Source organism: Zea mays, chromosome 8 (assembly GCF_902167145.1).
Source record: "Zea mays cultivar B73 chromosome 8, Zm-B73-REFERENCE-NAM-5.0, whole genome shotgun sequence".
In the NCBI taxonomy this organism is placed as follows: Eukaryota; Viridiplantae; Streptophyta; class Magnoliopsida; order Poales; family Poaceae; genus Zea; species Zea mays.
In genome coordinates, this window is record NC_050103.1 from 53415958 (window position 1) to 53488046 (window position 72089).

Below are 72089 nucleotides of genomic sequence, written 5' to 3' on the forward strand. Positions count from 1 at the left end.
GAGGAAGGAGTATCATGTCGTAGCTGCCGTCGAGGGACATGAACTCAAGACTCCCGAAATGGAGCAGCGTCCCGGGTTGGAGAGGTTGATGGAGACTACCCATCTGGAGCTTGACGGGAAGCTGTTCGTCAACACGTAGCAGGCCCCTACCTGGCGCGCCAACTGCCGGCGTCGACCCCGGGGGGTCCCTGGACCGACGAGTAAATTGTCGCTGCGTGTCCCAGCCCAGATGGGTCGGCGCGAGACGGAGCACAAGGGGGAACAATAAGGGGAACCGCGGCCTCGTGTTGTCCTGCGCCCAGGGCGGATGCGCTTGCAGTAGAGGGTTACAAGCGTTCGCGAGGGAGAGAGAGAGCTTGTGCGCCAGCCCGTCCTCCCGCGCGGCCACCTTCTCGTACGAGGGCCCTGGACCTTCCTTTTATAGATGCAAGGAGAAGGCCCAGGTGTACAATGGGGGGTGTAGCAATGTGCTAACGTGTCTAGCAGAGGGAAGCCAGAGTCCTATGTACATGCCGACGTGGCTGTCGGAGAGGTTTTGGCGCCCTGTTCATGTGATGTCGTGGCCGTCGGAGGAGCGCTTGAGCCCTGTAGGAGCACAACTGTCGGAGCTGTCGAGTCCTTGCTGACGTCTCCTTGCTTCCGTAGGGGGCTGAGAACCGCCGTCGTCATGGAGCACGCGGGGTGCCATCATTACTTGTTTTACCGGGACGAGCCAGATGGGACGCCGGTCTTGTTCCCCATAGCCTGAGCTAGCTAGGGGTAGGGTAATGATGTGCCCCCCTGCGACGTGGTCGGTCTGAGCCCAAGGTCAGGCGAGGCGGAGGCTCCTCCGAGGTCGAGGCTGAGTCCGAGTCCTGGGGTCGGGCGAGGCGGAGACCGTCGTCCGAGGTCGAGGTGGAGTCCGAGCCCTGGGGTCGGGCGAGGCGGAGACCGTCTTCCGGTGTCGAGGTTGAGTCCGGGCCCTGGGGTCGGGCGAGGCGGAGTCCGTCGTCCGAGGTCGAGGTTGAGTCCGAGCCCTGGGGTCGGGCAAGGCGGAGACCGTCGTCCGAGGTCGAGGTTGAGTCCGAGCCCTGGGGTCGGGCGAGGCGGAGATCGTCGTCTGAGGTCGAGGTTGAGTCCGAGCCCTGGGGTCGGGCGAGGCGGAGATCGTCGTCCGAGGTCGAGGTTGAGTCCGAGCCCTGGGGTCGGGCGAGGCGGAGACCGTCGTCCGAGGTCGAGGTTGAGTCCGAGCCCTGGGGTCGGGCGAGGCGGAGACCGTCGTCCGAGGTCGAGGTTGAGTCCGAGCCCTAGGGTCGGGCGAGGCGGAGACCGTCGTCAGAGGTCGAGGTTGAGTCCGAGCCCTGGGGTCGGGCGAGGCGGAGCTTCCTATGGCGCCTGAGGTCGGACTTGGCGGCTGTCAGCCTCACCCTGACGGGTGGCACAGCAGTCGAAGCAGCGCAGGCGACGCTGTTTTCCTGTCAGGTCAGCCAGTGGAGGGGCGAAGTGACTGCGGTCACTTCGGCTCTGTCGACTAAAGAGCGCGCATCAGGATAAGGTGTCAGGCGACCCTTGCATTGAATGCTCCTGCGATCCGGTCGGCTGGCTAGGCGATCTGGCCAAGGTTGCTTCTCCGCGAAGCCTGCCCGAGCTAGGCCTCGGGCGAGTCGAAGGTGTGCCTGTTGCTTGAGGGGACCCCCGGGCGAGACGTGAATCCTCCTGGGTCGGCTGTCTTTGCCCGAGGCTGGGCTCGGGCAAGGCGAGATCGTCTCCCTTGAGTGGACGGAGCCTTGACCTGAATTGCGCCCATTAGGCCTTTGCAGCTTTGTGCTGATGGGGGTTACCAGCTGAGATTAGGAGTCTTGGGGGTACCCCTAATTATGGTCCCCGACAACAAGATTGAAACTTAAATTCTTAATATAAATGCGAAAGTTAAAGAGCAAGGTAGAGATGCAAACTCTCGTGGATGACACCATTATTTTTACCGAGGTATCCGGAACCACGCAAGGTCCCGACTAATCCTCGTTGGTGCCCCTACGCAAAGGGAAGCCCACACGAGGGCCAAGCACCTCGGTCGAGTAACTCCGTAGAGAGTCGCGGGCCTTCTCCACGCGCAAGTGGTGCTCCGCTTCTGGCTCCTCTCGGACGCTCCCCGCCGTCTCCACTATCAAGCTTCTGGCTGAAACGCCGCGGGCCTCGTTCCCTCCGGTACATGGTGGTGGCCGTGACACAAACACGGTTGTCACGATCTCGCAAGACTCTCGCCCCACTCAGTACAATTACAACAACCCTCACAAGAGCCAAGAGGTTGTGTGGTTTGTCTAAACTCACTCAACTAACTAGGATTCACCTAGAGCAAGCGCTAATGTGGTCTAACTAACCTAAGCACTTCGCAAAGCACCTACACTAATCACCGAGTGATTCTATTGAGCACTTGGGTGTTTGAGCACTTGGAAATGTCTACAATATGCCTTGGTATGTTGCTTGGGCTCCCACACCTGGAAATGGCCGGTTGGGGGTGTATTTATAGCCCCCAACACAAATAGAGCTGTTGGAGAAAAGCTGCTGCTTTCTGCGGCACACCGGATAGTCTGGTGGTGCACCGGACAGCGCACTGTAGCTTGTCCGGTGCGCCTAGCCATTGCTCTGTCAGAGCAGGTGACTGAAAGTCGCCTAGAGGGGGGGTGAATAGGGCGAAACTGAAATTTACAAATATAAACACAACTACAAGCCGGATTAGCGTTAGAAATAGAAACGAGTCCGTGAGAGAGGGTGCAAAACAAATTGCAGGCAAATGAAGGGTGTGACACGCGGATTTGTTTTACCGAGGTTCGGTTTTTGCAAACCTACTCCCCGTTGAGGAGGCCACAAAGGCCGGGTCTCTTTCAACCCTTCCCTCTCTCAAACGGTCCCTCGGACCGAGTGAGCTTTTCTTCTTAATCACTTGGAACACAAAGTTCCCACAAGGACCACCACAAGATTGGTGTCTCTTGCCTCAATTACAAATGAGTTTGATCGCAATGAAGAATCAAAGAAAGCTCGATTGAAAAAGCCAAGCGACAAGAGCGACAAATAACACACGGATCACTTTCTCTCTCAAGCCACTAATCACTAATGATCTCTTTTCTCAATTGTGAAACTTGGAGAGATGGAGGCTTTGAATGTGTCTTGGAATGGATTGCTAGCTCTTGTATTGAATGTTGAAGGTTGGAATGCTTGGATGGTTTGAATGGAGGTGGTTGGGGTTGTATTTATAGCCACCAACCACTTCCTAGCCGTTGGGCCATTCTGCCGAGCGCGGACGGTCCGCGAGCCAGGTCCGGACGGTCCGCCCCTGTAGATCAACGGTTGAAAATGCAACGGTCAGCAGTAACGGCTATATCAACGGCTATATTGCATTTAATGCGTCGTCAGATGTCAGACAGAGCCAGTCGCGGACGGTCCGGTCGTGCACCCCGGACGGTCCGCGAGGCCCCCTATAATTCATTTCTCCGAACCCGTTACCTTCGGGTTTTTCGGTTTCTTACCGACCGGACGGTCCGCGCCTGAGGCCGGACGGTCCGCGTGAGGGCTCGGACGGTCTTTGCTTTTCCTCCGGACAGTCCGTAGTGGAAACTTGTATTTTTGTATTGGTTCTGTCCGAGAGTCATTCTGGTGTTGCGGACGGTCTGCCGCAAGGGCCCGGACGGTCCGCGCTAGGCCTGTTTTTCCAAAAAGCTTCTCCTGTCCGGAATAATCTACGGTATTCCGGACAGTCGATTTAGTATAGTTATAGATGAACTTTTGGCACCTGTAGAACATATATTCTAGAGCAAACTAGTTAGTCCAATTATTTGTGTTGGATAATTCAACCACCAAAATTATATAGGAACTAGGTGTAAGCCTAATTCCCTTTCAATCTCCCCCTTTTTGGTGATTGATGCCAACACAAACCAAAGCAAATATAGAAGTGCATAATTGAACTAGTTTGCATGATGTAAGAGCAAAGGTTGCTTGGAATTTTAGCCAATAAAAATACTTATAAGATATGCGTGGATTGTTTCTTTCTTATAACATTTTGGACCACGCTTGCACCACATGTTTTGTTTTTGCAAACCCTTTTGTAAATCCTTTTCAAAGTTCTTTTGCAAATAGTCAAAGATAAATGAATAAGATTTTGCAAAGCATTTTCAAGATTTGAAATTTTCTTCCCCTGTTTCAAATGCTTTTCCTTTGACTAAACAAAACTCCCCCTAAAGGAGATCCTCCTCTTAGTGTTCAAGAGGGTTTTGATATATTATTTTTTTGAAATACTACTTTCTCCCCCTTTTGAACACAATAGGATACCAATTGATAAATACTCTTGAAAACACTAAGTTTTTGAATTTTGAAATTGGTGGTGGTGCGGTCCTTTTGCTTTGGGCTCATATTCTCTCCCCCTTTGGCATGAATCGCCAAAAACGGAATCATTAGAGCCCTCGAAGCAATTTCTGCCCCTTTGGTCAAAAACAAATGAGTTAAGATTATACCAAAGATGAAATCCTTTTGCTCTCTCCCCCAAAGATGGAGAGTGGCTTGGAGCGATGGCGAAGGATGAGTTACGGAGTGGAAGCCTTTGTCTTCGCCGAAAACTCCAATTCCCTTTCAATATACCTATGACTTGGTTTGAAATAGACTTGAAAACACATTAGTCATAGCATATAAAAGAGATATGATCAAAAGTATATAAATGAGCTATGTGTGCAATCTAGCAAAAGAAGTTGCGTGAATCAAGAATATTGAGCTCATGCCTAAGTTTGGTAAAAGTTTGTTCATCAAGAGGCTTGGTAAAGATATCGGCTAATTGATCTTTTGTGTTAATGTACGAAATCTCGATATCCCCCTTTTGTTGGTGATCCCTAAGAAAATGATACCGGATGGCTATGTGTTTAGTGCGGCTATGCTCGACAGGATTGTCGGCCATTTTGATTGCACTCTCATTATCACATAGCAAAGGGACTTTGGTTAATTTGTAACCGTAGTCCCGCAGGGTTTGCCTCATCCAAAGCAATTGCGCGCAACAATGGCCTGCGACAATATACTCGGCTTCGGCGGTGGAAAGAGCGACCGAATTTTGCTTCTTTGAAGCCCAAGACACCAAGGATCTTCCCAAGAACTGGCAAGTCCCCGATGTGCTCTTCCTATTGATTTTGCACCCTGCCCAATCGGCATCCGAATAACCAATCAAATCAAATGTGGATCCCCGAGGGTACCAAAGCCCAAACTTAGGAGTATAAACCAAATATCTCAAGATTCGTTTTACGGCCGTAAGGTGGGATTCCTTAGGGTCGGATTGGAATCTTGCACACATGCAAACGGTAAGCATAATGTCCGGTCGAGATGCACATAAATAGAGCAATGAACCAATCATCGACCGGTATACCTTTTGATCCACGGACTTACCTCCCGTGTCGAGGTCGAGATGCCCATTGGTTCCCATGGGTGTCTTGATGGGTTTGGCATCCTTCATCCCAAACTTGTGTAGAATATCTTGAGTGTACTTCGTTTGGCTTAGGAAGGTGCCCTCTTGGAGTTGCTTGACTTGGAATCCTATAAAATACTTCAACTCCCCCATCATAGACATCTCGAACTTTTGTGTCATGATCCTACTAAACTCTTCACATGTAGACTCGTTAGTAGACCCAAATATAATATCATCAACGTAAATTTGGCATACAAACAAGTCATTTTTAAGAGTTTTGGTAAAGAGCGTAGGATCGGCCTTTCCGACTTTGAATCCATTTGCAATAAGAAAATCTCTAAGTCATTCATACCATGCTCTTGGGGCTTGCTTGAGCCCATAAAGCGCCTTAGAGAGCTTATAGACATGGTTAGGATACTCACTGTCTTCAAAGCCGGGAGGTTGCTCAACATAGACCTCTTCCTTGATTGGTCCATTGAGGAAGGCACTTTTCACGTCCATTTGATAAAGCTTAAAGCCATGGTAAGTAGCATAGGCTAATAATATGCGAATTGACTCAAGCCTAGCTACGGGTGCATAGGTTTCACCGAAATCCAAACCTTCGACTTGGGAGTAACCCTTGGCCACAAGTCGAGCTTTGTTCCTTGTCACCACACCATGCTCATCTTGCTTGTTGCGGAAGACCCATTTGGTTCCTACAACATTTTGGTTAGGACGTGGAACTAAATGCCATACCTCATTCCTAGTGAAGTTATTGAGCTCCTCTTGCATCGCCACCACCCAATCCGAATCTTGTAGTGCTTCCTCTACCCTGTGTGGCTCAATAGAGGAAACAAACGAGTAATGTTCACAAAAATGTCCAACACGAGATCTAGTGGTTACCCCTTTATGAATGTCGCCGAGGATGGTGTCGACGGGGTGATCTCGTTGGATTGCTTGGTGGACTCTTGGGTGTGGCGGCCTTTGCTCTTCATCCTCCTTGTCTTGATCATTTGCATCTCCCCCTTGATCATTGCCGTCATCTTGAGGTGGCTCATTTGCTTGATCTTCTACTTCATCAACTTGAGCTTCATCCTTATTTTGAGTTGGTGGAGATGCTTGAGTGGAGGAGGATGGTTGACCTTGCGCATTTGGAGGCTCTTCGGATTCCTTAGGACACACATCCCCAATGGACATGTTCCTTAGCGCGATGCACGGAGCCTCTTCACCTATCTCATCAAGATCAACTTGCTCTACTTGAGAGCCATTAGTTTCATCAAACACAACGTCACATGAGACTTCAACTAGTCCAGTGGACTTGTTAAAGACCCTATATGCCCTTGTGTTTGAGTCATAACCAAGTAAAAAGCCTTCCACAGTCTTAGGAGCAAATTTAGATTTTCTACCTCTTTTAACAAGAATAAAACATTTGCTACCAAAGACTCTAAAGTATGAAATGTTGGGCTTTTTACCGGTTAGGAGTTCGTATGATGTCTTCTTGAGGATTCGGTGTAGATACAACCGGTTGATGGCGTAGCAGGCGGTGTTGACCGCCTCGGCCCAAAACCGATCCGAAGTCTTGTACTCATCAAGCATGGTCCTTGCCATGTCCAATAGAGTTCGATTCTTCCTCTCCACTACACCATTTTGTTGTGGGGTGTAGGGAGAAGAGAACTCATGCTTGATGCCCTCCTCCTCAAGAAAGCCTTCAATTTGAGAGTTCTTGAACTCCGTCCCGTTGTCGCTTCTTATTTTCTTGATCCTTAAGCCGAACTCATTTTGAGCTCGTCTCAAGAATCCCTTTAAGGTTTCTTGGGTTTGAGATTTTTCCTGTAGAAAGAATACCCAAGTGAAGCGAGAATAATCATCCACAATATCTAGACAGTACTTACTCCCGCCGATGCTTATGTAAGCAATCGGACCGAATAGATCCATGTGTAGGAGCTCCAATGGCCTGTCACTAGTCATGATGTTCTTGTGTGGATGATGAGTGCCAACTTGCTTTCCTGCTTGGCATGCGCTACAAATCCTGTCTTTCTCAAAATGAACATTTGTTAGTCCTAAAATGTGCTCTCCCTTTAGAAGCTTATGAAGATTCTTCATCGCAACATGGGCTAGTCGGCGGTGCCAGAGCCAACCCATGTTAGTTTTAGCAATTAAGCAAGTGTCGAGTTCAGCTCTATCAAAATCTACTAAGTATAGCTGACCCTCTAACACTCCCTTAAATGCTATTGAATCATCACTTCTTCTAAAGACAGTGACACCTATATCAGTAAAAAGACAGTTGTAGCCCATTTGACATAATTGGGAAACAGAAAGCAAGTTGTAATCTAATGAATCAACAAGAAAAACATTGGAAATGGAATGGTCGGGTGAAATAGCAATTTTACCCAAACCTTTGACCAAACCTTGATTTCCATCCCCGAATTTGATAGCTCGTTGGGAATCTTTGTTTTTCTCATATGAGGAGAACATCTTCTTCTCCCCTGTCATGTGGTTTGTGCATCCGCTGTCGAGTATCCAACTTGAGCCCCCGGATGCATAAACCTACAAAACAAGTTTAGTTCTTGACTTTAGGTACCCAAATGGTTTTGGGTCCTTTGGCATTAGACACAAGAACTTTGGGTACCCAAACACAAGTCTTTGACCCCTTGTGCTTGCCCCCAACATACTTGGCAACTACCTTGCCGGATTTGTTAGTAAGCACATAAGAAGCATCAAAAGTTTTAAATGAAATATCATGATCATTTGATGCATTAGAAGTTTTCTTTCTAGGCAACTTGGCACGGGTTGGTTGCCTAGAACTAGATGTCTCACCCTTATACATAAAAGCATGATTAGGGCCAGAGTGAGACTTCCTAGAATGAATTTTCTTAATTTTGCTCTCAGGATAACCGGCAGGGTATAAAATGTAACCCTCGTTATCTTGAGGCATGGGAGCCTTGCCCTTGACAAAGTTAGACAAGTTCTTAGGAGGGGCATTAAGTTTGACATTGTCTCCCCTTTGGAAGCCAATGCCATCCTTGATGCCAGGGCGTCTCCCATTATAGAGCATACTTGTAGCAAATTTAAAATTTTCATTTTCTAAGTTGTGCTCGGCAATTTTAGCATCTAGTTTAGCTATGTGATCATTTTGTTGCTTAATTAAAATCATATGATCATGAATAGTATCAACATCAATGTCTCTACATCTAGTACAAATAGTGACATGCTCAATGGTAGATGTAGAGGGTTTGCAAGAATTAAGTTCAACAATCTTAGCATGTAGTATATCATTCTTATCTCTAAGATCGGAAATTGTAACTTTGCAAACATCAAAATCTTTTGCCTTAGTAATTAATTTCTCATTTTCACTCCTAAGGCTAGCAAGAGAAATGTTTAATTCTTCAATCCTAGCAAGCAAATCATCATCATTATCTCTAGGATTGGGAATTGAAACATTACAAGCAATAGAATCAACCTTAGCATTTAAACTAGAATTTTCATTTCTAAGGTTGTCAATCATCTCACGGCAAGTGCTTAGCTCACTAGACAATTTTTCACATTTTTCAACTTCTAGAGCATAAGCATTTTTAACCTTAACATGTTTTTTACTTTCCTTGATTAGGAAGTCCTCTTGGGAGTCCAAGAGATCATCCTTCTCATGGATGGCACTAATTAGCTCATTTAGTTTTTCCTTTTGTTCCATGTTAAGGTTGGCAAAAAGAGAGCGCAAGTTATCTTCCTCATCACTAGCATTATCATCACTAGAGGATTCATATTTAGTGGAGGATTTAGATTTAACCTTTTTTTTGCCGTCCTTTGCCATGAGGCACTTGTGGCCGACGTTGGGGAAAAGAAGTCCCTTGGTGACGGCGATGTTGGCGGCGTCCTCGTCGTCGGAGGAGTCGCTCGAGCTTTCGTCGGAGTCCCACTCCCGACAAACATGGGCATCGCCGCCCTTCTTCTTGTAGTACCTCTTCTTCTCCTTTCTTCTCCCCTTCTTGTCGTCGCCCCTGTCACTATCACTTGATAATGGACATTTAGCAATAAAGTGACCGGGCTTACCACACTTGTAGCAAACTTTCTTGGAGCGGGACTTGTAGTCTTTCCCTCTCCTTTGCTTGAGGATTTGGCGGAAGCTCTTGATGACGAGCGCCATTTCCTCATTGTCGAGCTTGGAGGCGTCTATTGGTTGTCGACTTGGTGTAGCCTCCTCCTTCTTCTCCTCCGTCGCCTTGAATGCGACGGGTTGAGCTTCGGATGTGGATGGATCATCAAGCTCGTTGATCTTCCTCGAGCCTTCGATCATGCACTCAAAACTTACAAAATTCCCGATAACTTCCTCGGGGGTCATTTTAGTATATCTAGGATTACCACGAATTAATTGAACTTGAGTGGGGTTAAGGAAAATAAGAGATCTTAGAATAACCTTAACCATCTCGTGGTCATCCCACTTTACGCTCCCGAGGTTGCGCACTTGATTTACCAAGGTCCTGAGCCGGTTGTACATGTGTTGTGGCTCCTCCCCTTTGCGAAGTCGGAACCGACCGAGCTCCCCCTCGATCGTTTCCCGCTTGGTGATCTTGGTGAGCTCATCTCCTTCGTGCGCGGTTTTGAGCACATCCCAAACCTCCTTGGCGCTCTTCAACCCTTGAACTTTGTTATACTCCTCTCTACTTAAAGAGGCAAGGAGTATTGTTGTCGCTTGAGAGTTGAAGTGCTCGATTTGGGCCACCTCATCCTCATCATAATCTTTATCCCCTACGGATGGTACCTGTGCACCAAACTCAACAACATCCCATATACTTTTGTGGAGTGAGGTTAGATGAAATCGCATTAAATCACTCCACCTAGCATAATCTTCACCATCAAAAGTTGGTGGTTTGCCTAATGGGACGGAAAGTAAAGGTGCATGTTTAGAAATGCGAGGGTAATGTAGGGGGATCTTACTATACTTCTTGCGCTCTTGGCGCTTAGAGGTTACGGATGCCGCGTCGGAGCCGGAGGTCGATGTTGATGAAGTGTCGGTCTCGTAGTAGACCACTTTCCTCATCCTTTTGTGCTTGTCCCCTCTCCGATGTGGCTTGTGAGAAGAAGATTTCTCCTTCTTCTCTTTGTGGTGAGAAGAAGATTTCTTCTCCTTCCCTTTGTTGGAGGAGCTCTTCTTCTTCTCCTTACTCTTGGTGCGGGACTCTTCCGACGAAGTGCTCCCGTGGCTTGTAGTGGGTTTTTCGCCGGTCTCCATCTCCTTCTTGGCGTGATCTCCCGACATCACTTTGAGCGGTTAGGCTCTAATGAAGCACCGGGCTCTGATACCAATTGAAAGTCGCCTAGAGGGGGGGGGGTGAATAGGGCGAAACTGAAATTTACAAATATAAACACAACTACAAGCCGGATTAGCGTTAGAAATAGAAACGAGTCCGTGAGAGAGGGTGCAAAACAAATTGCAGGCAAATGAAGGGTGTGACACGCGGATTTGTTTTACCGAGGTTCGGTTCTTGCAAACCTACTCCCCGTTGAGGAGGCCACAAAGGCCGGGTCTCTTTCAACCCTTCCCTCTCTCAAACGGTCCCTCGGACCGAGTGAGCTTTTCTTCTTAATCACTTGGAACACAAAGTTCCCACAAGGACCACCACAAGATTGGTGTCTCTTGCCTCAATTACAAATGAGTTTGATCGCAATGAAGAATCAAAGAAAGCTCGATTGAAAAAGCCAAGCGACAAGAGCGACAAATAACACACGGATCACTTTCTCTCTCAAGCCACTAATCACTAATGATCTCTTTTCTCAATTGTGAAACTTGGAGAGATGGAGGCTTTGAATGTGTCTTGGAATGGATTGCTAGCTCTTGTATTGAATGTTGAAGGTTGGAATGCTTGGATGGTTTGAATGGAGGTGGTTGGGGTTGTATTTATAGCCACCAACCACTTCCTAGCCATTGGGCCATTCTGCTGAGCGCGGACGGTCCGCGAGCCAGGTCCGGACGGTCCGCCCCTATAGATCAACGGTTGAAAATGCAACGGTCAGCAGTAACGGCTATATCAACGGCTATATTGCATTTAATGCGTCGTCAGATGTCAGACAGAGCCAGTCGCGGACGGTCCGGTCGTGCACCCCGGACGGTCCGCGAGGCCCCCTATAATTCATTTCTCCGAACCCGTTACCTTCGGGTTTTTCGGTTTCTTACCGACCGGACGGTCCGCGCCTGAGGCCGGACGGTCCGCGTGAGGGCTCGGACGGTCTTTGCTTTTCCTCCGGACAGTCCGTAGTGGAAACTTGTATTTTTGTATTGGTTCTGTCCGAGAGTCATTCTGGTGTTGCGGACGGTCTACCGCAAGGGCCCGGACGGTCCGCGCTAGGCCTGTTTTTCCAAAAAGCTTCTCCTGTCCGGAATAATCTACGGTATTCCGGACAGTCGATTTAGTATAGTTATAGATGAACTTTTGGCACCTGTAGAACATATATTCTAGAGCAAACTAGTTAGTCCAATTATTTGTGTTGGATAATTCAACCACCAAAATTATATAGGAACTAGGTGTAAGCCTAATTCCCTTTCAGTGACCATTGGCGCCGCAGGCTTTCCACACTGGACAGTTCGGTCCTCACACTGGACAGTCCGGTGATCTTCTCTCTAGGTGCCACCTGGAACTAGTCGTTGGGTTGTGGTTCCCTGGTGCACTGGACAGTCCAGCGTGTGGGCACCGGACAGTCCGGTGCTCCACGCACAGACAGTCCGCAGGCAGCACACTTGGACTTTTCTTGGATCTTTTTAATGTCTTTTTTTGAGGTGTTGCTTTCCTCATTTCTTTAGTCCACGTTAATCTTGCATCCTGTGAACTACAAACACAAACCCTAGAAAAATTATTAGTTCACGAATTGTGTTGATCATCAAACACCAAAACTCAATTAGCCAAATGGCCCGGGGTCCATTTTCCTTACAATCTCCCCCTTTTTGGTGAGTGATGACAACACAACCAAAGCAAGCAAATAATACAGCTATTTGAATGACATTATGCAATCTACTTGCTAGGATGCATGTTTGTCCCCACAATGTGATATTATGTACTTAAGCCTCCCCCTAACTCCATAATTCACTTACTTCCTATTTTTGTACCAAAACCACTTGAAAAGCCACTTGCAAATTTTAAAATTTGAAATTTGGTGGTGTTTGGTGTTTGATACATTTTTATTGCTTTGGTCCCTAAACTTCTCCCCCTTTGGCATCAACCACCGAAAAGGAAGACATTAAAAGCATGTAGGAAGTAAATAAAACTTGCCCTCATAAAGAATTTTGTTAATTGATACCAATTTGAAGGATACTAAATTAAACCACATGTTGGGTATCAGTTGAACCATCAAATAGAAACTCCCCCTAAATGAGTGTTCTCCTTTAGAAAGAATTTTCTCCCCTTTAGAGACAAAGAAAAACTCCCCCTGACAGAAATCTTCTACTTAGGAAAAAACATGTGAGAAATAGAGGTGCAAGACATGATTTGAATAGACTAATTTCCCTTATGCATAGGTAACAGAATATGAGTTAACCACTTATGCATTTTTAGCAACATGGAAGTATATGATGTGAAATATAGTCTAATCAAACTATTGGAGAAGACATGTAAATGATACTAAAAGTAGTCTCAAAAGATACCAATTGAAAGTCAATGGCATGCTTGTGAGACAAGAGAGTTGTTGGAGATTTTGTAGTGGAAGATTGTTGTCTTTCTTCGGGGACATCATTTTTCTTACAATGAGACTATTCATAGAATAAGCTTGAAAAGATGTTATTCTCAAAGTCTTAGATTATATAGTAACCTCCCCCTAAAAGTGTGCATACAAGTTTTGAATACTTGTAGGAGACATGTACTTTGATTTGATATCAGGAGGGGCGATTTATCTATAATCCGAACTTTGGCACATATAAATTAAATGATACACATTGTAGTATGTGAGTGTTTTACCACTTGTAATATTAACAATATCAATTGATGCATCATTTATTATGGAGTGATAAAGGAGCTATGTGCCGTGCTCAAATAAACATTTTAAAACATGTAGGCTTGCTTAAGTGTATGAATTTAAAACAAGTTGTCCTACCATGATTTACCTAGTATGCATGCATTTAAGCTAAAGTAAGCACATAATGTAATACTAGGCATGAAAGGTAAAACTAGATATAAGAAAATAGATACGCATATCTAAAAATAAAGAATACAATAAATCTAGTTATCTTAGTCATGGGTGGGGAAATTTGGGTCCAAAATATTCACTAATCCACTTGGCAATAAACTTGATCCAATATGATGTATTCCATGATGTACATCCCAAATTTGCCAAGTCTCCAAATTTCCCGTTGACCTTTGGTCCACTCACTTCCCTTTCGGGATCCAAACCTTCTTGGTGCTTTTCATGGTCGTAATTATTTCCTTTGGCACCCAGATGCGTTTGGCCCCCTTTCCTTTGTTGGCTTGCTTGTTGGCCTTGATTGCTATCACCTTTCCATTCTTTTTCTTCTTGATCAAATATGGTGTAGCAGCCTTTTGTCCACCTTTTTGATGTAGGTGTTGGAGATTTTGCTTGATGGCTTTTGCTTATATTTATGCCTTTGCTTATCCCCGGTCATCGTCTTGCATTGGAAAGACTTATGGCCTTCCATGTGGCATAGCCTACAAATCACAGTTTCTCCCTCCATAGGCTTATTCACTCCCGCAGTGGTGTTATCGTGTGGAGGTCGGATTTGTTTGGCTTTGTCTTTATTGTCATACAAAGCCTTGCCAAGACGAGCCACTTCTTGCCTTAATTGCTCATTTTCCTTTGCAACCTCATCCGAACATGTTTCTACAACAATATTCTCAACAAGAACTTGGTTGCAGGAGTTAGAATCATCAATTAAATCAAAGCAAGAAGTAGAAGCATCCTTTTTAATAATTTCAGGAATTTCAACTAAAGATGCTCCTGTGGTGCTACCAATGTTTTCTACCTTAGTAGTTAGCTCATTATCGTGTATGCTGAGAATTTCCATTTTCTCTAGCAAATTTTCAATAGTATCTTGGGAGCTAGCTAACATAGCCTTAAGTTTTTCATTCTTTTTAATGAGGCCATCATTGGTAGCAGTGGATGGAGCACCAGACTCTAATAGCTCAATTTTAGTTGATAGCTCACTATTTAAGTTTGCAAAAGTTTCAAATTTTTCTAGCAAACCTTTATTATCATTTTGGGAGCTAATCAACTTATTTTTCAAAGTTTTAAGTTGAGCTTTTTGCTTAGTGCAAACATCCTGAAAAAATTTAACGGCTTCCGCAAGCTCATCTACTCCCTCACCTTCATCATCACTACTACTTTCATCACTAGAGGATGGAATGCTTTTGTTACCTCTTGCCATAAGGCATTTGTGTGATGACTGTGATGAGCGTGATGAGGACTGGTGGCTGCGCATCCTTGGAGGTTCATCATCACTTAAAGAATCATCCCATGTTCTGACACTTGTTAGAGCCTTGCCTCTGCTCCTCTCCTTTTTGGGTTCGGCCATAGTTGGACAGTTGTCCCTGAAGTGGCCCTTCTCCCCGCATGCGAAGCACCCTCTCTTTCTTTGTTTTTTCCTGTCAATGTTAAAGAGAAGATCTTCGACCTGCAGGGGCACACCCATTAGATTAATCTTGCGAATCATCCCCATTACCTTTCCGACGCGTCGGATTGTTTCTTCGTCCTCGGAGGATGATGTGCACGGTTGATTATCTTCATTATCATCACTTTCTTCTTCTTCCTCTTCTTCACTTGAGGAACTTGGAGTGGGAGCCTTCTTTTTACCCTTCCTTTCATCACATGCAAAAGCATATGGCCTTCAGGAAGTTGGCTCCTCTCCCCGACACATTTTTCGCGACATCTCAAAAGCCACGATTTTCCCAATCACAATGGTCGGGGTCATGGTACTCAAGTCCTCCATGTTGTGAAGGATGGTGATGATGCTCCCATATCTTCATTGTGCTAGCAGGGAGATAATCTTCCTTACAATGTTCGCATCACCTAGCTTATTTATGCCAATAGAGTTGAGCTCATTGATTATTAGATTTAAACGAGAATGCATGTCTCTAACAAGCTCATCATCTCTCATAGCAAAAAAATTATACTCATTTAAGACTAGGCAATATTTTTGCTCACGAACATTTGATGTGCCGTCATGGAGCTCATGCAATTTTAGCCAAATCTCATTAGAAGTTTTCAAGGTAAATACTTGATTAAAAATATCCATGCTAAGAGATTCATACAAGCAATTTTTGGCTCTAGCATTTAAATGAATTTCTTTTTCCTCACTCGTGGTGGGTTTCATCCCGTCACGAGTGACTCGCCAAACACCTAGATCAACGACCTCTAGGTAACAAGCCATTCTAGCACTATAATATGGGAAGTTGGTGCCGTCAAAGTGTGGTGGCCTATGGGTATCCATCCCTTCCTCTAAAAAGCGTCGGCTTTTTTAGCGGTAAAGCTAAAGCATTTCAAATGAGCCAAACCAGGCACTGATACCACTTGTAGGAAACGGGTGACGCCTAAGAGGGGAGGGGGGGTGAATTAGGACTTCTAAAACTTTTACTAAACTAGGCCACAAATAAATCCCTAGAGCAAAACCTATGCAAATAATCAAATTAGAATGTGCAAACTAGGTTTTGTCTAAGTGTTGCTATCTCTACCGCAATGGCTAAGTTTCAATCTACAGTATATAAGCATAAATACAAGATTGAAACTTAAATGCTTAATATAAATGCGGAAGTTAAAGAGCAAGGTAGAGATGCAAACTCTAGTCGATGACGCCGGTATTTTTACCGAGGTATCCGGAACCACGCAAGGTCCCGACTAATCCTCGTTGGTGCCCCTACGCAAAGGGAAGCCCACACGATGGCCAAGCACCTCAGTCGAGTAACTCCGTAGAGAGCTACGGGCCTTCTCCACGCGCAAGTAGTGCTCCGCTTCCGGCTCCTCTCAGACGCTCCCCGCCGTCTCCACTATTGAGCTTCTGGCCGAAACGACGCGGGCCTCGTTCCCTCTGGTACACGGTGGCGGCCGTGACACAAACGTGGTTGTCACAGTCTCGCAAGACTCTCGCCCCACTCGGTACAATTACAATGGCCTGCGCAAGAGCCGAGGGGTTGTGTGGTTTGTCTAAACTCACTCAACTAACTAGGATTCACCTAGAGCAAGCGCTAATGTGGTCTAACTAACCTAAGCACTTCGCAAAGCACCTACACTAATCACCGAGTGATTCTATTAAGCACTTGGGTGTTTGAGCACTTGGAAATGTCTACAATATGCTTTGGTATGTTGCTTGGGCTCCCACACCTGGAAATGGCCGGTTGGGGGTATATTTATAGCCTCCAACACAAATAGAGCCGTTGGAGAAAAGCTGCTGCTTTCTGCGGCACACCAGACATTCTGGTGGTGCACTGGACAGCGCACTGTAGCCTGTCCGGTGCGCCTAGCCGTTGCCCTGTCAGAGCAGGTGACTGTTGGCGCCACAGGCTTTCCACACCGGACAGTCCGATGATCTTCTCTCTGGGTGCCACCTGGAACTAGCCGTTGGGCTGCGGTTCCCTGGTGCACCGGACAGTCCGGCGTGTGGGCACCGGACAGTCCGCACGCACCACACTTGGACTTTTCTTGGATCTTTTTAATGTCTTCTTTTGAGGTGTTGCTTTCCTCAATTCCTTAGTCCAAGTTAATCTTGCATCCTGTGAACTACAAACACAAACACTAGAAAACTTATTAGTTCACGGATTGTGTTGATCATCAAACACCAAAACTCAATTAGCCAAATGGCCCGGGGTCCATTTTCCTTACAGGTAGCAACCACCATTGTATTTACTTGCCATCACCGAGAATTTAGAATGGTACTAAGTACGATCCGGAAGTCCACCACCTGTTTTTGACATACACCTTAGTGCACAAATCAACACAACAAACGCTAATAAACAACGCCGCACCTACGCACAATTCCAACCCGTCGCGAGCGACAACTCTCTCCATCACCACCAAACTGCAGCGGCGCTGCTTGATAATTTCATAACTTTAAAATTATAACAGCAGTGATATCAATAAAAAACTCCGGAAGCAATTACATAAAATTCCCCACATGTTTTATATTCAAATGATAATTAAATTTCAACCCCTAATTAGCCCAAAATAGTCCACAAGATAAACCCTGCAATCTGTTTTCGGACAGCAGCATACCCGGATTCAAACAACGATATCTCCTAAAATATAACTTCAAATCGAGCGCATAAGTACTCGTTGGAAAGGTATGACAAAGCTCTACATGATTATCATACTGATTATCACTAATCACCCACGAAACATCCCTAGAACTGCAAATACTACTGTTGTTCGCCCACCTGCAAAATCTGTTTTTTTGGACAGCAACATACTCGGATTCAAACAGCGATATCTCCTAAAAATAAAACTCCGAATCGAGCGTATAAGTACTCGTTGTAAAGGTATGACAAAGCTCTACATGATTCTCTCACGGATTCCCACTAATTGCCCACAAAAAATTCCCAGAAACTGCTAGAACTACTGCTGTTCGCTCACCCACAAAATTTCTGGACAGCACCTCTACCAATTCGCATATGTAAACATCTAATCGATTGAATTGCAGCACAAATAAACAAGAGTTAATCACAAAATCACCTTGACTTCTCTCCCTTTTCTCCCTCCTTCTTCCTTCCACCAAATTCCAATTGGAGATTTGCACCCACGCGACATAGATCAAGCAGGAGGGCTGCACCTAGGAGAGGAGGAGATGGGGGGGGGGCTGCAAGAGTTTGAGGGAGGATGAGATGAGAGAGGGGGGCGGCTGCACAAAGGCTAGAGAGGGGGGAGCTGCACAAGGGGAAGGGGATTAGGGGGAGGGCGGATAGGGTTAGGGGGCTAGTGGGCCTGATCGAGTTTCACGGCCCAACTCGTTCACACGACAGCTCCCGACCCCAGCGCATGAGTCTAACCAAAATTCTACTGTTTACTGGTGAATGCTTCCCAAAAATTCCAAACCCCTGCAGCACAGGACCCGGAAGAGAAAACAAAGAAAAAAATAATCTTCAATTTCTCTTATTTTTTTGAAAATTGGATATCACACTCTACCCCCCTTAAAAAGAATTCGACCTCGAATTCCAACGCTTCTATCGGAACGTCACAAGAAAGATTAATGAATCAACAAAACTCACACGTAACAAAAAGTCCAGGTACTTCTGCCGCATCAGCTCCTCAAACTCCTAGGATTCTAAGATACGCAGCAGACGACACTCAAGAGTCTGGTCTTGCTACACGGGAATTGGCTCTAGCTCGATTTGATGGTCTGGATTCCTCAAATACTTCCTCAACATAAAGACACGGAATACATGGTGTACTCTGATCATAGATTCCGACAATTGCATGTGCTAAGCCCAGCTGCCAACTCGGCTAAGATAGTAGACAGTCCTATATACCTCGGACAAAACTTTCCTGACACCAAATCAACATTGACATATGCAAGTACTTCAGTGAATGTATATATGAATGCAATGCATATAGTGTTCCTATAGCCTAAACCAAACTGTCACACTCGGTTTTAGAAGGCAAACCGAATGCGAACCATGTACGTGCCAGGATCAGCAATTCACGTACACAGCAGTTACATAACATGGACATCATCACACAGTGCTCAAATAGTATTAAAAGGGGAAATAATAGTCGATTACATCATAAGTCTGAGACATCCACATAGTCTTTACAATAAATCAAAGTGCAGAAAAGAAACGTAGATAAACGCGGCCTTCACAGGCAGCCGACTGGGGGTTGCCGCTAACCCACGCCTAGAACTCGTCGTAGTCTTGGAACTCCTGGAAGTCTCCTTCCATAGCTTCATCTTCGCCTAAGTAGTGGTTGCAATGCTGACAACCTGGGGATGGGGGGGTTTGGTGTGTAGAGCAAGGGTGAGTACACATCAACATACTCAGCAAGTATCCTGTTTGGCTGTAGTGGACTAGCTTTATGTGGGGATAAGTCAAGCAGTTGCTTTTAGTTGGTCAGATTATTATTTACTAATAGAAAGCCAGGTTTTAGCATTAACCCAAGTTATTAGCCCGAACGTACTCCTTTCCAAATGGAAAGAGTACCACTTACCATTACCAGAGTCAATACCAAAAACCATCAATCTCATTGCCACCTGCAATCCGAACATCTCTGATCAAGTACCACTAATCACTGGAGCTCCCTTGGCCGCTCATAACCGCGAGCACAACTGATATATCAGTTTTCAAACACTCTGCAGAGGTTGTGCACTTTACCCACAAGCCGTGATTCCCTCTTGCCTCGGGCCGATCAAACCCTTAAACACTACCAAGGTGAACAGGCAGGGTCTCACTACGTAGCCTTTACAAAGATTCGCCGGGGCTGTAGCCGCCCGTTAGGTTTCCTAAATGTACCGCACTCCTCCCCAAGGGACGAATCAATCTTGGCAGAGCGAGCCGCATACACCGAGCCCCATTGACGGCACGACGGCGAAGCGAACTACACCCCGGATCCTCTAATTATTCAGCTAAGGGCACCCCATTCCACCCTCATGGTTGCACTGTTTTCCCGGGCGGTCATCCATAGAACAGGTCCTTACGGAGAGGCACTCGAGAAACCGCTCGAGCCCCCTTAAGGCCACAAGTACAACATCATAATAAGGGAAGGGAAAACAGCGTATCATGGATAATCTCATCATGTTCATTGATTAGAGTTGAGCAATAGCATAAAGCTAAACAATAATAATCCAACCCAAATAGGTGAACAAGGATATGGCTAGCAAAAGCTAGTCAATCCTTAGGTATAAATGTGTAATGCGGGAGGTGAATTAAAGAATGAATAGGACAAAGATAGGTCAAAGGACACTTGCCTCCACCAACCAACTGCTGCTCAGGGGCTTCTCCTGTGGGTTCCTCGGGCTCTTCAACCGGATCGTTCTCTATGCGATTGCAAGCATACATACATCCATCCATTCAAATTAGGAAACAAACAGTACACCATACAAGGGAACAAATAAAGTAAATATGCATAGAATATCACATACGATAATGAATTTACCTTGGCTAGAAAGAAATGGGGAAAGGTCTCGCGAGAGTTAAAGCTTATGCCCGAGACACACTACGGGTAAACGAATAACTAAACGTTACGTGCTCTAGTTCCAATTGGTTCTAACAAAAGAATTAGCTACATGAACTAATGTAAACGTGACCACTTTTAGTAAATTAACATTGAATGAGATAGACGATTAGCTATACAAATTAACTAACGTAACCAATTTCCAAATTGAGACTCCTATCTTATTAATAAAAACACGTGATTAGCGAGCATAGGACACGGGGGGGGGGGGTAGACGGGGCGTCTGGGGGTAGACGGGGGCACGACGGGTCGCGCCAAGGCACACGCACTACGCGAGCACACGCGCGAGGCCACACACACACGCCACGAACTAGCCGTGCGCACGTCGGGGCCGCGCGCTAGCCGAGCTCAAGGCCGCGCGTCATAGGCACGCTGGGCCAAACTCGAGGCCACGCCGGAGCCGTCACGACACGAGCAAGGCACGGCGGGCCGAGCAGGCAAGCACGTCGGGGCAAGCGAGCACGGGCGAGCGAGGACGCGGCCGGGCGAGGACACGGCCGGGCGCGGGTGCGGGCGGCCGAGCCGGGGCGCGACGGGGCGGCCGAGCCGGGGCGGGGCGGCCGAGCGCGGGGAAGGGGCGGGGCGGGGCGGGGCGGGCTCGCCGGAGCGAGGTGGCGCGGGGACGGGCTCGTCGGAGGAGGGCGGGCGCGGGCTCGCCGGAGCGAGGTGGCGCGGGGGCGGGCTCGTCAGAGGAGGGCGGGCACGGGCTCGCCGGGGGCGAGGCGGAGCGGCCGAGCCGGGACGGCCGGGGAGCGGGCGGGGGCGGGCTCGCCGGGGCGCCGGGCGGACGGGGCGCGTTGGGGAAGGGGCGGCGCGGGGCGGCCGAGCTGGGGCCGTGCGTGGCGGAGGTCGGCGCGGCGGGGCGGCTCACCGGGGCGCCGAGCGGGGGGCGGGGCGGGGCTCGCCGGGGACGGCCGAGCCGAGAGGCGGGGCAGGTGAGGAAGAAGGAGGGGAGAGAGGGGGGAGGGGGGGCCTCACCACGGCGGCGGGGGGGGGGGGGGGGGGGGGCGGCGCGGCGGCGCGCGGGGGAGGGAGTGGCGGCGGCGGCGCTAGGGTTAGGGAGAGGGAGAATGACGGGCGGGGCCCGCAGGGAGGGAATTTTGGAAAAAGAAAAAAGGAGGGGGAGGGGGGCGGTTGGACTGGCTGGGCCCAAAGGGGGGAGGGGGCGCGGCTGGGCCGGCTGGGCGGCCCACGGCTGGAGGGGAGGGGGGCGGCTGGGCCGCCACGGGGCCCACGCGGGAAGGGGGGAAAAGGGGGGCGGCTGGGCCAAAAGGGAGAAGGGGGGAGAGAGAAAAAGAAAAGGCTTTTCTTTTTCTAAGTTCCATATTTTTCTTATATGCCTAACTCTTCAATTCACTCAACCACAAACAAAAGAGTGCATAATCCGGCATGATGCAACAACCAAAAATAGTTCTAGGTTTTGCTTACACAAGATGTCGAGCTAATTCTTGCTATAACTTTTGGAAAAGATCAAGGCTTAGCGAGAAGAAAAGGGAAAAGGAAAGAGTAACGCCTGAATTTGGTGTGAGAAAAGAAGAAAAAATTCTACCCCCAAATTTAGGGCGTTACAAACCTATCCCCCTTAAAAGAATCTCGCCCTCGAGATTCAGGGTTGGCTAGCAAAGAGCTCAGGGTATTTAGCCATCAGATCATCTTCACGCTCCCAGGTTGCTTCTTCCTCCGAGTGGTGATTCCATCTGACTTTGCACATTCGGATGGTCTTCCTTCGGGTGACTCTATCTGCAACCTCAAGGATTTGCACTGGCTTCTCAACGTAGGTCAAGTCCTCCTGGACTTCGAGACCTTCCACTGGCAATTGCTCTTCTGGCACACGCAAGCACTTCTTCAACTGAGACACATGAAAGACATCATGCACAGCGGACAGATTCTCTGGTAGGCTGAGCTGGTAGGCCACTTCTCCACGCCTTGAGAGAATTTGGTACGGACCAATGTAGCGGGGTGCTAGCTTGCCTTTGACTCCGAACCTTCTGACTCCTCTGATCGGTGACACTTTCAGATAGACAAAGTCTCCAACCTCGAAACTCAGCTCTCTTCTTCTTGTGTCTGCATAACTTCGCTGCCTTGATTGCGCTATCTTCAGATTCTCTCGGACCATCTTGATGTTCTCTTCAGCTTCAAGTAGAATGTCTGGCCCAAACACCTGCTTTTCTCCAGGCTGATCCCATTGCAACGGAGTTCTACAACTCCTCCCATAGAGCGCCTGAAATGGTGACATCTTCAAACTGGCCTGGTAACTGTTGTTATAGGAAAACTCTGCATAAGGCAATCTCTTATCCCATCCGGACTGATCTTGCAATGCACAGGCTCTTAACATGTCTTCAAGAATATGGTTGGTTCTTTCGGTCTGACCATCTGTCTGTGGATGATAAGCTGAGCTGAAATTCAGATGTGTGCCCAAGGCTTCATGCAAATGCTGCCAGAAATGAGAGGTGAACTGCGTTCCTCTGTTAGACACTATGTTCTTTGGCACACCATGAAGGCAAACGATCTGAGACATATACAACTCTGCCAATACTGCACTGCTGTAGTTGGTCTTGACAAGTATGAAGTGGGCTGACTTGGTCAAGCGGTCCACTACTACCCAAATGGAATCGTAGCCGGCTCGAGTGCGAGGCAATCCGACTATGAAATCCATACCGATTTCATCCCATTTCCACTGAGGGATCTGCAATGGTTGCAACAATCCAGCTGGTCTCTGGTGCTCTGCCTTGATCCGTCGACAACTATCGCACATAGCCACATGCTCTGTGATTTCCCTCTTCATTCCGTACCACCAGAATTTCTTCTTCAGATCTTGATACATCTTCTCACTGCCAGGGTGAATCGAATAGGCCGTCTCATGGGATTCCTTGAGAATCAACTCCCGAATAGACTGGACATTGGGAACACACAAGCGGTCTTTGAACCGTATCACACCTTCTGCATCTTCTCGAAAGTCTTTGCCTCTGCCATCTAGAATCAGTCGCCGGATCTCACTGATCTTCTCATCATTCTACTGCGCTTCTTTGATTTCCCGCTCCAAGGTAGGTTCCAACTCAACTGTGACTCCTTGCGAATTGTTCAGAAATCCGAGACTCAACCTGTCAAACTCCTTGGCCAACTCATAAGGCATCGGACGAGCGACCATCAGATTGACCTGACTCTTCCTGCTCAAAGCATCTGCCACTACGTTCGCTTTACCTGGATGGTAGTGAATCTCCAACTCATAGTCTTTGATCAACTCAAACCATCTTCATTGCCTCATGTTCAGCTCTAACTGAGTGAATATGTACTTCAGACTCTTGTTGTCTGTGTAAATGTCGCATTTCTGTCCATACAGATAGTGCCTCCATGTCTTCAGTGCGTGAACCACTGCTGCCAACTCTAGGTCATGGATTGGGTAATTCTTCTCATGAACCTTCAGCTGTCGGGACGTGTAAGCCACAACTCTTCCCTCTTGCATCAACACACATCCCAAACCTATGTAGCAAGCATCACAATACACCGAGAAGGGCTTATGCACATCAGGTAAGACTAAGACAGGCGCTGTAGTCAACTTATCTTTCAGCGCTTCAAAGGCCTCTTGACATTTCTGGGTCCACTTGAACTCAACTTTGTTGCCTAGCAACGTTGTCATTGGTTTCGCAATCTTCGAAAACCCTTCAATGAATCGCCGATAATATCCGGCCATTCCAATAAAACTCTTGATTCCTCGAGCATATGTTGGCGCTTTCCAGTTCAGAATGTTTGTCACTTTCTTCGGATCCACAGCCAATCCTTCTTTGTTGATTATGTGACCCAAGAACAGGACTTCATTGATCCAGAATTCACATTTGCTCAACTTTGCATACAACTGGTGCTCTCGCAATCTCTGCAATACCATCATCAAATGATCTGCATGCTCTTCTTCGCTTTGAGAATAAATCAGAATGTCATCAATGAACACCACCACAAACTTATCGAGATAGTCCATGAATACACTATTCATCAGACTCATGAAAAAGGCTGGCGCATTGGTCAAACCAAAAGACATCACAGTGAACTCATACAAACCATACTTGATAATGAATGCCGTCTTCGGAATGTCCGAAGGTCGGATCCTGAGCTGATGATAACCTAACCTCAGATCAATCTTGGAGAACACACTGGCTCCTCTCAACTGGTCGAACAGATCTTCTATTCTGGGCAAAGGGTACTTGTTCTTGATCGTGACTTCATTCAAAGCTCGATAATCGATTCACATCCTTTTGGTGCCATCTTTCTTCTCCACAAATAGGACAGGGGCGGCCCAAGGCGGGGTGCTTGGCCGGATGTAACCTTTCTCTGACAGCTCATCAATCTGCTTCTTAAGCTCAACCAACTCTGGTCCGGATATTCTGTAAGATCTCTTAAAGATAGGGGCGGTTCCAGGAAGAAGCTCTATGGCAAACTCAACTTTTCGCTCTGGTGGCATACCCGGTAAGTCCTTTGGAAACACATCTAGGAACTCGGACACAACCTTGATACTCTCAATTGGGTCTGCTTCACTGCTATCGATAGCTATCTGATAACAACTTCCTTTCTTTGGCTCAGGCGGGACTAACTCGGTCACCACTTCCTCTCCTAGTGGGGACACCAACTTGATTGTCCTCTTATCACAACTGATAACTGCCTGATACTTATCTAGCCAATTCATCCCCAGGATGACATCTATTCCCTGAGTACCCATTACTATGAGGTTGGCGGGAAACGCTATCCCCCTTATTTCCACACTTATATTCAAACAAATGCTATCGGCTCGAATTCTACCACCGGCTGAGTCAATTTGAATGGGGGTTGACATGGTAGTTATTGGAAGATTATGTGCTTCTACCCATGATGCAGTAATGAAAGAATACGTTGCTCCAGTATCAAATAAAACTTCTGCAATATGGGAGTCGACTGGGAACATACCTACTATCATGCCGGGGGTCTCCTGAACTGCTTCAGCCTCCAAGTGGTTCAGTCTTCCATGATTGTAGCGTGGCTGAGAGCGGTTGCCTGCGCCAGGCTGAGACACATTCTGCTTTGCTGGGGCATTGGGGCCTGACTGCTGCTGGGCTGCCTTCTTCAGACATTGCATCACCCAGTGGCCTTGCTCTCCACAGTGGAAACATGCTCTGTTTCCAACCTGAGCTGGTGCTGCCTGATTGCTCTGCTGGTTTGCTGGGGCAGGAAGACGAGGTGCTTGTTGATTCTGCCTCTGGAACTGACCTCCTGACTGATTGCTCTGACGGTTCTGATACTGGTGCTGAGGATACTGCCTTTGAAACTGCTGATGCTGCTGAGGTGGACGCTGGTTCTTCCTGAACTGTTGAGGTTGGTTGCCTGAGAAACGAGGACGATTGCTGCATCCAGGCTGAGGTCCACTGATCTTGTGCTTACGATCCTCCATCTCCTTACGCTTCCTCTCCGTCATGATTGCTCTGTCAATCAGGTGCTGAAATGTCGGGAAGGTGTGATTCATCTGTTGATACTAAAGAGGGTCAACCAAGCCTCTCAGGAAACGGTACTGTCGCTTGGCGTCGGTGTTGACATCTTCAGGAGCATAGCGAGACAACTGCAGAAACCTGTCCCGGTACTCACTGACAGACAATGGCCCTTGCTTGAGGGCTAGGAACTCCTCCTTCTTCAATGTCATCAGACCTGCAGGCCCATGGTACTGACGAAAGCTACCTCTGAACTCTTCCCAAGTGATGGCGTCGGGGTGGGCATGGGTGGCGAGGTAAGACTCCCACCATGACTGAGCTGCTCCTCTCAACAGACGGAGACCATACAGGACTTTCTCCCTATCATCGCACTGAGCGGTAAGCAACTCCCGCTCCACAGTGCGCAGCCAGTCTTCAGCATCCATGGGGTCAGAAGAATGAGCAAACGTTAGTGGATGACCTCTCATGAACTCAGCACGCTTGTCTCTGGGCATCTGAGGCATCTGAGGCTGAGGTGAGGCCTGCTACTGCTGCTGCTGCTGAATGGCGGCCAGAGTCTGACCGATGGCTTGAACTGCCTGAGTCTGCATCAGAAACATCTGCTCGATCGACATCGGGGGCGGGGGCGGGGGCGGCAGGTGCTGTTGTTGGGGCATCTCATCCTGCTGAGCGGCTCGCTCCTGCTGAGCACGCCTTCCTCCTTTGTGCCTGTTCTCTGACATCTGCAGAATGCAACCACACATCAGAACTGATCTGGCAAATCTTGCAGCATAAGAAAAGAGTATAGAATTCTTCAACAGCACTGAACAGATGAGCATCTTCACTGATCTCCAACACAGACCACACAGCTTCTCAGATAGAGAGGAAAGTAGAATAAAAGGTTTCCCAACTATATAGCTAACTCCATTAACATATAACAGGTAAACCATAATGCAGGGGATACCCACACTCTGGTGACAGTCATCACAAAGATCCAAACCAAACATAGTTCATCATGACAAACATAAATGCACAGGATATAGCAAACTACCCTGTCTAACTAAGACTAACTAAGAGCGAGATTAATGCTAAGACTGTAGCTTCTATGTATGTATTTTGTATTAATTACAAGATCCAACTCTAGCGATCTATGGTTCTAGATTTATCTTGGTCTTGCAGTCGGGATTGCCATAAGGCTGGTGTCCACGCCGAGGTGAGCGGTACGGGTGCTGAGTCCCGACGGTAGCGGAGGAACCATCGTCCAGGTGACGACGTTCCGCGCGCTCAGCCCGCAGCAGGGCGATCTCAGCACGAGCCCTACTCAGCTCGTCTAATGCATGGTCCAGCTCCGTGTTTAGCACGACGGCTAGGTTGACTGTGCTGCTCAACCTAGGATTGTCCTCACCAACAGGTGAGACAATCACGCCTCCTGTGCTGCCAGATGGACGGCGGGTCTAATACTTCAGGTTGAGACCGTCAGCTACCCCATCGAGCACCGAGCAGTAGTGCGAAAGCGCACGCCGTGCAGCATCTTGCATGGCCGCCTCAGCTGAGTCCCGCTCAGAGATAGAATAGTGCTCTGAGCCGGCCTCCGCACCCTGGAGACTGTTCTTCGGACGGCGCACCAAGCAGGTCGCCTCCCAGCGGTCCGAGTAGACCCCGCGACTATGCTGGTAGACCACACAACGATACTCGATGGACCAAGTACGCCGGTTAAGTGCCCGACGTAGCAGGGTGTCGAGCGCATCGTGGAAGTGACACCCGCGAGCAGCGTCGCGAGTGATGGGTCGAGCAACCCATCCTTCCGGCTCCTGGTCAGCAGAGAGGTCGGTGTCGTGGCTCGAGCTGTCGTCGCCACCTCTGTCGTCTGGGTCTCCTCCAGCAGCTATTCCATAGGCTGGGGCGCCCAGTGGTGGTGCAGGGGGCGCCTCCAGAGGAAGCACAGGGGAGCAGCTCCTCACAGACTCTATCTCTTGTTTGAGCGAGAAAGAAGAGCCCTGCTGCTCCTATCGTCGACGTTCCTGCTCCTCATGCAGGCGGTGGTGCAGTCTCTCCAAGTGGCTGGACTGTCCGGCCACGGGACGGCGAAGCGGACGCTCAGCAAGGCGGGAGGGTAAGAAGGGGATGACGGACTTTCGTGCAGTGTGTCTAAGACGAGCCATCTACAAAAGACACCGCAAGCAAAAGAGTGAGAACAGAATTAATATGACCAGCAAGTAATGAACCATAAATAAATGAAGGATTAGAATAAAACACAATTTTCAGCAAGGTATAATATATAGTAGAACATAGGTTTGGTCGATATAACCAACTTTTGAAGGGATATCAAAGTCAAGGCAGGGACAGAGGTCTATAGTCCTTAGAACGACCATTCTACTCTAGGTTAGCGGTCCTACAGTCCGCACGGCTCTGATACCACCTATGTCACAACCGGTTTTAGAAGGCAAACCGAATGCGAACCATGTACGTGCCAGGATCAACAATTCACGTACACAGCAGTTACATAACATGGACATCATCACATAGTGCTCAAATAGTATTAAAAGGGGAAATAATAGTCGATTACATCATAAGTCTGAGACATCCACATAGTTGCCGCTAACCCACGCCTAGAACTCGTCGTAGTCTTGGAACTCCTGGAAGTCTCCTTCCATAGCTTCATCTTCGCCTGAGCAGTGGTTGCAATGCTGACAACCTGGGGATGGGGGGGTTTGGTGTGTAGAGCAAGGGTGAGTACACATCAACATACTCAGCAAGTATCCTGTTTGGCTATAGTGGACTAGCTTTATGTGGGGATAAGTCAAGCAGTTGCTTTTAGTTGGTCAGATTATTATTTACTAATAGAAAGCCAGGTTTTAGCATTAACCCAAGTTATTAGCCCAAACGTACTCCTTTCCAAACGGAAAGAGTACCACTTACCATTACCAGAGTCAATACCAAAAACCATCAATCTCATTGCCACCTGCAATCTGAACATCTCTGATCAAGTACCACTAATCACTGGAGCTCCCTTGGCCGCTCATAACCGCGAGCACGGCTGATATATCAGTTTTCAAACACTCTGCAGAGGTTGTGCACTTTACCCACAAGCCGTGATTCCCTCTTGCCTCGGGCCGATCAAACCCTTAAACACTACCAAGGTGAATAGGCAGGGTCTCACTATGTAGCCTTTACAAAGATTCCCCGGGGATGTAGCCGCCCGTTAGGTTTCCTAAATGTACCGCACTCCTCCCCAAGGGACGAATCAACCTTGGCAGAGCGAGCCGCATACACCGAGGCCCATTGACGGCATGACGGCGAAGCGAACTACACCCCGGATCCTCTAATTATTCAGCTAAGGGCACCCCATTCCACCCTCATGGTTGCACTGTTTTCCCGGGCGGTCATCCATAGAACAGGTCCTTACGGAGAGGCACTCGAGAAACCGCTCGAGCCCCCTTAAGGCCACAAGTACAACATCATAATAAGAGAAGGGAAAACAACGTATCATGGATAATCTCATCATGTTCATTGATTAGAGTTGAGCAATAGCATAAAGCTAAACATAATAATCCAACCCAAATAGGTGAACAAGGATATGGATAGCAAAAGCTAGTCAATCCTTAGGTATAAATGTGTAATGCGGGAGGTGAATTAAAGAATGAATAGGACAGAGATAGGTCAAAGGACACTTGCCTCCACCAACCGACTGCTGCTCAGGGGCTTCTCCTGCGGGTTCCTCGGGCTCTTCAACCGGATCGTTCTCTATGCGATTGCAAGCATACATACATCCATCCATTCAAATTAGGAAACAAATAGTACACCATACAAGGGAACAAATAAAGTAAATATGCATAGAATATCACATACGATAATGAATTTACCTTGGCTAGAAAGAAATGGGGAAAGGTCTCGCGAGAGTTAAAGCTTATGCCCGAGACGCACTACGGGTAAACGAATAACTAAACGTTACGTGCTCTAGTTCCAATTGGTTCTAACAACAGAATTAGCTACAAGCACTAATGTAAACGTGACCACTTTTAGTAGATTAACATTGAATGAGATAGACGATTAGCTATACAAATTAACTAACGTAACCAATTTCCAAATTGAGACTCCTATCTTATTAATAAAAACACGTGATTAGCGAGCATAGGACACGGGGGGGGGGGGGGGGGGGGGGGGTAGACGGGGGCACGACGGGTCGCGCCAAGGCACGCGCACTATGCGAGCACGCGCGCGAGGCCGCACGCACACGCCACGAACTAGCCGTGCGCACGTCGGGGCCGAGCTCAAGGTCGCGCGCCATAGGCACGCTGGGCCGAACTCGAGGCCACGCCGGGGCCGTCACGACGCGAGCAAGGCACGGTGGGGCGAGCGGGCAAGCACGCTGGGGCAGGAGAGCACGGGCGAGCGAGGACGCGGCCGGGCGAGGACACGGCCGGGCGCGGGGGCGGGCGGCCGAGCCGGGGCGACCGAGCGCGGGGAAGGGGCGGGGCGGGCTCTCCAAAGCGAGGCGACGCGGGGGCAGGCTCGCCGGAGGAGGGCGGGCGCGGGCTCGCCGGGGGCGAGGCGGGGCGGCGCGGGGCGCGGGCGGGGGCGGGCTCGCCGGGGCGCCGGGCGGACGTGGCGGGGTGGGGAAGAGGCGGCGCGGGGCGGCCGAGCCGGGGCCAGGCGCGGCGGAGGTCGGCACGGCGGGGCGGCTCGCCGGGGCGCCGAGCGGGGGGTGGGGCGGGGCGGCCGAACACGGGGTCGGGGCAGGGGCGGCTCGCCAAACATGGGGGTGGGGCTCGCCGAGGACGGCCGAGCCGGGCGGGCGAGGAAGAAGGAGGGAGAGAGGGGGGAGAAAGGAGAGGGGAGGAGGGGGGGCCTCACCACGGCGGGGGGGGGGGGGGGGGGGGCGGCGCGCGGGGGAGGGAGCGGCGACGGTGGCGCTAGGGCAGGGGAGGGCGGCGGCGGCGCTAGGATTAGGGAGAGGGAGAGAGAGAGGGAGAATGACGGGCGGGGCCCGCAGGGATGGAATTTTGGAAAAAGAAAAAAAGGAGGGGGAGGGGGCGGTTGGGCCGGCTGGGCCCAAGGGAGGGAGGGGGCGCGGCTGGGCGGCCCACGACGGGAGGGGAGGGGGGCGGCTGGGCCACCACGGGGCCCACGCGGGAAGGGGGGGGGAAAAGGGGGGGGGGGGCGGCTGGGCCGCCAGCTGGGCCGGCGCGAAGGGGGAGGGGGCGGCTGGGCCAAAAGGGAGAAGGGGGGGAGAGAGGAAAAGAAAAGGCTTTTCTTTTTCTAATTTCCATATTTTTCTTATATGCCTAACTCTTCAATTCACTCAACCACAAACAAAAGAGTGCATAATCCGGCATGATGCAACAACCAAAAATAGTTCTAGGTTTTGCTTACACAAGATGTCGAGCTAATTCTCGCTATAACTTTTGGAAAAGATCAAGGCTTAGCGAGAAGAAAAGGGAAAATGAAAGAGTAACGCCTGAATTTGGTGTGAGAAAAGAAGAAAAAATTCTACCCCCAAATTCAGGGCGTTACACAAACTTAGCCAAACAAAAGCAACATCAAGAGAGCAACTTAATGCTTGCATATTTCTGGACAGCAGCACAGCGGTTAATGTTTTGCTCATAACTCACAAAATATGCATCCAAAAATAGTAGACTAGGACTTTATGGAAAGCTTATAAAGTCCACTAAACCCTTGGTATTATCATCACAACAAGATTTGACACTTTTAAAGGTCAAACAATGCTAAACGTAAATTCTGTCCAGACTTGTACATAATTCAACAACTCAATTCAAAAAAATCCCTAATTGGAGTCTCAGACATCCAGTTCAGGTGCTCCTAGACTTTTTAGAAACGTAGTAGAATTGTCTATAATTCATTTATAGCATATCAGGTTAATTCAATGCATATCAAGGTCAAAAGACATGAGAAAGGCTCTGCTGTCCAAATTTGGACAGATTCAGAGATCACACTTAAAACAGCTGTAACTTAACCTATAGATCTCCAAAAAAGGTGATCCAAAATTTGTTGAAAATATTAAGAAAAGTACTACAACTTCTTTATAATTTATTAGAACTTATTCGAAGTTTAAATTGGGAAAACAAGGTCGGTTTCGAAATCTGTACAAAATCTGGACAAATTCCAAGACTGGACTTGAAAAAATCATAACCCCAAAACTACTAGACCTTTGGTCATGAAATTTTTACACAAGTAAGATAAAGAATTTGGCTACAACTTTTATACATAACATCTCTACAGAAAAGATGGTTTACTTCATTGAACTAGCTGCATAACTAAAACTGGTCATGCAGTCCCAATAGCAAGCAATAGATTTTATCCGGTTCATTACTCTTCTAAGATTAAGCGTTCATCGAAAGACTAATAACTTTAGGTTCTTCATTACGAGACACTTAGAACAAATATAAGTATAGAAGCAATATGATAACTTTTTAAATCATTTTAAGCCTAATCTCACATCATGCAAACAAGAATCAATTTAAGCATGTTATGCCTGCCCACATATTCATCCAAGCACATTCTATACATTATATCATCCCATAGAAGAACTCTCTTTTTTAATTATACTATACATATATATATATATATATATCTATCCAATAACTCTACATGACGTAACTATTTGATACTTATGCAATCACGCCTATACAAGAAAACGTGGCTTCACAACAATACGCATTGGCCTCTTCAAACGTTCCTCGCTATCTCTATGTTTCAGCCCACGCTCCACATATACATAAACAAGATAACCATCCCAACCACTACGTCTATTCCCTCCCATAATACAACTTAATTAACATGGATTGCGAAAGAGCTCACCACAACTAAACCAAACTCCCGTGAAAAAAACCTAAATAGAAAATTGACAATCAATAGCGCAAATGTTCATTTTGTTTCTACCTCTCACTATAAAAGCAATGATAACAATGAAATATTGTAAAATCATCTAAACTTCATGATCTAAAACTTTTGTATTCAAAGGATAATTTTTTTTCATCTACCATTTTTAATTTGACTTGTAAGGCGACATACATGATCTGCCACCAGAACCTGACGAAACATGACACATAAATTCAAAATATCATAACTCCCTGCAGCTAACAAAATTTTTCAAATATAAACTCATTGAAAAGATTATGATATTCCCTAAAACTTTTATTAAATGAGTGTCTCGGAATTGGTTTCCAAACCGATAAAACAATGCAACTCTTTTGTTGCAAAACTGATAGGATAGAAACAATGGACAACTAAAATTCAAAAACCTATAACTCCTGCTATACTCAACTTAAACTACAACGAACACGCATTGGAAAAGTTTTGAAAATTGTCCATGACTTTTGCAATAAAGTTGCACCCAAATTTACCTTTATAGCCCTCAACTCTACATGACCTACACCTAAACTCAGCCTAAGATACTGCACATTAGAGATTCGACTTATATCCGAACAACCACCTCTCCCAATCTATTTAACAGACAATTACAAGTAAATACCCATTTAAAAGGTACTAAGAAGAACTAAAAGTTTTGCTTAAAGAGAATTCCCAAATTTGGGCTCTCAAACTATCAAAACGCGGTCGTTTTATTGGTGGTTATAACGACACCTAAAGTTCAGACACAACGGTGCAACAACTTCAGAGCAGCCTAACTCCAATTATATGCAATGAGAATTACAACCCAATACTCTTTGGAAAGATCATGAAATTACTAAAACTTTCGTAATGCAACAAAGACCAAATTATACCGTCTTCAATGTCTACTCTTCCGTACAAAATTAAAGACTCATCCAGAGACACCAACAAGGATGTTTTAGGAAACCCATAACTCTCAAACGTTTAGACCAAACATGGTGATTAAGCATCCTATGGAAAGATGAAGAAACATACTACAAAACATTCTAGATAAGTGAAGCCTAATTCAGCCTCCAACTAATTTAAAATGCCTCCCAAAACCAAACAACACATTAACAACAATAAAAAACAATAGAAAATGAAACCCAAGGCATTGGCAGGTGCAATCAACACTAGGATTTTCCACTATCAAACTGGGATGCAACTCCACAAAGTCTTTAAATAACACTCTACCAAATAGGTTAGAACACTAAGCACAACAATCAACAAATTCAACAACCTCGTTTGTTAATGCCACTAAGGTCAAACATCCATTTATCGTATGAAACACCTGACATACCCATCTCAAGCACTATAAAACATGGTTGTTATTACACAAGAATCCAACTACTAGAAATCTCCAAAACTATTCTGTTGACGCGAAGCAAATGGTGCTCATGCCAAATAACGTCTTTTTTTCTCCTCTCAAAAGAGATAAAATGTGCAACACTCATAAAGCAATGGAGGGATAACAACAAGAAAAACTAATGTTCTTCTTGATACAGACTCATGCAAAAGCTTCATAAATATTACTTTCAACACTAAAATAATAACACGATACTATGCTCAATAGGAGTAATTGGACTTCAATAAGACAATCCACCTAACCAAACTACCTTGATTAACCTCACATACAACAATACCTCCTATTATTGCACTTGAACAATTTGTACCTCGTGATGTCATAGGATGAATTCAAAGTAGTAGACACACATGATCTATCAAACCATCATTCATATGAAAAAAATCTCCATCTAATGCAACAACCACATCATTATAGAGATAGATGACTAACAAACATAAGAAACTTCCAGTTAAGCATTGACTTTGTTTAAGATAAAGCGGTCCAAATAATAATTCAACAAGCATGAATAGAGAACTGATCATAAAAAGAAATAAAACTACCATATATCGTCAGCGATTAAAAAAATATAAACGAGTTGTCCATATCGTCCACATGACTAGCCCCCAACAAATAAAAATTATGCATAACCTTTATGGCTATAGAAACAAACCATAGAAGGAAAACATGCATGCCTCTTCAACTATAATATAGACATAAAATCCACTTGAAATCACCCTATTTACTGTTAAAGATAAGGTTGCACACAATAAGAAAACCTATCATGTAAACATGGTTGAACTTATCTATCCACGTCATCTTACAAATTCACTTGAGTTCTACCAGTCTCAAGATTTCATAGACAGTACAACATTGCCTTTGCTCTATGGAGGCAAACCTATTGTACTCTAAGATCAAGTTGGCAAGTAGCCATATTAGCCCAAAGGGGTGAGGCGCAAAGCATTGCATCCATGGAAATATTACATTGATAAGTTGGGTTGTAAACCAACATTCAATCAGACTCAACAACATGATAAAATTACATTATATAGTGTTTTCACACCACACCAAGCCGGATTAGACCCACTATACACAAACTCAATAAACAATTGGTCCTACAAGTACTAGAACCCAAAAAATCCATTAAAAACATCCACAGTCAAGCATATAGAAATATATGATAGTAATAGCTCAGAGATTTGAAAAACATCGCATCAAACAAAAAACATCATGACGATATGTATACAAAACAAGGACATTAGTAGCTTCACTTACATAATAACATCAATAACAACCACATCAAGAAACCAATATTAAATAGAAGTAACATATCATATCAAGCATTAAGTCGTTAATGACATATCCCATCAAACCATAAAGGGATTTGCAGTAAGGGAATTTTAGTCATCTATACAATAAAATACTAATATGAAAGATATACGAACCCATACCCTTCCTATATGTGCAAGTGTGTCAAATTTATCTTCAAATTGTGTAGAATCTAAAGCCTATCCTCTGATACCAACTGTAACACCTCGGGATCCACAAACACCCCGGAATGCTAGTGAACTACACTTCTGACATCCGTATATAAAATTTCGGCAGCATCTCGTTTGCAAAATTGCATAAATGAGGGGGCAACAGTGTATAAACATATATCATGACAAAAACATACTAAGTATTATTAATCGGCTAGTAAAGAGAAGTTAAACATACGACATGAACTGAATTAACCAGTGCGCACGACTAGTTAAAAAACAATCATCCTTTGACAACAAGTTTCTAATTAAATCATGGCTGCGCCTGGGCAGCGTTATTATGAGAGTGAAAGTAGACGTGCTGCTACTCCCCTCATTCCCAACATGTATCAAGTACCTGCATTGAGTAATGCAAGAGTGAGATGACACATCTCAGCAAGTAAAATAATAACAAAACTGTTTAACCACATAGGCACATTGTTTTACCACCACTTAATTTCACAATCATCTTATTACGAAGGTGCAGCACGAATACAATGTACAACACACCTAGTTACCACACCTCGCAGGTAGAAACCACAATAGTAACATAGTAATGTCACACTTCATATATACCTCATGAGTGCAAATGTCTGTAAATGCAAGGATGACTTCTGCCTTCATACCTCTAAGGATATGAAGCTGCATCGTACCACTCCTCGGGCAACCTACGATGCTAAAAGTATACCAGCACGGTCAGACCATAAGATCATGACATAACTTCAACATGCAAGATGGATGATGAGATGTGCATGGCATGCCTACAACACTTCATATTACGTGATTCAAAAAGATACTTCAACTTCATCCAAGATGGGAATCAACCACATATATCGTTCCCAAATCATGATCATCCGCAATATTAGGCAATTGAGAATTAATACTTTCAAACAAATAAACTTCATCATAGAATTCAATGATTAACACATTTAATACTTATGCATACTCAATGACAAGGCATAGGATGCAAACCAAACGGTAGCAACCACCAATTTATTTACTTGCCTTCACCGGGAATTTAGAATGGTACTAAGTACGATCTGAAAATCCACCACCTGTTTTTGACACACACAATAGTACACAAATCAACACAACAAATGCTAATAAACAACACCGCACCTACGCACAATTCCAACCCGTCGCGAGCGACAACTCTCCCCATCACCACCAAACTGCAGCGGCGCTGCTTGATAATTTCATAACTTTAAAATTATAACAGCAGGGATATCAATCAAAAACTCCGGAAGCAATTACATAAAATTCCCCACAAGTTTTATATTCAAATGATAATTAAATTCCAACCCCTAATTAGCCCAAAACAGTCCACAAGATAAACCCTGCAATCTGTTTTTGGACAGCAGCATACCCGGATTCAAACAACGATATCTCCTAAAATATAACTTCGAATCGAGCGTATAAGTACTCGTTGAAAAGGTATGACAAAGATCTACATGATTATCATACTGATTATCACTAATCACACACGAAAAATCCCCAGAAACTGCAAATACTACTGTTGTTCGCCCACCTGCAAAATCTGTTGTTTTGGACAGCAACATACTCGGATTCAAACAGCGATATATCCTAAAATATAACTCCGAATCGAGCGCATAAGTACTCGTTGTAAAGGTATGACAAAGCTCTACATGATTCTCTCACTGATTCCCACTAATTACACACGAAAAAATCCCAGAAACTGCTAGAACTACTGCTGTTCGCCCACCCACAAAATTTCTGGACAGCACCTCTACCAATTCGCATACGTAAACATCTAATCGATTAAATTACAGCACAAATAAACAAGAGTTAATCACAAAATCACCTTGACTTCTCCCCCTTTGCTCCCTCCTTCTTCCTTCCACCAAATTCCAATTGGAGATTTGCACCCACGCGACGTAGATCAAGCGGGAGGGCTGCACCTAGGAGAGGAGGAGATGGGGGGGGGGCTAGGGTTTGTGGGATGGTGGCTGCAAGAGTTTGAGGGAGGAGGAGATGAGAGAGGGGGGGCGGCTGCACAAAGGCTAGAGAGGGGGGCTGCACAAGGGGAAGGGGATTAGGGGGAGGGCAGCTAGGGTTACGGGGGGCTAGTGGACCGGATCGAGTTTCACGGCCCAACTCGCTCACATGACAGCTCCCGAACCCAGCGCATGAGTCTAACCAAAAATTCTACTGTTTTACTGGTGAATGCTTCCCAAAAATTCCAAACCCCTGCAGCACAAGACCCGAAAGAGAAAACAAAGAAAAAAAATAATCTTCAATTTCTCTTCTTTTTTTGAAAATTGGATATTACAAGAATAGCAGTCCTTAGCCTCAGCCTCATCACACTTCTACTTGTAATAAGCGGCCTCTACTTCTCGGCCTGAGACATAAACTCGTCCTCCTCCTCTTGAGCATGTAATCCTGCCTTAGCTAGTGCGATGAGCACAGACAACCTTGATGTGTCGTCCTCCTCTTCCCCATGTAATCCTACCTCAGCGAGCACGATAAGCTCACTCAATCTTGATGTGTCCTCCTTCTCCATCAGCTCTACCGTCACTATTTTTTTCCTGAACATATCTTGCACGAGCCTCATCTACGAGATAGTTCACGACACATCCAATCTGCAAATATAATGGGACAAATAAGTTTGCAAAGATAGGATAAATAAAGTGTATGAACGAAACCAACATGTCCTTTTACTCACTCACTTCAACTCAGATGGCCAGCAAGATTCCCCAACATCTGTTTCTCCGCTCTAGCCGCCTCCCATTCCCTTGCATCCTATGCTCTCTTCTCATTTGTCGCCTTCAATCTCCTCCGCTCTGCACACATCAGGCTATCAAACCCCATTGATTCCACGAACCTACGCATGTCCTGTATGCGATCTTTAATGTACGAATCGACGAGCTGAGATCCACAATGCATCTTCTATCCCATTAGTCTCTTGGACTTTATTGTGTGCATCACCTCTTCTTTCTCATTGTATCTCTCCCAACTGCATTTCCTTGTCTCCTACACAAAAAACAATAAGGATGGGTGCAACATTACAGCTGATGCAAACAAAAATAAATACCAACCTCATCATAATCTACCGTATGTCCACAAAAATAGCCAACACCAAACTTAGAAGGAACTAATCCATACTTAGCTTCAATACAACATTTGTAGAGTACTGGATTGGACTTCAACTCTTTCGCCCACTCATTTGTTTTCTTTTCCTTTGCCTCTAGCTTAGGCCAATGGGACATAGGACCATACAACCAATCTAAGAAATGACACTTACTCCAATTGTATGGCTACAAGTGAATAAATTAGTAAATTTATGCAAAAAATAACACAATTTTAGACATTTGTTATGCACTCAAATGATTAATATTTGGACACACAAAGTACTTCGCAGTGTCCTCACATATGACAGCACGATCTCCGCAATCGCATTGAGACGGAGACTCCAATCGTCTTTCTGTGGCTACATCCTTCTACTCATCCGTCATTGGTGGTAGATTCGGGGGAGGAGGCACTCAACGGTTAAAACGCTCATGACTACTCCTTCCGCACAACCAATTAGCGAAAAGGAGATATCGTGGGTCAAATTTAATAGGACCATCAATCCACTGGAAAAAACACCTCAAGTGCTCCTACACAAATGGAACAAAGCATAATACACATCTAGTAAACAATAATAACACACAAGTCATAAGCTACGTACGTTAAAACCGCCACAAAGGTAGAAGCAGCGAGCAGCCGTGTATGGATGTTTGGATTGACATACCCAAGCCGGTCTGGCATAGTCACAGTTAGGCACAGGAATCAGGAGGAATAGGAGCATCCTTACTAGATACATTCGGATTTAACTCCCGAGGATGACCTCTCTTCTTCTACAACGCCTTTCGATACATGTCTTTCATCTAAGAAATGATTATTTATTAACACAACTATATGCAAATAGTAGAAATGATTTTAACTTATAAATACAAGTATTTCACAAACTATCTAACAAACTGTAGTCATCATATGAACAATATGTCCTAGGATTCATAACTAATAGCAACAATCAAAACTAATAATCGAAATTATACAATGCAATATACAAAACAAATGAATCAGTGAGACATCATACCTTGGTGTACAAAGTTTTCCAACTCGAATACAACGATTGTGATGTGAATCTAGTCGGTTTTGAAGAAGATTGAAATGGAGAGAAAGAAGAAAGAAGATGTGGGCGCAGCTCTCAGACAGGAGAACGACCGATATATAGGACTTCCTAGCTCGGCGCCAAGATATGTGGCGCTGAGTTAGGACGCCACGTCAGCACCACGGTAGCCCTGGCCACCGCTGGCCGCCGATGCCACGTAAGAGCTCGGCACCATAGGATATCCCGCAGAGCTGTGTTGCCTCGGCGCCATATCCTATGGCGCCGAGTAAAGGGTCCAAACAATGAAATAAGTCATTCGGGGGTCTAAACGTAATTTTTTCAGAAAAAGGACTAAAAACAAAAAATTCGAGCGTACCTCTCACCGTACCGCTAGCAGCTTGTACCATCATGATGAATTAATGGATGAATCGTACTGAATAGATGCATGCGTGGATGATATATATATATATATAGTTTAGATATTAGAAGCCTTGGGCTTCCAAAGAGTGATCGGACGCCCTGAACCAACACCACATTTCGGTTCAGCCGCACCACCTTAAACAGACAAGGCCTCAAGTCGTCTATAAAAGCTACCTGAGACCACCACGAATTAGGGTTTCAGCGAGGCAGCGGTTGCGGGCGGGCAGATCTAGCGCTGGCGGTGCTGGCCGAGCGCGCGACGGCGGCCTTACGGACTAGCCATGCAAGAACATGCTGCCGCTGCTGGTCCCATCTGCACGCGCCCGATCTCGCGGTTCCCAGGGGCGCCATGGGGTTGCAACGGTTGTGCGATAACAGAACCAACGCGCGTGGGCGGGCTGATCCGGCCGACATGCGAGCGCGCGGGTCTGGCGAGATCCGGCGCGGACGAGGCATGACTCTGGCCGACGCATGGCCAGGCGAGCCAGTGAGGACGGGGCGCAGCTCTGGCCGACACGTGGCCGGGCGGTTCCAGCTTGGACAGAAGGGGCCCGCGGCGAGCGGACGACGAGTGTGCGATTGGTGGACGGACGTGGCGCCGTCACAGGCAACAAATCTTAGATGGGATCGACGGCGGCGGACTTCCCTAGGGGTGAGCTGTGACGGTGGCCTCCCCTAGACGCGAGCAGCGTCGAATCCCAGAGGCGCGTGCAGCGAGCAACGGCTCCCTTAGGGCGTTTGCGACGGCGTATTTTTATGCTTCTCTGTATACATATTTATGCCAACATCAATAGGTGTTTACGACATATATTTTAGTCAATGGCTACCATTCCATCTGTTGTCTGTTTATGATATTTCTATTGACATTTACGCAAACGTTTATAGATTTGTATACATTATCTCGTTAACTAACCTAGTGTTTATATAAGGTTTCTAACATTTATGTTAGCTCGGTATTTATGATCAAAACTAAGAGGTTTTACATTCAAAACTAAAGGATTTACGATCGAACATGGAGATGCGACCAAACAGTGACTCGCATGACAATTTTTAAGTAGTGTACCGTAATGCATAAATAACTTCACCGTGTAGCATAATTAGTATCAGTATATATCATAAATTGTTTGTAACGAGCCTAGATGAATGATTGTTGTTGAGATCCTATTTTTATGGACGAAATAAAGCATTTAAATCAGTTTTTTGTTTTCATGTATGACAATCCATTTTCTTTCGATGCACATTCTTACCATCCTAAATCTGTGCGCATGCAGCAGGAAACAAGTTTTTTTACACGGTGTACCACACTACAAAAATATCTACACAGTGTATCATAATTAGTATCAGTATATGTCATAATCTGGTTCCAACAAGCCTAGCTCCATGACTGTTAGAGAGATCCTATTTTTATGGACAAAATTAATAATTTAAATTATATTTTTATTTCCATGCATGCCTTCAATGCACATTCTTTGACATCCTAAATTTGTGTGCATGCAGCAGGAAACATATTTTTTATGTGGTGTACCACACTTTATAAATATCTATACTTTGTAGCATAATTAGCATCAGTATAAATCATAAACTGGTTCAAATAAGCCTAGCTGCATGACTGTTTGTATAGATCCTATATATATGGGAGAAATAAAAAAAATTTAAATCGGTTTTTTTATTCCATGCATGTCAATTCATTTCCTCTCAACACACATTCTTGCTTCTAAATTTGTGCACATGCAACATGAAAGTAATTTTTTATGTGGCGTACCGTATTGCATAAAAATATCTACACCGTGTAGAATAATTAGTGTAAATATATATCATAAATGTTTCTAATGAGATTAGCTGCATGACTGTTATAGAGATCCTATATTTATAAACATAATAAAACATTCAGATCACATTTTTTATTTCTATGCATGTCAATCCATCTCCTAAATTTGTGCGCATACCTTCCAATTTTGTTGTGCATGTAAATAGAAACAAAAGACGCGCATGCAGGGATGGGCGTGGGGGTGGAGGCCGCCAGGATGGTCTAATCGGGTGGTACAGTGGGCGGCTGGGGCTTCTCTGGTGTGGTCAGGTGGTGCAGGGAACGACTGTGGCTTCCACCATATGTTTAAAAGCCCAGAGCTTCCAATAGCCTTAGCGCACACACATATATATATGCACATCTGAAGCGGTCATCCCAAAATTAACGATTCCGTGCACTTTTTGCAAAATTAACTCCACACTCCCCTCCTTGTTGGCACTATATATTTGCAAGTAGCTTTCACGCAGCCAGGTTCTTATCCACTACGGAGCAGCCACTACCGGAAAACGACTCTTTGTTGAGTGTCAAATAATTTATCGACTATTTTTTCGAGTATTCAGCAAAGAAATTCATAAAACACTCTATAAAAGAAAACACTCGGCAAAGAGCTTTTTTGCCAAGTGTTTTTTGACACTCGACAAAGAGCTTCTTTATGGGGCATTTTCTTTTTTGCACCCCACAAAGAATTTATTGCCAACTGTTTTCTTTTAATACTAGGCAAAGAAAATTTTCAAATCATATTTTGAAACAGTAAATTAATTTAAATGGAAAAGGTTTTATCTGCAAAGTTGTATAACTCTTCGAGATGTACAATTTTTATTTTTAACATTCGTTCATATGACAAAGTAAATATAAATGTGTTCATAAAACTAACATATCTCTCTTATAGTTTATGAAAATATAAGATTTGTGAACAATGTTAGAACCACCATGTTCGATGAGCAAATGACCAAACAACCAAAATAAACTTTGTAATCTTGAGAAGTTATAGAGTTTCGTAGTTTGCAACTGTTTGATTTGAAGTCATTGTCAATGAAAACTACGTCTGAATTTAAAAAAATTAAATTTTGAATTTTCTAAACGACTTCGGATGGAAAACAACCAAAATAAAAGTTGTAGGTCTTAAAAAATTATGAAACTTTGTAGTTTACAATTGTTCAATTTGAAATCATCTTGTCATGTAAAACTATGTTGAATTTTCTATTTGACTCCATTTAGTGCCTCAAATAATCAATTTACACGATTCAGGTAGTGGTGTAGTGGTAAAGAAGGTTATGTGGGAGAGAGAGGGTAATGGGTTCGAATCCTGTAGGACATGATTTGGAAAAAATGTTGTAAAAATGTCAAGAAAGTTTGAATGGGTAGGCATCCGCTAGCGTTGTTTTGTTTGTGGTGGTTAAAAATAATTTGCTATTTTTCATACTTTTCCAATTTACTTTTTGCTGAGTGTTTTTTGTTACTCAACAAAGTCTTTGTCGAGTTCCGAAAAAACACTCGACAAAGAACCCTTTGGCGATAAAATGTTTGACGGATGTTCTTTGATGGGTGCAAAACGACCTTTGTCTAGTGTCTATGACACCCGGCAAAGAAGTGGAGTCTGGTAGTGAACCATCTTCCATCATCGAATTTCTACATTCTGGCTTAGATCGTCGCCCGCTCATGCTGCCACCGACCTCCAAAGTCCATTGAACACGTTCACCTCTAGACTCCACTGAACACGCCTACCTTATCTCGAACGCTCCAATCACGTGAATCATCAGGATCACCAGGACGACGTCGACAAATGTAGTTTTCTACAATGTTCCCATGTTGTACAATTTGTGGCATTGCCAAGTGAATGTTTTTCTCATTAATAGCAAAAATAGCCATTAGTGTAAGTGTAGAGGGCTAAGTCATGAACCACAAGTGAACGTTGTTGTGAACAGAGCCACCAGATCGGAGACCGTTGGACCTAGGTCCTTGTCGGCTCCTCTCCGCAGGATAGTTCGCCGTCTCATCCCGACTTTGTCGTCTGCCCACCGTGCCCCCTTAACCCATGGAGGCACTATGGAAGCAAGCCTTCAGACTCAAGAACCAGGTCGCTCGGCAGGTTATTCATGCTCTTATCCTCCTCTCTCAAATCGTGATCCATCTAAGCATTTGTAACCATAATGGTGGAGATGATAGAATTGTTCTACAGGATGCCTTGCCCGTATAATCTCACTTTTGTGCCTTTTTTATTGCTGATGGCAGAAGATAAGCAGCACTCAGATCATGCCTTTTATTTTCCTATACAAAAGTTGGAATTGAGTTCGTATAATGTTTTTTTCTATAGTATGTTGTGGACCTATCGTTTGTATTTGAGAAAACAAAAATACAGGTATGTTCTATTCTCTGTTATGTTATGGCTATTGAGTGTATTTAGGATCTTCCTACTGCTATGGGAAAGAGAGGGGTGAAGCTTGGGAAGGCATCCTATCAAGAGGTGACAGGTGTATAGAAGCCAAAGCTGGATGAGCAGGGCATGCTTCACTAGCGTGTTATTTTTCTCTACCCATATGGCATGCCGAGTGACTTCATTGAGGGTTTTCCAGATAAAGATACTCTATGGCCCCACCCCTCCTTAATTACATGATGCTTTTTTGGTCGAGTTAAAATGTGTAATGTTCAAGTACATATACTAAATTTATTGTAATGGCATCCTTAACAAACATGTTCTCAGAAACTTCTTCACCATTACAATGGGATGAGAACCACACACTAGGGAGCTCGTCGAATGCACCTAGACGTCGGCCGAGTGCAAGGCGCAAGATCAGCTCCGAGGGCAAGGCACCATGGTTCGTTGCACCGCTAAACGCAACAGCAATGTAAGTAGAAGTTATTATATATCTATTATATATTTTCTCCTTGATCTCCATTTATGCTTGTCTCTTGAAGTAATATGTAGCACGTCGAGACCTTGAATTGAATCAAGAGTTTAATTTGATGCAATTGCCAGGGAGGATTTTTGTGACGGAACCTCCCAAGGTATTAGGCCCACCTACAGTTGTCCATGTCCAGAGGACCTTGGACAACCCTGTAGATGCACATAATTATTCGACAAGTTCGGTAACTATATCCACATCATTTCGCCGAATGAGTGCATAAGGTATTATTACAGATATTACATCACCACGTAGATATTACATCACATCGGAGGAAAGAATAAGCGGAAGTAGATTACAATAACTTAAATTACATTCATAAAATATATAGAGAGAGTATTATTATTACAATACCAGGGTATTATGAGTGCATAAAGTATTATTACAGACCAGAGAGGCAAAACACCTTCCCGCACAAAAGTTTATTGTTTTTAAAGTGGCAGGCCAACATCCTCCCGTGACTTCACTGCTGGGGCTCTTCTTTGGGTACCACCTTTGAACAGAAACAACAAAAGTCTACTGTTTCCTAACCTACAACAACATGGGTTCAAAAACCCTGAATGCGAAGTGTACTTTTGCAAGTCTTACCTGACAAAACAAGACTCACAAAGATATGCTGGCTTGAGGGAGTTAAGGTAAGGCTATTCAAGAATCAAAGACTTTGTTTGCAGAAATGCTTACTTATAGTGGATCCTTAAAAATCTAGTTTTATTGCCAAATTAAGTCATTACCTTTAGCTAGAGTTCTCTCTACCCTAGTTCAAACACTGGGCCTACACTAGCCGTCTTTTATCAACCCTTTAGTTCACTGGAATGCTACGTGTAAGTCAGTGACCAAGTCTTCATGTCCGAGAAGTAACGACGATCCAAATTGATTAATACCCAGGTGGGGATCTCCAATCACACGACATATGTAGCACTTAACCCTTGCATATGTCAACTCGCCACTAGGGTTCTCAAGACCAGATCGGGTTCATGCCAACCGAGAGCACAGATACACCACCGTCCAGCCTCTTGCCACGGAGGGTACACTCTACTCTCGCCATCTCTCCACTCCCATTGCGTGTTGGCCTTTCTAGTATTGGTCTGCCCGAGGCAAAGCTTACCCATGATGAGGCATGTGACTAGTTAAAAGGTCCTCGATCAACAGGCCTACATCGACACGGTCCATAATCGACTCAGACGGAGACACTACACCGAGACTTTCTTCTTGTGCAAGTCACCCGCCCGGTCTCGTCTTTATCATTTTCAATCCCAAAATTTGGTACCTTGCAGAGGTACATCTTGTCCGATGTTGAACCCATCATGACCATGATGGATTCTGTGGCGGAACTGCCCGAATTATTCCAACTTAAGTGCCTAAGTCCCGCCTTAGAGGCTAGACCACACTTAAACGGGAATAACCCGTCAATCCCTCGGATCTAGTCCGACACGGCCACTGACAGGATCAAGTACCACAATCTCACTCGATGTTGAATCATAGAGCAAATACAATAAAGCATAAAACCATGCATTAAAGAGTATTAAATTATTACATCATCATCGGAGTTTTGCAAAAGTAGTCATCATTGTTCGAAGTGCAGCGGAATAAAACTAACGTTAAATAAACAGAGAGATGGGGAAGCCTGTCCCATCACTCCTCATGCTCCTCCTCAGCCGAGGCGGGGTCCCACTCGACAATCCAACCCGGTGGCAAGATGGACGGCCAAGTCACTCCAGCAACCATGTCCTCCAGAGAACCTGTAAAATTATGCCACAAGCAAGGCTGAGTATACTAATACTCAGCTAGACTTACCCGGTGTGAGGAGTCTACTCCTCTACCTCTAGACATGCAGCTGTTTGGCTGTGGGGTTTGGTTGCCAAAAGCACTAGCTGAGTTTCTAAGTCAAGTTTTATCTTTGCCAATTTAAGTGTGACTCTCTTAAGGCTAAAGATGTACTATCTACTCATACATAGTAGCAAACATTTTTAGCAATCAACATCTTGTATCATCTCAGCACAATTCCACTTATTACTCAATGTAGCAGCATGGATCAAGCAGTCTCATTAGCTGCGAGAAGCAGACGATTCGAATCGAGTTTTTATCCTTGCAAGGTAAACCTAAACACACGACATGCAGGGGCACTCCGTCCCCACACACATCAACCGTCCCCATCGATTCCCCGTCAGCAGATCAGGGCTCACCACCTTGGCGTACAATGCCTCACTGACCCCGACTGCCGTCGTGCAGTGACCGCACTTGTACCCACCATAAGCGGAATGGGAGACCACGTCTCAGGTCGTGTGAGGGGCAAAGTCTACTGCTAGGTTCAATCAGGTACTAGGCTTACCGATTTACCATATTTCTCGGCATGTGTTTAGTACGTTCAAACGCTTGACTCACGGTACCACACCTTAATCCTTATTCAAATTTTTATCCCGTGAACAACCAATCCCCTTGGATTGTTGCCCACAAACCAACATCAGTACGATATGAAAGTGGGTACAATCAATGTCCTGACCTCGCGCGAGTGCTAGAAAAATCACTCGACTTCTACCGAGATCCCTAAATAGTAAGCAGCTACTCGACTTAGCATACTAGTATTCATCTCAATGGGATTCCTGAGATCATGCAACTAAGGTTTCAAACAACTCCTACACTTAAGTGCACATTCAATCCTACAATCAATAAGTGTAGTAAAATAGCATAATTAACAGGTTATGCATAAAACCGGGGCTTGCCTTCCAAAGCAGTGGCAGGCAGGTCCTCTGGTGCAGGCTCTGGTGCTGGATCCGGGGCTACCTCCTGAGCAGCTCCTTGCTCCGGCACGAGGACGTACTCTCTGTCAGCAAGGTTACAGTCTATCGAATGCAATGAACATGTATGTCATGATTATGCAGGATTTAATAACATTATGCTAAAAAGAAACTAAGTCAAGAAGCAACTTAGGGTTTCTTGGTCATACGGGGCCTTTAGTGGTTTATGCTTATCACTCCTAGGTTTAGATTTTTGTTGAGGATAAACATAGTGGATTGGTATTTCCTTTATATATTTCAGTGGAAAATTTACAAGGGTTTTAGGGTGACTCAATTTCCATTATTCATTTTTCTTTCTTTAATTTCTATTGATGAAATCTAGTGGGGGTTTGAACTACAACAGTAGTTTAATCTTCTCCAAAAATTCTGTAAAAATTACAGTGGGTTGCCATTGGTCACTATAGCCCCTTCTAGGGAGTTGAGGTTCAAAATAAATAGGCTATGCTTTAGACAAAAATAATAAAAGTTGGGAAAAGGGGCCACTTTGTACTACAACTCTTAATTAGAGGTGGGTTCTGCCTAAAGGTTATTTTTGTTGGCATCTAACAGTAATAATAGGCTTCTGTGCCAAAAATCACAGAGAGCTAAGGGGTGGTTATTTAGTTATGATTTTCTAAAGTTTAATGCCAAAAAGGCACTTTCTACTATATTGTTATTTGAAAAATGTCAAACACCAGATTTCATATTTTTCCTAAGTTCTTAATAACAAAACATTAACTATCCCAAGGGTTGGGGTGTTTTCACCTTGGGGTTATTTTTGTAGGGTTTTTCTAAGTTTCCCTTGTTTTAGTAAAATAAAAGGTATCCTACTTATTTTATACTAAAATAGGGTATGATAGATTTTTCCAGTGAACTACACTGAATAAGTACCCTAACAAAAATAGGGGTGCCCTCTGGTTCATTATTTAAATCACATTTTCTATTTTTCTTAACCTTAAGCATATTGTAAAATAAGGGGTAAAAACTAACTTAATGGTGTGGACATAGAGGTCTAGCATTTTTAATTAGGTTAGTAGGTAGATATAAACTTCTCCAAATTTTTCTAGCCCTAGTCAAATAGTGCAACTAATTTTAGCCCTATTATTTAGCTTATGGCCAAAACAATGATTAAATTAGAGCCCTAAAGTTTTCTGTAGTACATAGGGGTTTTCATATTTTGCTTAAGTAGTTTACATTATTTAAAGTCTGGCAAAATTGGTTTGACCAAATTTGGATGAAATAAACAGAAGTTATGAATTTTTAAAGTTTCTGTTCAATTTAAAAACAGATTTAATAAGAGTTTCCTGGAAAAACAGTTTACACCGAGGTCCCTGGGTTTAAACTAAATCAACCCACTCAAATCTACCCCTGAGCCACTATTCCCCTGAGTCGCTGCAGTTCAAAAAGCCCCCTGACCTTCTCTTCCTCTCACCCGCAGTCCTTCCCCCAATGTAAATAGTACCCGCGGGAAAGAAAAGGGTGGCGCGGCTTACCGGCGGCGAGATAGGTCCGGCGAAGGGCAGGGTTGGCTCGGGGAGGCTCTGGCGGTCACAGCAAGGTGCGGCTCGACGGCGGGGATGGCCGGAATCGCTCGGTCCACGTGCGCAGGCGGGTGTTCTCGTCGGCGGCGAGTGTACCGGCCAAACCACGGCAATCTGGTTCAATCCAAGGGCACGATGAGCTTTACCGGGTAACGTAGAGACCGTGTGCACAAGGAATCGGAAAAAGGTTGAGTGAATTACCGGTCCACATACTCCAGCGGGGTTGTGAACTCCGGCGACCGTGGACTGGCCTCTCCGGCGAAGCAGGCTTCGATTCCTCGCTCGGGGAGCTTCACTGAGTTGTGCACACTCGTCTCCGAGGGTTGGACGGGGTTGGGGAAAGCTGGGTTGGCCGGTCTATGGCGACAGTGGTTCGGGTGGCCGCGGACACGCCGCGCACGGGCAAACGGCGGTGAACTGAGCTCCGGTGAGGCTTGAGGGTGCGCGGAAGAGTGCAGCCAACGTCTGAGCGGGCTTTATAGGCGCGGGCGCGGGCCAGGCCGCTGGCGGGCCGTTGGCGCAACGCGGGCGCGCGCGGGCGTGCTCTGGCGCACACAGAGCGCGTCGAACACGTGGAGCTTTTCTTCTGCCCGTGTTCCACAGCTCACCCAAGTCGCAAATGTGCGAATCTTGGCAAAAATCCGGCGCGAGTCTTTTCCTGGCACCTAGGGCTGTCTCTCATCCGTGAGCTGCCATGGCAGATATGGCCTAGGCAGGGAGATCTCTGGTCGCCAAATCGGGTGTGTCACACTGCCCACCTCGCGACAAAAACCATGCCAAGGCATGTCAAACGTCCAAGTCTCGGGCTCAGCTTTTTCCAGTGGGTGCCTTGGGTGGTATGCCACATTTTTTGTATAGAACATAGGTGGATTTGGTGCCAGCTTCGAGGTGAATACGACTAATCTTTAGTGTAGGTGTAGTTTTTAACTTAGAGAGAAATAGAGAGCTCTAGCTCTCTCTCCACTCGGAGATTTGATTTGGGGTTTCTCCAGGGGTCTTTTTGCAATATTTCCCTCCCCTATTTGCTGGTTATAAGGTTACTTAAGGTTTGGTTAAAGATTACCCATGTTTTGCACCTTTGCCCACTCTCTTTCCCCTTTTACCCATGGTTTTGGGAGATAGGGTTTAAGAGAGGCCTAGGGTTTTTCCCCCTCTTATCCAAGGTAGTAAGTGTGCAAGGATTTGAGTAATACTTCTTAGGTCATTAACAAACTTTGATTAACACATGATCTCCAAAGTTCTTATGTGTTTCCTTAAGTCTCTACCACATATGATCACAGTCCTTAGTGCCAAGGTGTGCTCTAGCCATGGTAACACCTGAGGTGTTACAGCCCTCCCCCCTTAAAGGAATCTCGTCCCGAGATTTTAGGCAGAGTCCTCTAGAGGGGTGCTACTAAGGTACGATGGTGTGTTACTCTTCCTTATACTCCAGTTTCTCTCGTTAACTGCTCTTCGAATGTCATTCTCTTTGCAACTTCAGAAGGAAGCTCTTTTTAAGTTAAATCCACAACTTAGACTATCCTTGTTATCTAAATTTTTTTTTCTTATAATTGAGTTCAAAGGGCAGGTGGGGGTGGGGTTTTGGGGTTACGTACTGACTCCTTTGGGCAGAAAGTCGGGGAAGCGAGAGCGTAGAAAATCCTCAGTCTCCCATGTAGCTTCTTTTGCTGAATGGTGACTCCATTGAACCTTATACATTCTGACTGATCTTGCCTGAGTTGACCTCTCCTTCTGATCTAATACCTTGTTGGGGTACTCTTGATAGGACAAGTCTGGTTCTATCTCGATGTCTAGTTCTGGCAGCACCTCAGTGGGTAGGCGAACACATTTCCGCAGCTGAGATATATGGAACACATTGTGAACTGCTGACATGTGAGGTGGCAATTCCAGTTGATAGGCTACGGGTCCACAAGCTTCCTTGATCTCGTAGGGTCCAATGTAGCGAGGAGCTAACTTGCCCTTGATCCCGAATCTCTGGACACCCTTAGTGGGTGACACCTTAAGATAAACATGATCTCCCACCTCAAACTGTAGAAGCTTCCGCCTCTTGTCATGATAGCTCTTTTGCCTGGCTTGAGCAGCTTCTAGGTTCTTCTTGATGATCCTGACCTTTGCCTCTGCTTCAAGTACCAGATCTGGCCCAAAAATTTCCCTCTCTCCCGCTTGAGACCAATTCAGTGGGGTCCTACACCTTCTCCCGTATAAGGCTTCAAAAGGTGCCATCTTCAGACTAGACTGATAACTGTTATTGTAAGAAAACTCTGCCAAGGAAAGACACTTGTCCCAATCCTTTTCGTAGTGTAGTGCACATGCCCGCAACATGTCTTCCAAAATCTGGTTCACCCTTTCTGTCTGGCCATCGGTTTGGGGATGATAGGCTGAGCTTCGTATGACCTGGGTCCCAAGTGATTCCTGCAATTGTTCCCAAAATCGTGCCACGAATGGTGCTCCTCTGTCCGAGACTATAGTCCTTGGTATCCCATGCAGACGAACTATCTGGTCAATGTAGATCTCTGCATACTTCTCGGTCCTGTGGGTGGTGTGCACTGGTAAGAAATGAGCAGTCTTAGTCAATCTGTCTACAATAACCCAAATAGAATCATGGTGCCTGGATGTATTGGGTAATCCCACTATAAAGTCCATGCAAATGTCCTCCCATTTCCAAGATGGTATGGGAAGGGGTTGTAAAGGGCCTGCTGCCTTCAAGTGACTAGCTTTTATCCTCTGGCAAGTGTCACACTCAGATACGTACTTGGCAATTTCCCTCTTCATTCTGGTCCACCAATATAAAGTTCTGAGATCATGGTACATCTTGTTGCTACCAGGGTGCATGGAAAACTTGCAAAGGTGAGCTTCATCCAGTATCTTCTTTCTGAGCTCAGGGTCCTTGGGAACAACTAATCGATCCCCAAACCATAGAATTCCCTTGCTGTCCTAATGGAAGCACTTGTATTTTTCTGCCTTTTGCTTGATCATGTCTTTGATAACCTGAACACCCTTATCCTCAACCTGTGCCCTGACTATTTGCTCTTGCAATGTGGGCTCCACCGAGATATAATTTAATTCACCAGAAGGAACAACTTCCAGGTTCAGCTTGCACAATTCATCACACAGGGTGGTAACCCTTGCATCCATGCTCATACAATTGCACTGGGCCTTTCTGCTCAAGGCATCTGCCACAACATTTGCTTTGCCCGGATGGTAGTGCACCTCCAAATCATAGTCCTTGATTAACTCCAACCATCTCCTCTGCCTCATGTTTAGATCTGCCTGAGTGAAGATGTATTTGAGGCTCTTATGATCTGTGTAGATGTTGCAGTGAGCTCCCATCAAGTAGTGTCTCCATATCTTGAGAGCATGAACCACAGCTGCCAACTCCAGGTCATGTGTAGGGTAGTTCTGCTCATGGGGCCTGAGTGCTCGGGAAGCATAAGCAATGACTCTGTTATCTTGCATCAAGACACATCCCAATCTTGTGCCAGAAGCATCACAATAAACTTCAAATGGTTTAGTGTTGTCAGGTTGAGCCAGCACTGGGGCTGTCGTCAAATGCTGCCTCAAAGTATGAAAGGCATCTTCACACTTTTGGCTCCAATCATACTTGACTCCTTTCTTCAACAGTTCAGTCATTGGTTTGGCAATCCTGGAGAAATCCGGAATAAATCGTCGATAATACCCTGCCAATCCCAGAAAACTCCGAATTTGCTTCACTGTAGTCGGGGGTTTCCAATCCATCACCTCTTGTACCTTCTCAGGATCAACTGATATCCCATCCTGAGAAATTGTGTGACCCAAGAATTTGATCTCCTTCAGCCAGAATTCGCATTTAGACAATTTAGCATAAAGACGATGATCGCGCAGTCGCTGGAGCATGGTGTGCAGGTGCTCAGTATGTTCGTCTTCATTCTTGGAATAGACCAGAATATCATCAATGAAAACGACCACAAATTTGTCCAATTCTGGCATGAACACTGAGTTCATTAGGTACATAAAATAAGCCGGGGCATTGGTCAGCCCAAAAGATATCACCAAAAACTCATACAGCCCATATCTGGTAGAGAAAGCCGTCTTGGGAATGTCGCTAGCACGGATCTTGATCTGATGGTAACCTGAGCGAAGGTCTATCTTGGAGAATACCTTGGCTCCCACTAACTGATCAAACAGAACATCAATACGGGGCAGCGGGTATTTGTTCTTGATGGTCACCGCATTGAGAGGGCGGTAGTTAACACACATCCTCAAACTCTCATCCTTTTTCATCACAAATAAAGCTGGACATCCCCATGGTGAAGTACTTGGGCGAATAAATCCCTTGTCTAACAACTCTTGCAATTGCTTTTTCAGTTCTGCCAATTCCGCGGGAGGCATCCTATAGGGTCTCTTGGAGATAGGGGCAGTCCCGGGTTGCAATTCGATGGCGAACTCAATATCTCGGTCAGGTGGCATCCCTGGCAATTCATCCGGAAACACATCCGGGTAGTCACAGACCACTAGGATCTTTTCCACTGGGGACTCTATCATAACGAAGGCACAAGAACGGGTACAACCCTGGTCGGGCAGATATAAGGTAATCTCGCCATCCAAAGGAGAGTGGATTTCTATGGCTCTGGCTGCGACATCAATCACCGCGTGGTGCCGTGATAACCAATCAGTCCCTAGGATGATATCCACACTATCCAATCCCATTATCAATAGAGTGGTTTTGAAAATGAAACTACCCAGCTTAATTGGTACGTGCCTATTGATCTGATAGGTGGCAACCCTGCCTCCTGGTGTTGAGATTGTAATACCCCCATTGGTGTGGTGAAAAGGCAATTGGCACTTGGCACTAAATTTGGTACTGATAAAGCTGTGTGATGCACCAGAATCAAAAAGAACAATAGCAGGATAATTGAAAACTGTAAAGATACCAGTCAAGACGGGTGCTCCCTCTGGAATATTAGCCATGGTGGTGAAGTTTAGCCTGCCCTGCCTCACTTGCACCTTCTGCCTCTTGCCTTGATTCTGATTAACATTCTGCCCCTGCCTCTGCTGGTTCCTGGGACAATTTTTGGCATAATGCCCGGTGTTGCCACATCTGAAACACCTGTTGTCATTTGCCTGGCGGTACTGCTGCTGGCTGGTTGTTCCTCTAAGCGGGAAACTGGGTACGGTTGGGTGCCTGCTGCTGCTGCTGTGGTCGGATCACCCATCTCCCTTGCTGCTGCTGGGGTCCCCTATTCTGAGTGTCGGACACAATCCTGAAGCGCTGTGGCTGAGCTGAAGGTCCTGCCACAGGGGTCTTCCTCTTCTTTTCTGCCTGTCGAGCTGTAATGCAGTCCTCTTGGGAGATAGCCATGTTGACCAACTCATTGTAGCTGTTGGCCCTGACGGTGTTGAGACGATCACGGAGCTTAGTGCTGAGCCCCCTCCTGAACCTGTCTCTCTTCTTCTCATCCGTGTCTGCGTGATATCCAGCATACTGGCACAAGTCATTAAAAGCCTGGGCATACTGCAACACTGTCCTGTTGCCCTGAGTGAGTGCCAGAAACTCGTTGAGCTTTCGGTCCATGATGCCTGCTGGTATATGGTGCCCCCTGAAAGCTGACTTGAACCCTCTCCACTCCACCTCTCGGTCCTCTGGCTGCATAGCAAGAAAATGATCCCACCAAGTCCTTGCGGGTCCGCGAAGCTGCTGGGTGGCGAACCTGACTTTAGTGACCTCTGAGCAAGCTCCATGGAGTAGCGGGAATTTGGATTCCACTACTCGCAACCACACATCTGCATCAATTGGATCCTCTGCCCTTGTGAACAATGGGGGCTGGGTACTGAGGAACTTCTGGTAGGTAGCTGCCGCGGGGTGACGCTGATGGTCTCCACCACCATAGTGCTGAGGTGGTGGCTGCCGCTGAGCTAGCTACCTCAAGATCTCATTCTGCTGAGCCATCATCTCCTGCAGAGTGGGAGGCGGTGGCGGCGGTGGAGGAACGCGCTCATTCTGGCCACGACGCTGCCTCCCGGCCATCTGAAAAACCACATACATACTTAACACCATATCTCCAAGTTCAAGATTTAATCGCGGCGAAAAGAGTCAAACGCAAAATCATAGACTCCAACTTCAACAAAAGGATTTAAAAAATCATAAATTTTTCCTTCCAAATTTAAACTGATAACAGCATCCATCAAACATGCTTCCAAGAGAGTTTATCACGATTACATCAATTGTCCCAAAAAGACTCAACTCTATCTAGCCTAGTACCCCAAGGGTGCAAAAGCTAAGCTAGCTGCGAGGAGTCCTACCATCCGACTTCTAACTCTGCCCTAAACACCTAGTGAGCGAACGAGGCAACACTCGACTCAGGGGAAGGTGGTCTCCTTGAGCCAGCAGTGTCCACACTAGAGGCAGGCTCCTCTCCTCCCTCGATGTCGACGTCCTCGTTGGCCTCCATGTCCTGGATCTCCTGGTGATGCATATCTAGGTGCTCATTAGCCTCGGCAAGCTGCTGCTGGGTGTTAATGAGATGATCCTCGAGAACCTCGATGGTGTTCTCCCTGGTGCCCACTAGCTCCTCCAACTCTTGGATATCAGTGGATAGCTGCTCCACCTGCAAGTCCTTCTCCACCATTTCAGTGAACAAATCAACCACGAGCTCCTCCCTATTGTCCAAAGTAATCTTTGTTGCCTCCAATAGTGCCATCAGATGGGACATCGCCTCACCACGCATTACTTGCAGACGGTACAGAGCATTCATGCACCGTACGGTCAAGTGCGCAGTCTGTCCTGGGTAGATGGCCCAGATATCCTTGGCATGCTCCACCCTATCCTTCCACATTGGGTTGTCCTCCCTTTCGGCGGGGAACAATCCAATGGGGTGGGTAGCCAGCTCCAAGGGATGGAATCCACAGAAAGTGGTCAACCCGTGCAGAGCGATCGCCTCGATCGTGTCCTCGGCTCGGTATCCAAAAAACTCAGAGTCCAGCGAGCGCCAGCCTGGCTGCAGGGGATGAGGCTCCAAGGTCATCCTCACCCTACAGCGGGGCACTCTGTGCTTCTCAAACTGCTGCACCGCGTACTGAGGGGGTGTCGTGTATCCCGCCCCCTGAAGTACCTCCCACAAAATGCGGGGAAAGCCCTCTCGTGCAAGCCCGTCAGTGTGGGACAGTGCATTTCCGTCGTCTGAGGATCCATGGGAAGTCATCTGTGTACGGTTAAGCGTAAGACAAAAAAAAGAACAAGAAAATAAAACTCAGCTTTTCTTTAGTTAATTAAAATGGTACTGGTGACTTAGTTGGTTATCATCTTGTTTTTAAGTCTTTACTCAAATATCCATTTGTTTAATTTAGGAATGCATGCATGCTCATCCTGAACGACCTCACCAATATAAGGGGATAGGGAAGAACTCCCATCCCTTAAAGTGGCCTGTAGGGCCTAACCACTTAGCCACCTAACTACCCTTCTATCCTCCCAAGGCTTCACGTCCTAGGTCTATCCTGCTCGTCCTACTATCTATCCAACATTGTTTCTAACAAGTTTTATTTTGGAAAAAGGATGGTATTTACGTTTTATTGATTCCTCTGTGGTGGTACAAGCTCCGATACCAGCTGTGGCGGAACTGCCCGAATTATTCCAACTTAATTGCCTAAGTCCCGCCTTAGAAGCTAGACCACACTTAAACGGGAATAACCCGTCAATCCCTCGGATCTAGTCCGACACGGCCACTGACAGGATCAAGTACCACAATCTCACTCGATGGTGAGTCACAGAGCAAATACAATAAAGCATAAAACCATGCATTAAAGAGTATTAAATTATTACATCATCATCGGAGTTTTGCAAAAGTAGTCATCATTGTTCGAAGTGCAGCGGAATAAAACTAACGGTAAATAAACAGAGAGATGGGGAAGCCTGTCCCATCACTCCTCATGCTCCTCCTCAGCCGAGGCGGGGTCCCACTCGACAGTCCAACCCGGTGGCAAGATGGACGGCCAAGTCACTCCAGCAACCATGTCCTCCAGAGAACCTGTAAAATTATGCCACAAGCAAGGCTGAGTATACTAATACTGAGCTAGACTTACCCGGTGTGAGGAGTCTACTCCTCTACCTCTAGACATGCAGCTGTTTGGCTGTGGGGTTTGGTTGCCAAAAGCACTAGCTGAGTTTCTAAGTCAAGTTTTATCTTTGCCAATTTAAGTGTGACTCTCTTAAGGCTAAAGATGTACTATCTACTCATACATAGTAGCAAACATTTTTAGCAATCAACATCTTGTATCATCTCAGCACAATTCCACTTATTACTCAATGTAGCAGCATGGATCAAGCAGTCTCATTAGCTGCGAGAAGCAGACGATTCGAATCGAGTTTTTATCCTTGCAAGGTAAACCTAAACACACGACATGTAGGGGCACTCCGTCCCCACACACATCAACCGTCCCCATCGATGCCCACAAACCAACATCAGTACGATATCAAAGTGGGTACAATCAATGTCCTGACCTCGCGCGAGTGCTAGAAAAATCACTCGACTTCTACCGAGATCCCTAAATAGTAAGCAGCTACTCGACTTAGCATACTAGTATTCATCTCAATGGGATTCCTGAGATCATGCAACTAAGGTTTCAAACAACTCCTACACTTAAGTGCACATTCAATCCTACAATCAATAAGTGTAGTAAAATAGCATAATTAACAGGTTATGCATAAAACCGGGGCTTGCCTTCCAAAGCAGTGGCAGGCAGGTCCTCTGGTGCAGGCTCTGGTGCTGGATCCGGGGCTACCTCCTGAGCAGCTCCTTGCTCCGGCACGAGGACGTACTCTTCGTCAGCAAGGTTACAGTCTATCGAATGCAATGAACATGTATGTCATGATTATGCAGGATTTAATAACATTATGCTAAAAAGAAACTAAGTCAAGAAGCAACTTAGGGTTTCTTGGTCATACGGGGCCTTTAGTGGTTTATGCTTATCACTGCTAGGTTTAGATTTTTGTTGAGGATAAACATAGTGGATTGGTATTGCCTTTATATATTAAAGTGGAAAATTTACAAGGGTTTTAGGGTGACTCAATTTCCATTATTCATTTTTCTTTCTTTAATTTCTATTGATGAAATCTAGTGGGGGTTTGAACTACAACAGTAGTTTAATCTTCTCCAAAAATTCTGTAAAAATTACAGTGGGTTGCCATTGGTCACTATAGCCCCTTCTAGGGAGTTGAGGTTCAAAATAAATAGGCTATGCTTTAGAAAAAAATAATAAAAGTTGGGAAAAGGGGCCACTTTGTACTACAACTCTTAATTAGAGGTGGGTTCTGCCTAAAGGTTATTTTTGTTGGCATCTAACAGTAATAATAGGCTTCTGTGCCAAAAATCACAGAGAGCTAAGGGGTGGTTATTTAGTTATGATTTTCCAAAGTTTAATGCCAAAAAGGCACTTTCTACTACATTGTTATTTGAAAAATGTCAAACACCAGATTTCATATTTTTCCTAAGTTCTTAATAACAAAACATTAACTATCCCAAGGGTTGGGGTGTTTTCACCTTGGGGTTATTTTTGTAGGGTTTTTCTAAGTTTTCCTTGTTTTAGTAAAATAAAAGGTATCCTACTTATTTTATACTAAAACAGGGTATGATAGATTTTTCCAGTGAACTACATTGAATAAGTACCCTAACAAAAATAGGGGTGCCCTCTGGTTCATTATTTAAATCACATTTTCTATTTTTCTTAACCTTAAGCATATTGTAAAATAAGGGGTAAAAACTAACTTAATGGGGTGGACAGAGAGGTCTAGCATTTTTAATTAGGTCAGTAGGTAGATATAAACTTCTCCAAATTTTTCTAGCCCTAGTCAAATAGTGCAACTAATTTTAGCCCTATTATTTAGCTTATGGCCAAAACAATGATTAAGTTAGAACCCTAAAGTTTTCTGTAGTACATAGGGATTTTCATATTTTGCTTAAGTAGTTTAGATTATTTAAAGTCTGGCAAAATTGGTTTGACCAAATTTGGATGAAATAAACAGAAGTTATGAAATTTTAAAGTTTCTGTTCAATTTAAAAACAGATTTAATAAGAGTTTCCTGGAAAAACAGTTTACACCGAGGTCCCTGGGTTTAAACTAAATCAACCCACTCAAATCTACCCCTGAGCCACTATTCCCCTGAGTCGCTGACAGTTCAAAAAGCCCCCTGACCTTCTCTTCCTCTCACCCGCAGTCCTTCCCCCAATGTAAACAGTACCCACGGGAAAGAAAAGGGTGGCGCGGCTTACCGGCGGCGAGATAGGTCCGGCGAAGGGCAGGGTTGGCTCGGGGAGGCTCTGGCGGTCACAGCGAGGTGCGGCTCGACGGCGGGGATGGCCGGAATCGCTCGGTCCACGTGCGCAGGCGGGTGTTCTCATCGGCGGCGAGTGTACCGGCCAAACCACGGCAATCTGGTTCAATCCAAGGGCACGGTGAGCTTTACGGGGTAACGTAGAGACCGTGTGCACAAGGAATCGGAAAAAGGTTGAGTGGATTACCCGGTCCACGTACTCCGGCGGGGTTGTGAACTCCGGCGACCGTGGACTGGCCTCTCCGGTGAAGCAGGCTTCGATTCCTCGCTCGGGGAGCTTCACTGAGTTGTGCACACTCGTCTCCGAGGGTTGGACGGGGTTGGGGAAAGCTGGGTTGGCCGGTCTACGGCGGCAGTGGTTCGGGTGGCCGCGGACACGCCGCACACGGGCAAACGGCGGTGAACTGAGCTCCGGTGAGGCTTGAGGGTGCGCGGAAGAGTGCAGCCGACGTCTGAGCGGGCTTTATAGGCGCGGGCGCGGGCCAGGGTGCCGGCTAGCCGTTGGCGCGATGCGGGGCGCGCGCGGGCGTGCTCTAGCGCACACAGAGCGCGTCGAACACGTGGAGCTTTTCTTCTGCCCGTGTTCCACAGCTCACCCAAGTCGCAAACGTGCGAATCTTGGCAAAAATCCGCCGCAAGTCTTTTCCTGGCACCTAGGGCTGTCTCTCATCCGTGAGCTGCCATGGCAGATATGCCCTAGTCAGGGAGATCTCTGGTCGCCAAATCGAGTGTGTCACACTGCCCACCTCGCGACAAAAACCATGCCAAGGCATGTCAAACGTCCAAGTCTCGGGCTCAGCTTTTTCCAGTGGGTGCCTTGGGTGGTATGCCACATTTTTGGTATAGAACATAGGTGGATTTGGTGCCAGCTTCGAGGTGAACACGACTGATCTTTAGTGTAGGTGTAGTTTTTAACTTAGAGAGAAATAGAGAGCTCTAGCTCTCTCTCCACTTGGAGATTTGATTTGGGGTTTCTCTAGGGGTCTTTTTGCAATATTTCCCTCCCCTATTTGCTGGTTATAAGGTTACTTAAGGTTTGGTTAAAGATTACCCATGTTTTGCACCTTTGCCCACTCTCTTTCCCCTTTTACCCATGGTTTTGGGAGATAGGGTTTAAGAGAGGCCTAGGGTTTTTCCCCCCTCTTATCCAAGGTAGTAAGTGTGCAAGGATTTGAGTAATACTTCTTAGGTCATTAACAAACTTTGATTAACACATGATCTCCAAAGTTCTTATGTGTTTCCTTAAGTCTCTACCATATATGATCACAGTCCTTAGTGCCAAGGTGTGCTCTAGCCATGGTAACACCTGAGGTGTTACAGATTCACCATCAAGTTTTATTTTTGAAAACATCCCATTCCATCTGAAGCATCATCTTTTGTTAAAACCAAAACATTTTTGTTTTCTAAAGCAAGACTAAGCATTAGAAAACTTTTTAACAAAATAGGCAATCAAGGAAGGGTAAACAGTTCCAAGGAAGGAAATGCAGCAATTGGTTTAACACGCAACTCCTATCACCTAATGCATCATTCAAGTGATAAAAAGTTTAAAATCACAAGGAAAAGGTAAATGCACCAGGGCTTGCCTTGTGTTGTAGGGGAGTCGGGATGTGTTCCACAGATATCAAAATAAAAACAATTCCCGACAGGTGGAGTCTTTGTTGGTGGTGCAGTCTCTTCTTCTTCTACACTTACTTCTTCTTCGTTTTCTATACATAACCATACATATACATGAATGCTCATGTGATTCTATGAATATGCAATTATAATAGAGATACATCAAGTTGTATCTTGAATATAACTTTCATTCACGGTACACCTGTGTAACTAGGGTTTTCTGGGCTAATACCCTAGCAGGGTTAGGATGTTCTATTCTAAAAAGCTAGGGTTTTGGAATCAAACAATGTCCAAAACATACCAAACTTTTCCCAAGGACTCTAATTATCAAATTAAGCTTACCCAAAAAGTTTTATGATTTTTGGAGCTATCAAGTAGTTTCTAAAATTCCAAATGACTAGGTTTTGTCCTTCTTAAATGCTAAATAATTCATGGTTGGAACTAAAAATCTTGGAACTATTTTTATTAAATACTGGGGAATTTAGGAGTCCAGTAAAATTGGTCTCATGATTTTATCATTTTTCTATAATTTCCTATAAATTCCCTAAGTCTGGCAGAAAAAGAAAAAGAAAAGGAATGAATAGTAGTGGGCTCAAATCAGCCCGAGTCAGCCCACGAACGGGAAAACGCGCCCGCGCGTGCCCACATTGGCGTCTTTGCACAGAGGCCCCTGGCTATTTGAAAACCCATAAAGAGTCCTTAGCACTATTCTTCTGTGTCTCTGACATTCGCACAGAGGCCCATGCACTTCTGTTTCTTCGCAGACCCAGGTCCCCGATGGCGAACGGCGGTGAGAGCGCCCTCCAGCGAACCGGTACCGGCCGAGATGCTTAATGACCAAAGCCCTAGCTCGACCGACACCTAATCCCACCCTCGGCGACCCGAAACCGACCATTAATTGCACAATTCCGGACCGGAGAATAATCCGATGTGTTCTTGGTGATTCAAGGCAGTCTAGTTCAATTAAATGGGTCTACGAGTATTAGGAGACTTAAGGGAGGCTAGAACATCAAGCCAAGAAGCTTGAACTGACCTGTAGAGGGCTGGCACGTCGATGTGTTCATGGTGGCGCGGAAAACAAATTTGGGGGAAACATGAAATTGAGAGGCTCTGGTGGATGATCAGACGTGAGAGTTGTTGTGTTGGGTGCGTAGTAACCTAGCGGACCTGGTTGATCACTTAATTTATAACATCGATCGGCGGTGACGTCCAGTTTTGAGAGAGAGCGTTGGCTGTCGAAGAGAGGGGAAGTCACTGGCACGAGCGCTATCGTGGCTTTCACTGAAGTAATGACTTAGACGATGGACTGACTATCTACAGCGGTCTGTGGCGACGTGGTGAAATGGCTGACGGCGTGGCAGGGCCGCGAGGAACGGCAGCACGATGGTGATGGTCGTGCGGCCACGTTGCGGCGCAACTGGCACGGTGACAGATCACTACAATGTCCCATCTTCATCTCTTGCCCAAGATGTTTCACCCTGCGAAGTTATCCGTGCGTTACTGGGCGTGAATTGTAGCACCGGCACGAATCCGAGCGCGGGGTTGCCGGCGGCGAGGCTGTGACACCCTAGTGTCACCTAGGGTTTCTCCTTAGGACTGACTCAAAACCTTTATAACATGAGAACCAAAACTAAGGAAATGACCTCATAAATTGATAACAAAGGTTTAAGTAAGCCTTTTTCATCTTAAGAAACTCTCTTTAATCATGCCATGCACCTCAAGGTGAGAAGAACTCACAAACCCTAAATAATCCTAAGTGGGCCACTTAAGCACATAAAAGAAAATTGGGAAAAGACTTGGAAAAAATAAAATATTTTGATATAAATCAAATAACAAAGTTTTAATGCACTAAATGACCAACAAAACATGGTAAGGAAGTTAAGCCATTTGAGTTTTCCAAATTTCCCAAATCAGCCCTTGATCTAAGGCCCTATGGGCAAATTCAGAATTCTGAATTCTGAATTTCAGAACCCTTTTACAAGTTCAAATGTGTTCCCTGTTTTACAAAACTCGAAACCAAAAAGTCCAAATATAAAAGTGGCGCCAAATTTCCTTGAACATGCTCTGGTGAAGTTTGAACTCAAACAAAAACCGTTTGACATGATTTTGGCGGAGTTTGTCCTCGAGACCCGACTATCTGACACTGGCACATTGGTGACGCTACAACTCTCTGTCCCTAGCCTAAAACCGTGCAACATCCACACACAAACGACAAAGCACAATCAGGGGAACAAATCCTTCACAAGATCTTGCCCAAATTTGCGAAGATTTGCGCCCAATCGGCGTTAGAACTCAGGCAGAAGCAACGGTTCCACGTGTTGGACCGTGGCTGACACGCCCGGTTCACGCCAGTTCGCGCACCCGCGACCAGCAGTGCACGCCCGCGCATGCTCGCCGGTCCACGACCGCCCGTGCACCGCGCCGTGACTATAAAGCAGCCCCAAGGCCTCGGCCGTACTCCCCCGCGCGCTCTCAGTCCTGCCCGAGCCAAGGTTCACCAGACTTTGCCTCGAGCACGCCGCGCCACCGTCCGCCAAGCCACCCGAGCCTCGACCACCGCGGCCAGCTCCCTCCAGCCACTTCCAAGCCACGCCTGTCACTCAGTTAGCTTCGCCATTGGCCCATGAAGTTTTCCAAGTCCTTGGACCCGGCAGAGCCTCATCGAAGACCCAGGATCGCCCTCGCCGGACTTCGGTCGCCCGCTGCCGCGCGTAGATCGAGCAATCCGGTGAGCCATTCTCAAATTCCTCGTGCACATATCTTCCTTGACCTCTGGTGAAGCTCCCTTACCCATTCATTTGGACTATGGTGCCGTGAGCAGGCCGGATCCCTCACCGCCGACGAGCTCCCCCGCCTGCGCACGTGGACCAACCTACTCCGACCACCACCGCCGATGATCCGTACCACGACGTGATCGCCAGAGACCCCAGGACCTCGCCCGACCCCTCACTGGAGCAACCTCGCCGCTGGTAAGCCCCTCCGCCCTTTTCTTCCGCCGCGGTCACTGTTCCATTAGGGGAAGGATCGCGGGATCGATTTCGCAAAACCCTAGGGGGTTTTCTGCAGAGTCATAGACTCAGTTGAATAGTGAACCAAGGACCTGTCTGTAATACATTTAAAACCTTTCGCTAGGGACCCCAGTGCAAAACCATTTTTCCTTTATCCATTTCTGTTTATTCTTTTTAAATTCAGCAGAGAACTTAGGAAATTTATATCTTGAGAAATATTCAACCAAATTTAGTCAAACCAATTTTACTGGATTTAAAATGTTATGAACTATCAGATAAAAATACTCAACCCTGTGCTTTTTGTTTTAAATTTTAGAGTTTGGAATTAATTCAGGATACTAACCAAACCTTATTAAAGTAAAGAAAATTAGTTATGCTTCTGTGCTGGACTTAAGAAAATTTGTAGAAGTTAAAACCCCACTTAGACACTGTTTAAAATTAGTAAGCACCCCAGTATTAGAAATTTAAACAGGGTTATCTATTGAAGGCCTTAATTACCCAAAACTTAGAAAAATGAGAAAGGTACTAGAAAATAATGAACAATGAATGCAAATATTTTTCCTAGTCCACTTAAGTAATAAAGACCCTTGGAAAAATAAAAGAAACCCTAGTCCAGAACAAATTCAAGATGAAATGTTTTATTAGGCACTAATAAAACTAGAAAGCCCATTATTAAAAATACAAGAACAATTTCAAAATTGGTAAAAAAATTCAGTAGACTTGTGACCACTAGGACACCATTGCAAAAATGATAAATACCCCAGCCCATCATTTTTAGTGGGTTGAACAAATAAAACTTGATATTAAGCCATACTCCAATTAAATCATAAGTAAGCAAAAAGATGTGCAACAGTGGGCAAATAAATTTTTACCAGTTTATTAATGGATTAGACCACCAGAGAAAAATGCAAAAACCTATTCAAAACTAAAAAATAATACCCATTGCCACTACTTCATGAAAAAGGCCATTTAATTCAAGAAATTCCTACCACCATTCCCTTAAGCAAAAAGTACCAAACTTTAGAATGATTGCTCTTGCGCAAAGAAGAAGATAGGTGTTGGGGCGAAGGCGAAGACGCCACCCTTCGCTCGAGGCCTTCGTCGTGGTCGTTGGTCCAACAAAGACAAGACAACGGGCAGGGACACCCTTCGCTCCATATGACATCGGACGAAGACCTGTGACGAGGTCATCCCACCGTGCAGCCTCGTCCAGCATGGAGGCCCACGTGTGATCCGGCCCATTGTAACAGGCCATGCGTGGCCGCTGCGTGTTACGGGCCTAATTTGTAAAGGCGCCTCTGTAATTACAGTCTGTAACCCCGCTTCATGGGAATATTCTGGGATAACCTAGGTGTCTGAGGGCACATGCGTCCTTAACACAAGACGCTGGGCACTCAGATACCTATAAATACCCCCACACAGTGCCCTTGAGAGGCTAGATTAACAAAGCTATTGCCATCCAGCGCGAGAACCCTGTTTACGTCACTACACACCCACGTTGGATCCCCTTGCGGCAGAGAGCAAGTTCCAACATTTGGCGCCCACCGTTCGTGCGACGAAAAAACCACCCGCGATGGCACCCAAGAAAGTTAACTCGAAGGCTGACGAGGCTGTGAAGGCAACACTGCTGGTCGCAAAGAAAGGCAAGGCCCTCGCCCTCACCCACTCCACTCACCACGAGGCTACTGAAGACGACGTTCTCCGCACTTGCGAAGACGATGCTCTCCGCACCTGCGGCCCTGAAGGACAATCGCAACCCCCCCAAGGCTTCGCCCCACCGGAGGGCGCGAATCTCACCGAGGACGGCGAGGTCCTCGACGTCTCGGCGGAAGAACAACAACAGCTGCGCGCCCTACGCCTCAAGAGCCGCAATCTCCAGAGGCAGAAAGAGATACTGGAGGCCAAGCGCCAGCGCGTGTCCGCACTAGCCAAGGTGCGGCAAATGATACGCGACGAAGAGCAGAAGGCCCAGGACCTCGAGCGGGAGATAGCGCTGATGCAGCGCGAAGGCCACCTCGGCCTGCAGCATGGGCCACCCCTGCAACAGCGCGCACAACTGGAAGACACGCGCGAAGGCCACCTCGGCCTGTAGCATGGGCCACCCCTGCAGCAGTGCGCACAACCGGAAGACCCACGTTTCCCCCAGCGCGACCACACCTTCCCGCACGCCGCGCCATTCCAAGGGGTCAACTACCTCGACGAGCGAAGTCCCCTGGCGCCACATTTGCAAGTGATGCCTTGGCCCGCCAACTTCCGGGCAGGGACCTATCCCAAGTACAACGGCAGCACTGACCCGGCACAATACATAATGAGTTATCAGGTCGCCGTCGCATCTTCCGGAGGGGACGACGCCACAATGGCCAAGTCTTTCATCATCGCCCTCGAAGGCCCAGCTCTCACCTGGTTCACCAGGTTGCCTCCGCTGTCCATCGATTCCTGGAGAAGCCTCCGAGACAAGTTCCTGCTCAACTTCCAAGGGTACCGCCCAGACACCGACGCCTTAGCCGAACTCTCGCTCTGCAAGCAGCTGGAAAAGGAGACTCTGCGAGAGTATTACCGCAAATTTCTAACACTCAAGTCACAGCTGCCCTCAGTCAACGACCAGATCGCCATCCACTACGCCATCAGTGGCCTTCGCGCCGGTGTCCTCTATAGCCACTGCATCAGAGATCCGCCCAAGAACCTCCAGGAATTATATCAGCTGTTTGAAAAATACGCCAAATCCGAAGAGCTCCACCAGCGCAAGGTTGAGTCTCAATGGAAGCCCAAAGATGCTCCACAGACCAGCCGCACGTGGACGAGGACTCCGCAGCAAGAATCCGGTCGAGACGGCCGCAATCAACAGCAAGTGCACAACATCGCCAACCAGCACCCCGCTGCTGAAGCCCCTCGCCGCCAGGAATATCCCCCCCAGGGTCGCGGAAATGGAACTCGCGGTATGTGTCGGGGGCGTGCGCAGCCGCCGCGCCGATTCTACTGCCTCTTCCATGGCGAAGACTGCGCCCACCAAACCAAAGACTGTCCAGAAACGAAGGCCACCAAAGACAGGATGGCATGGGCGTAGCCAACCGACAACCCCAGAGTTGTCGCGCACACTTACCAGCAACCCCCTCCACCATATATCCACGCCCCCGCCCCGCATCCACCGCACCACGCTTACCAACACCATCAGGAAGTACAAATCGTACCTCCCCCACCCCCACCACCACACCAACAACATCAAAACATCCCCCACGCCCCAAAGCAGGAAGACTTCGCCGATCAGCCGTATCGCGGAGTCATTCACATGATCACTGGGGGGTCCAGCACCGACTTCGACACAAAGTGGCAGAAGCGAGACCACTACCGCAGCATCAACCACGTCGCCATCACTGGCCCAGTCGTGCAGACAAAGTGGTCCCACATACCGCTAACCTTCGATGCACGAGACGTCGACCTGCGCAGTGCCCCCCACAACGACGCCATGGTTATCAATTGCAGCGTGGCAGGCTGGGACCTGCACAAAGTCCTAGTTGACAATGGCAGTCAGGCGGACATCATCTTCCTCCACGCCTTCGACCGCATGGGCATAAGCCACAGCCTGCTCAAGCCTTCGGACAACCCGTTGTATGGCTTCGGCGGCAAGAACACCTTTCCTGTCGGCAAAATAGAGCTGCCTCTCTCCTTCTGTGTAGCACCCAATGCCCGAAGTGAGCAAGTGACCTTCGATATTGTGGATATGGTATATCCGTACAATGCCATCATGGGCCGGGGCTCCATCAATATGTTTGAAGCAGCCATTCACAGACTGTACCTATGCATGAAGATACCAGGTCCGTTAGGCGTTATTATGGTCTACGGCAATCAACAGACTGCGCGCAACATAGAGCGGGACTTCGTCCCCGGACAAAGAAACGTGCACTGCCTCACGGCCCAGCGCGAGGTCCCTGCGCCCGCCAGCCCAACCGACAAAGAGCACGACAAGGCACAGCTGCAGAGCAACGACGGGACCAAGACTGTCCCCCTCGACCAGGCCACGCCCAAGCAGACAGTCACTATCAGCGAAGACCTCACTTCGCATGAAGAGGAGAAGCTCCTCTGCTGCCTGTCCAAGAACAAAGATGTCTTCGCCTGGTCAGCCCTCGACCTGGTCGGGGTCAGCCGATCCATAATTGAGCACAGCATGGGAATCGACCCTTCGGTGAGGCCGAAAAAACAGCGGCTTCGCAAGATGTCCGACGAGAAGACAGAGGCCGCCAAGGCAGAGGTGCACCGCCTCCTAGAAGCCAAATTCATCGAGCCGGTGGCTTACCCCACGTGGCTCTCCAACGTTGTGATGGTGCAGAAAAAGAGCAGGAAGTGGCGAATGTGCATCGACTTCACCAGTCTCAATAAGGCCTGCCCAAAGGACAACTTCCCGTTGCCGCGGATCGACAAAATAGTCGATAGCACGGCCGGATGCGAAGTCATGCCACTCCTCGACTGCTTCTCCGGTTACCACCAGATATATATGAAGGAGGAAGACAAGGCTAGCACCAGCTTTATAACACCCTTCGGCACATACTGCTTCATCAGGATGTCGGAGGGACTCAAGAACGTCGGGTCCACCTTCTCCAGGCTTACCAAAACAGTGCTCGAACGGCAAGTTGGCAGAAATATATTCACATATGTGGACGACATCGTCGTCGCCAGCAGGAGCAAGGAGGACCATCTCGCTGACCTCGCCGAGACATTCGCGAACATGCGAAACGCACGACTCCGCCTAAACCCGGAAAAGTGCGTCTTCGGCGTTCTCCAAGGCAAAATATTGGGCTACCTGGTATCACACCGCGGCATCGAGGCCAACCCAACCAAAATTCAGGCCATCATGAACATGACGCCTCCGCAGTCCGCTAGAGACGTCCAGCGCCTGACGGGCAGATTGGCCGCCCTCAATAGATTCATCTCCAGATCCACTGAGCGAAGTCTCCCTTTCCTCAAAACTCTCCGTGCCGCAAAAGACTTCGCTTGGGGACCAGAGCAGGCAGCAGCCTTCGCCTCATTAAAACAGTACCTGTCGGAGTTGGCAGACCTCACAAGCCCCGACTCTTCGCTACCTCTGTTGCTCTATGTTGCGGCTTCGCCGCATGCGGTCAGCGCGGCACTGGTGCAGGAGCAGACATTTGAGGGCGTGATCAGGCAGTGCCCAGTTTATTACGTCTCCGAAGTGCTGACACCGTCCAAATGTAACATGACAGAGCTGGAGAAGATTGCCTACGCAGTTGTTATGTCTTCGCGCAAATTATGCCATTATTTTGAAGCATTCAAGGTCCGAGTCACCTCATACAGGGGACTCGGCGAATTGTTCAAAAACCCGGAAGCATCAGTGAGGATTGCCATGTGGGCGGCCGAACTCTTCGGCTACCACATCAATTTCGAGCCCAGGACAGCCATCAAGTCACAAGTCCTGGCAGACTTCGTCGTCGAATGGACTGGGCCAATAACACAGTCGGACCCGTCCGCAGAGAAGGTTTGGACGATCCACTGCGACGGCGCATGGTGCCATGCAGGGGCAGGCGCCGCCGCAGTCATCACCTCGCCCGCCGGAGTCAAGCACAGATATGCAGCGCGCCTCAGCTTCGCTCTGGAATCTGACAGATGCACAAATAACATAGCCGAATACGAAGTAGTCATCCTCGGCCTCCGCAAGCTGAGGGCCCTTGGGGTCACCACCTGCATCATCAAAACAGACTCCAAGGTAGTTGCCGGCCAAGTCGAGAAAGACTATGCAGCAAAGGACCCCGCACTTATGCAATACCTCGCGGCCATCCGAAGTCTCGAGAGACAATTCAAGGGATTCACCTTGCAGCATGTGGACCGGGCCAAGAATGAAGAGGCCGACGCTTTGGCCAAGGCTGCCGCTAGAGGCGAGTCCCTGCCCTCCGACGTGTTCTTCCATGTCATCGGCACGCCAGCCGTCCGGAGCCCCAAAGGGCTCCAAATAACTAATGACAGCGAGGGCCACCGCATAGTCAATCTTATCATGACCAAAGACTCGCGGGCACCAATAACCCTGTTCCTACAGGGGTACTATCATCCAACCGACATCAGCGAGGCCAAGCGCCTCAAACATCGAAGCCGGGACTTCGCACTGATTGAGGGACAACTCTACAAGAAGGGGGTCAGTCAGCCAATGCTTAAATGCGTCACCGAAACCGAAGGTGTCCAGATCCTACGCGAAGTCCACAGTGGTACCTGTGGCTCTCACGCAGGGCCAAGGGCCCTAGCTGCTAAGGTGATCCGCCAAGGTTTTTACTGGCCCGTAATGATCTGCGTCGCAAATCGGGTCACAAGGGCCTGCGAAGCCTGCCAGAAGTTTGCTCCTCGATCAGGCAGCCCCTCGCAATTTACAAAGCTGATCGCCCACACATGGCCTCTCCAGCGCTGGGGCCTAGACATCGTCGGGCCCCTGCCCACGGCTCAGGGGAACCTTAAGTTCGCCTTCGTCACTGTCGAATACTTCACCAAATGGATCGAGGCAAGGGCTGTTTCCACAATAACATCAAAGACTGCCCAAAAATTCTTTTGGCAAAACATTGTTTGCCGCTTCGGAGTACCGTCCGAACTAACAGTTGACAACGGCAAGCAGTTTGACAGCCAAGATTTCAAGGATTTTTGCTTCTCCATTGGCAACAAGCTTGCCTTCGCCTCAGTCTATCACCCGCAGTCCAACGGAGTTGTGGAACGCGCCAATGGAAAAATCTTCTTAGCTGTCAAAAAGATGCTCCTCGACGAAAATAATGGCAGGTGCACCGATTTATTACCCGAGGCGATCTGGGCGCTATACACGATTGAATGCAGGGCGACCGGGTTCACTCCTTTCCACCTTCTATATGGATCAGAGGCCATGACCCCACAAGAAATAAAACATGGGTCCCCGCGAACAGTTCCGTCAGCCGTCCCCGACGTGGACGAGCCCACTTCGAAGGATCTCATCGATGGAGACCGAGTATTCGCCTTACAGGCTCTAAATAAATACCAAGCCCAGACAAAAGCATGGCGCGACCACGCAGTCATCCCGAGGGAATTCAGCGAAGGGGACCTCGTACTGGTCCGAATAGCTCGGACAGAGTCCAGGGGCAAGCTGGAGCCCAAGTGGGAGGGCGCCTTCATTGTCAAGACGAAAGCTTCCCCCAGCGCTTACAGGCTCGCAACGCCAAACGGCGAAGACCTGGAGCACTCCTGGAACATCGACAATCTCCGCAAATTTTTTATTTGACTCATCAGGGCCGATTCGCCCTTGTAATTCGGAAAAACAATTTTATTCTGGCCCGCACTCTTTTCCTCCCGGGGGTGAGGTTTTTAACGAGGCGGAGCCATGTAATATACAAGTGAAAAATCCCCCGCAAAAACATGCGTCGAAAAAAGACCGGGACGACGGGCTTCGACATTCGACCAATACAAAGTCACCGCGAGGCTCAGCGCTAGCCACCCTCGCGTGCGACAACTCCGTGCAGAAGTCGCCTAAGGGCGCAGCCGGACTAGCACAACAAGTGCGAAAAATCGAAGTCTACCGCGAAGACTACCCGTGCAGAAGTCGCCTAAGGGTGCAGCCGGACTAGCACAACAAGTGCGAAAAATCGAAGTCTACTGCAGAGACTATCCACGCAGAAGTCGCCTAAGGGTGCAGCCGGACTAGCACAACAAGTGCGCAAAATCGAAGTCTACCACGAAGACTATCCGTGCAGAAGTCGCCTAAGGGCGCAGCCGGACTAGCACAACAAGTGTGAAAAATCGAAGTCTACCGCGAAGACTATCCGCGCAGAAGTCGCCTAAGGGTGCAGCCGGACTAGCACAACAAGTGCAAAAAATCAAAGTCTACCGCGAAGACTACCCGTGCAGAAGTCGCCTAAGGGTGCAGCCGGACTAGCA